We start from the raw sequence: 51,688 nt of genomic DNA, 5'->3' as shown, positions 1-51,688 counted from the left end.
ATTTAAATCAGCTTGGGGGAGTTGAAGATGATATAAATGCTGTTGTGAGATGGCCCCCCCTCCCCGCACGGAATGAAAGTTAAGCTCTTTCAGATCTTTTCCCCTCCACTTGTGCAGTCATATTAGGCCTGGATGCTTTTTTGGCCGGTAGGCGGCAGGCATAAGCCACTCGGAGATGGGGAGGTTTTACTTCTGATTAGATGCCTCTCTAGACCTCTATAATAGGTTAATAATGCTGTTTTCACTGAATTTCGGGATCTTCCAGCGAGCCGCCCAACATCTGCTGAAGATCTGTTGTGCATTAAATCAGCAAAACAGAAAGAGCCTTCAGCGTAGTAAACAAATTGTGTCTCAATCCCCAAATCTGAGTCAAATGGATGGAAGCACACTCTTATCATGAATGAGCCACATTGACATTTGTCCAGTGCTCTTCTTCAGCCTTGACTCTGCTGAGTGTTGGCATTTCACCCCTCCGCTGTGCCAATATGTCCTCCCCCTCACTCACCGTATCCTTCTCTCTCCCTCTCTCAGTCTGAAGCCAATCTGATTTGCCCCTGGGCCCGTGTTGGCAGAAAGAGGTGATAAACACCGCAACCATGACAACCGGCAAGCCAGACGAACGCCCGAGTTCTTGTATCCTAATGGCTTTCGCTTGGCATCCCCTCCTCGCTTAATTCATCACGTCCAGCCTTCACCTGAGCTGATATTAAGGCTCTCGGGACGGATGAAGGTGGCACGGCTTGGCTGCACTTTGAGCTTTTCTCATCCAGTCTTTTAAAGATAAGCCTCTGGCTCGTCTTATCAGCATGTGAGATGAAACGCTAGTGTTAACACTAAAGCCTCCACATCACTTTAAACAGAGCGCCGGCATTAGTCACTGAATAAATATTTCCTCAGTCTGATTAATATTAACGCGAATGTTAGAACTGCTGACATTCTGAAGGATACCGATTCTGGTACATCGATACAGTTCTTTGCCAGAAATATATTCACGCACCTTGAAGATTTTCCTGTTCTGTCACATAATAACAACAAGCCTCAATGACTACATTCTGGATATCATCTGTGAGGCTGACACTAACTTCTGCACAATTGTGACGTGCAAAGAGAAAAGAACCAGCATTTAAAACTACAAGTGCTTTTGGAGTATGTATCACCATCTAAGAAAATGTAAAGGACGACATTTCTGACTGTCCTCAAGCTAAGCTAAGGCTACGTTTGACTTAATATCTTGCCAAAGATTCTCGGTTGGATTTAGGTCTGGACTTTGACTAGGACATTGTAACACACATCTATATTATTCCAGGGTAGCTCTGGCAACATGGTTAGTGAAGTTCTCCTGCTAATGTGAGCCTCCACCCTGTTTCAAGTGTTTTGACAACACGTCTCAGTCTGACATTGTCTTGTATGTAGCTCTGACTAGTTTCCATGAAAAACAAAAGAATAATCCACACAGAAGAATGTTGACCTTATTTATCCTGAGAGTATTTTTATTTATTTAGGAGCGCTTGAACAAAAGAGGCTGAATACAAAGAGATGTCAAAGTTGAATGATTTTTAATCTGAATTTGAAATCCATTCGTAATTTTTCTTCAACTTCTCTATTCCGTCGGCATCGAACTCACAGTCCAGTAACAAACACCAAAAAAAAAAAAAATTCAGTTTGTAACATTGTAAAATGCAGTAAAGTTCAAACTGTGCAAATACTCTTGAAGTGCAGCGCGCGATGTTTCTTTTCTAAAACGCATTCTTTTGATCAGCAAGCCTCTAACCTCTTTGAAGAGTCGAGTTGTAGGACATGCGTGCAAGCCCAAAGCTTGTTGAAAGCATGGCTGCTGTAATGGGAATGGCAAACTAACCTGGGTGAGCGGCGTAAAAGAGGCTTTTACGCGCCCTGCCATGTGAAAACTTTCACAGTGTCACTGATTGATTGGACAGGCCTCTGCAAAAAAAGCAAAAAAAACCCTCCCCTTCTTAATGCCAGCGCGTGGCCTTTTCATGAGCGAGGACGTCGTATCATCAGGAATAGCAGCGTGAGCCATCGTAATTCTGTTTTTTCTTTTTTTTTTTTCCCTCTCTCACCCCTCCCCTCATTTCCGTGCCCCTTACTGTGACTGAGCCCAAATTGAAGTTCAGATTTGGCACCTCGGGCCTCCCCAGAAAAATTGTGTCTGTGTGCAAAATGCATTGTGGAACACATTGGGCTGAATCACTGTAGGTATTATGAATTCGTCCCCCTCCTCGGACAGCTTCCCGCAGAGTCACTGGAGGCGAGGGGGTGAGAAAAAAAAAAAGAAGAAGAAGAAGAAGGAGGGAAAAAAACACACAGAGCCTTACCTTTAAGACTCCAAGGGGGCAAGGTTCCCATGGCAACTGATTTGAATCCTAATTAAAACAGGAGATTTGATTAAGTGGTGCAGCGATGTGTGTGTCTGTGAGAGATCGTGTGTGTGTGTGTGGGAGTCGACATGTTCTTGTGAGTCACGGTGTAAATGAGGAGGGGGTGTTGTGCGGCTATATGTGTGTATTTATGTGTGTATAATCACGGGCCCGTGGGTAATCCTGTGAATCACTCCAGCGTCTCCGGCCCGGACGCTCTCTCACATGTGTGCATGTGTTCCCTGTCTCCCGCGAGGCTCGTCCTTGCCTGCAGAACCACTGTGTGAATCAGAGGTGAGTCCTCTGGAGTTGCCCTCTGCTTTAATCTGGAGCTAATGACAGAACCACCTGCCCTCCTGGCTGTCCTCGTCCTCCTCCACATCTCACCAAACCTCCAATGCCCACCGCTCATTGTCTTCTCCCTCCCACAGCCGGTCTGTTTCTCTCCCCTCCCTCCTCCGTCTGCCCCTCTTCTCCTTCATTCCCTTTTTTTTTTCTTATTCTTCTTCCCACTTTTAGATTCTTTTAAGAATAAATCTCCTTTAGTTTATTTCAAAATGATCTCAATCGTATGACCATAGTTTACAACTGGGTCGCCTGTTTGTTTTGTTTTGTTTTTTAATTTATGGCTGTAAAATTCTCAAAAAAGGTGCATTGAGTCTGTATTTTTGCTCTTTTCTTCCAGAACAATCTCTGATAGCTATTGAACATTTCTGTCTATTACAAATTGCGAACAAACAGTTTAAAGAGAAAAACAAATCAGAATTAAAATTGTCAGGTTTATCACTGAACAAGAACTTGAAGATAATAGGGGCACACAATTTCAAATGAATAATTTAAACATTTAACTGTATTTCTTAAATGCAGAGAAAACTGTGAAGCCTGGCCTCCAATTTACCAGATTTTATGCCTGGTTTTTATTCAGTTATTTCAGGCGTTTTTATTTTTTTGTGGGAGGCTCTGAAGAAGTTCCTCTCCAGCTGCATGTATGAAAACAGTAGTGATAATAGTTGAAATTCCACGTACCTGCGTCTATTTTTAAAAATATGCTGTGGCAATTATTGTTAGTCTAGGTCTGGCTGTGGAAATGTACATGCCTCCTGACAGCTTCTTTCTACTGTTGACTTTTTTTTGTCACACTTTACTGTTTTAGATCATTAAACACTGATTTAATATCAGATGACAATAACCTGAGAAAACACAAAAAGCTGTTTTCACATTTGTGACAAAGTCATTTCCACTCACACCTATTGTGGGCAAAGTGATAGCAAGTGGTTGCAATAACTGTCTTGTGACCGTAGAGGAATTTTGTACCGCTCTCCTTTGCAGGACTGGACTGGAGGGTTTCCAAGCACAAACAACCTGATTTAAGTCAGAACTTTGACTAGAGCACAGCAAAACCTTCACTGCACTCATTTATAGGTGCGCTTCAGATCATTGTTCTGGCCCTTGGGCACAAAATGACAGCCAGATTATTTCCTCCACCGAGAGAGCAACCTTCACTGTTCCATCAATTACATCAGGTTTTTCAGGGTCAGAAGCAGCGAAGCAATCCCTGATCATCAAAACACCACCTTGGTAAGACGCTCTAAAGTTCTCTAAAACGCTGTGCTGGTTTTATGCCAGATGTAGCTGGACACAAATCATCCTTAATGCTGTTGACAGAATATATTATGTAAGTGTATTCCTGCAGAGTTTTGAGCCAACTGAAGTTTTTTTTATTTATACTTGTGAAACAAAAAAAAACAATGTGTGCTGCAATAATCTAAAGAAGAGGAAAGACAAACATTAATCACCATCTCCAGGGTCTGTTTTGATATCAACTTTATTGCGGACTAAACCGTTTTGGATAGATTCCTTTGAATGGCCTTCAAGTGACATTGATTGTTCAAAAACAACTTGAACTTCCATAAGTTTGGCTCGACGGCAGAATTTAAACGACTCATCTGCTGACAGGTCAGAGGAAGGCTGCTCTCAGGGGATTCTCAGAGTGAAGTTGAAGATCACATATCGTATTTAATTAGTCTCAAGATTGCACAATTAGAAGAACTCTTAATGGAGCAGGATAGTTGAATGTCATCTGCATAAAAGTGACAGGAGTCGGGTGGAGCCTCTTTGGACAATGGGAGACGGTCTTTGTGCTCTTCATCAAAATGTAAAAATGTTTGTTGTTTTTGTGGTTTTATGATGTAAAGCATTTTAAACTTCCGTATTGATGAAATGTGCTATACAAATAAACTCAATTGATTTATGGTTGGGACTCAGAAGTGGTTTTGGCCTTTAAATCGTCCAACTGATGCCGTTTTGTTTCTGTCGAAAAGCTGAATCATAAACTCTGACAGATGCAAATGAGGCTTGCAGTGCTTTAGATTTTGTTCTTGGTCCTTTTGAGACTTCCTAGTTAGGTCATCTTTACACTCTTCTGGTTATTTCGGTGCGTTGACCACTCCACCAGTGAACCACCAGTCTGGTTCACTGAAGTCCCAATGCCTTACAAATTAGACGTCATCTTTGCGTTTGAGAACTTTTGGCCTACTTCATGTTGTCAGACTGGTTCTACTGAAGTGATGCTATTCTTTCTTTGACAGGTCCAGCGCTCCTTGGTACAGTAAGAGAAAAGGAACTCGAGTTTACAAAAATTGTGATTCATGATTTTTACAACGGGGGCAACGTTGTTTTTATTTATTTTTTTGTTTACCCAGGTTCAGATTGGGAAATTGTCCCATAAGGCTTTAGCATACTGTTTAGCATACTGGTAATATTTTGTTTAACTCTAAATAATGCGTGAAGTAACAACATATCTTAATAATTAACCACTGAAGTATAAATTTACTTATTACTTATTATTTATTTACTTATTTACTTATATTTGTTGCCTATCACAGGGTAGAGTTGTAATGCATTTTAATTGTGTTTATAGCTAATGAAGTATTTAAATAAACTGCCATACAACAGAATATTTGAAGTTGGCCCATTGCACAGAAATATGTTTAATAGGGGGTGTGCTGTGGTGGCGCAGGGGTTAAGCACAACCCACATATGGAGGCCTTAGTCCTCAACACAGCCGTCACAAGTTCGATTCCTGGCCTTGGCAACCTTTGCTGCATGTCTTCCCCCTTCTCTCATTTCCCACTTTCCTGTCAATTAACTATCAAATAAAGGCCACTAGAGCCAAAAAAATCTTTAAAAAAGAAATATGTTCAATAAATAAACCTCAATGCAAATTTGCTTTACAAAATAAATGGGCTTAAATACCAGCATATGTTAAATGAATCTGGCTACAAGTATACTAAAGTACGTCTAACTTTCAGAGACTCTTTCTTATACCAGGAGAAGGCAACACGCCCTTGCCTTCTTCCTGTCCCACAAGCCTCAGGCTTCTGAGTAGCAAGACACCAGGAGGGGCAGTGAAGACCCCCCAAAGAAACCAAAACATGCATTCAAGCACCCACAGGAGCGTGAGAAAATGTGTACGTTCAAATAAGATTTCTGAAGGACATCCACGGATCGCCTGAGAGGAGGAATAATCCACGTCTCCCGCTCCTCTCGACATGTCGCCTTGCCCTCAAGTCTCGAGTGTGTGCACTTGCGCGTCCCGACGGACATCTTTTGAGCAAGATCATAATTGGAGAGAGCCACAAATCTGAGATGACCACTTTTTGCAGTGCGTCCTCGGTGGAAGGGGAAGGAGTGAGCCTGGAGAGGGAAACAAAGTGGATTAAATCAAAGAAAGTGTGGAGAGGAAACCAGTCCAAATTAATAAGAGCCCACAGGAGAGTCAAAGCAGGGATGGGAGAAGAGGGGAGGAGATAAAAGAAAACAAGAAAGGGGTATAAAATATAAAGAATCTGAGTATTATCAGAAAGAAACTCAGTCTGGAGATAGAAGTGGAGGAAGAGGAGAGGATATGTGGTTGAAATGAAACAGCATGAATCCCCATCCATTTCGGCTGTGGACAGCTCCAGAGACAGCACTAGGCCATTATAAATAGATCCCCTACTTTAGAGGCACAGTCAACACTTCCCCTCTTCACCCCACCAAAAAAATAAAAACACAAACAAAAAAAAACCTATTTCCTCAGAGCAGCTCCTCCCTCTGAAGAAAAGATACCCAGGTATCGGATGGGATCTCATAACTATCGTCTTTCAGTTCCTCTCCATTTGTTTTTTTCGTTTAGCGAGCCTCCACGGTTCAACAGCGTCTCTTCAGTGAACAAAGTCAATCTTTCTCCAACAGATTCTCTTTTATAGTTCATTCTGCATGGGCTCAAGTTTCTGATTCTTCCATCCTTAGATGGAAATAATAGCAAACCTGTGCACTGTTGCAATACTTTGGCCGCAAATGTCACATTATTTAGGGCTATCAACTTTTATTGCAGGATGAATGGCTCATACACCAAATAGATCAAATTTGGTGTGCAAGTTTACTCGTGCTGCTTATTTTCTTTGTTTCATGCGTGGTCAAAAATGTACCTAGTATTTAGATCAATGGACACAAATCAAATAGCAACAGACTCACATGGTTTTTGTAGCAACCAACAATCTCCTGGCTCAACATTCAACCTCTTTTCTTAATCAAAAGTTGCATTCCTAATTTAAAGAATTAAATTAGGAATTTAATTCCTTACAACTCTGACTATTTTTGTTGGCTTTCAAAGATAATTCACAGGTTTTCAATATGGCTGAGTTCAAGGTCACTCCAGAAGCCTAGTGTCCAGTTGTGTTTAAGTTGGCTTCTTAAACACAACTGCTTAAGAAGGCGGAAGAATTTGGAGGTATCTTTATTATTTCCTCCACTTAGTCAAATGCACCAGTAGTCAAAACACAGTATGATGCTACCACCACCATGCCTGACAGCTGGTACAGTGTTCTTGGGCTTGGACGTCTCTCCAGAGGGGAATTGACTGATTCATTTAGTACGTTTTAAATTACAGCCAAGAGATGTCAATATTGGAGCAAACTACCATCTCCATCTCAGTTCATGGCTACAGTGACGATGCCGTTCCAGCATATCTCAAGTGAGAGTAGTTTTGAGCCTTGGTGCTTCCTGTATTGTTGGAACCAAAGAAAAAGCTGCTATCAATTCCCAACAGGTCTGTCGTGCATCGGGGATCATTTTTCTGTTGAAACCCATTGTTGTGTCCACATGACCCAAACTGCCAGGTTCAGATGAAGGAAAATTGGTAAGGGTGTTGAAAAGTAAACAACCCAGGCTCAAGTTTTACATAAACTGGGAAGTACTGGAACACTGGTATCATTGTGCAGATGACAATGGAGTGAGAGGATCCCAACCATAAAAGAAGCAGTAGGCCCACTTGAATAGGGCAAAGTTATTGTGGATGAAATTTTTAGACTTTAAGCAGACTTAAAGTTGAGCTTTCTGCATAATGACAACAAACATTCGATGTTCTCTAAAACTAAGAATATCTGCACAGCAAGTTGGTAACAGCATGGCCATTGATTTGTTGCCAGTGGAGCCCGGATCAGGCTGGGTTCAAACCCAGGTTTGGTGTCTTTGCATCAGACCAAACGGAGCCACAAGAGCAGTGGCTCTGTTTGAGCTGGCCCAGCAGCCAGCCCAATTTGAAGTTAGAGGTTGACCCCTAAAATAAGAGGAGGACTATTTCCAGATTTATTAGCCTCATCTTAAATCGACAACTAAGTTAGACTTAGTTGTCCAACTACACAGCAAAGCTGGTTTTGGATAAAGCAAGCTGACATTAAACTTTTGCCAAGGCCTAGTTCTTAATCCTACTGGAAATGTATGAATGGTACTCCAGAATCAACCAACCAAGTTAACTGCATGCCAGTCACTTCTGTCTGACTATCTATGGTAAATGGACTGAATATTTCTAGAGCTTTTCCAGTCATTTTGACTGACCACTTAAAGCACTTTACACTAGAGTCACTTTCACCCTTACACACAATACACAGATGGGTAGGTGTATCACATCGACATGTGGCAGGAGGAAGCTGGAATCGAACTTACAACCTTCCGATCGCAAGAGGACTACTCTACCGACATCTACCTACAAGACCATATGTAGATGAGGAAAATCCGCAGTGACACCTAAAAGTCATTAAAGTTGGATGTGCTATAATTATTCCATCCAGGAAAAACACATTGGTTTAAATAAGCCATTAAAAATCCCAAATTATTGCGACATTCAGGTTCATAAGTGTATGCCAGCCTCAGACTGGCAGCAGCGTTTTAAGCAATTCAAACGCGTGCATCAATGTTTAAGCACTCTAAACAAGTACATGCATCTACGTGGCCGTGCATACATGCATGCTCTGTCTCTGCCTGCTTGTTTCCACTGCAAGCAAACGTTAAGTAGCCTTGTGGGGAGGCAGTAATAAGGACTAATGCACCTGAGAGCCCTGAGATCTATAACCATCATCTGCATCTCCCTGATATTACTGGAACCGTCTCCGTTACTGTTTCTGATAGGAATCTCCAGGGAGAGCTTTCCCCTCCACTGCTAGCAGGAGAGGGAAGAACGGGGCGGGGAGGGTGGAAGGAGCAGAGAGAGGGAGAGATGCACCTCTCCATTTCCTCAAGGTGATTCACCTTATAATGCACGCAGAAATCAATGTGAAATTGAACTGAAAATTGAACTTTCAGCTCAGTAACGTGGAAGACATGTTGTTATTAAATCTTTTCCTATAGCCGTGAAACTGGCCGCCTGCTATTTGAACGCCACTGAATGCATGTTTTCAACAATGCGACGCCACAATGTGTCTGATTGAGACCTACAGGGGACCCCAGGCTTCACTGGGACCCCACTTCGCTGCCACTTGGAGGCAATATCGGTGGAGTAACGACCACCTAGCAAGTTGTGATTAGCCTATGCGGGGAGTTAAATTCAACGCCGGAGAAGAGAGTGCGGTGCCACGGCCAGCCCAAGGCAAAAGAGAGCAAGGTGGCTGCAGCAGAGAGCCCCACCCACCCCAGGCTGTCATGAAATTCGGGTTTACAAAAGTGTTTTTTTTTTGTTTTTTTTTTGAGGAACACTCATACAAATGAAAACAAGATTGGTTTTTGAGATTTAGAAGTCGGGTACTTCTTTAAAATTGCTGTTAATAAATCACAGAAAGCGACTTGTCTGAGACAACCAGCACTCATTTGGATGCAACCACAAACATCACTGCTTTTTATCAAAATGTCATGTGATTCATCAACACACAGAACTGCATATTGTGAATTGTAGTAATTATTACACCGGGATTTATTTTAATTTTATGTTTGTTTGTTGTTGTTGTTGTTGATGTTTATCTCTATGAAAATTGTCTTGCCTTTGAGAAGGCGTTTGTGATCTGTGAAAGATGCTATAACAATACAATTGTGTCTACGTACTTTTACTTCCTTTTGAGAAACAAAAATCAAAAATTTCCATGATTTGACGAAGATTCTTAGATTTAGTGTTTCTTAATTTTACAATAATATTCGAATTCGTTCAGATGCCTCAGTTTAATCCGTAAACATTGAAACATGAACGACACAAATTAATTTCCAGTAGAGCAGTGTTGAGTGGACTGCCCCCCCCCCCCCAAAAAAAAAAATCATCGTGGCCGTGGGTCGCCTCTGAGTGAGCGGCGCTGCATCTGTTGCTGTCTCTTCTTCTTCGCTTGGAGGAAGTTCGCGCAGACTGTCGGGCCTTGCTGTAGTGTAAAAACACTCGTTCCTCTTCAAAAGTCATCACAGTCTCCTCCGCAGCCAAAGACAGCTGGCACCAAATCACCATGGTAACGCACACCGTTATTTCCTTCCCTTTTTAAAGCGAAATCCGTATAGGTGCTTAAGGGCAAGAGGAGAAATGAATAAACTAATGAGATTATAAATTATCGTCGGTATAGCGGGAAAGTAATATAATTATTTTTTTTTAGCCCGCCGCTCACTCGGGTAACGTGAGGGGGAAGTTTATATGGGCCCCACTGGCTGTGTGACTCTGATGTCTCCTCTGTAATCTGTTTATGAACTAAAAACAGGGCCACTTTGCGCGCCGCCTTATATTGCATGATTAATTCCGTTCCGCGTCCCTCTCTCTCTCTCTCTCTCTCGCTCTCTCTCTGTCTCTCTCCTCTCCTCTCCTCTCTGAATTACCCAGTTGTGTTAGAGATGAAGAGAGGCTTCTCCATCGTTACGCAGCCTCCAACTCCGCGCAGCGCACGAGCGACCGCCGGGTCCACTCACTCGCTCGCTCGCGCACTGCCGCAGCTCCCACGGGCTGCTCCGTGGAGAAGCGGACCCTGCATCCTAAAGCCAAACGACTTATTTATTTATTTATTTATTCATTTAAAGTCCTCCTCTCTCTCTCTCTCCTTCGCTCGGTTTTCATCCTCTACCTCATTGCAGTCTTATCACGTCCCCCCCCCGCACCGCCCTCCACCAACCCTCCCTCATCCTCCTCATCCTCCTCGGCCGCTACAGGAGAGGAGAGAGGGAGAAGAGTGCGGCTGGACGTGAACGACATGTCGACAGTCAGCCGCTAAAGTGTTCCTTCGGTCGCTTCCTCGTTGCTTTTTTTTTTTTTTTTTTTTTTTTTTTTTTCTTCTTTTGCCGGCGGACTGAGTGAGTATTTACCTGCATCCGAACTGAGCCGAGCGACGCTGCGTGGATCTAGTGTGTGTGTGGAGAGGGGGAAAAGAGAGGCAGACAATGAAGAATTCAACTGGATTGCGTTACTCTGCCAAGGATTTCCATACCTAGCCTGGTAAATGCTTTTGATACGCTCTTTATTTGTGGATGCATCGTAGTGAACGAACTGCTCACGCTTTATTCTAACTAACTACTGTCTAAATTGGACTGGCTGTGAGTTATAGCCCCTCATGCATTTGATGTGTGATGCTGCTCGCCTGATATAGTGCAGGGTCTGTGCTTTGCTGGGAGCAGGGGCCCTATGTAGAAAAAAAAAAAGAAAAGAAAAGAAAGAAAAACAGTGAGTGTGTTTTCTGACCGCCAGAGAGGACACAGAGGCAGACAGTGGAAATATGTGACATGAATAATATGGGGAAGGAGAAGCAGTGACCGTCATCTCTGGCTGGCTTGCGTCAGTGTGTGTGTGTGTGTGTGCGTGTGTGTGTGTGTTTGTGTGTGTGTGTGCACAGAGGGTGCGGGGGGAAGAGGATAGAAAAAACTCAAGAGAGACAAGGAGGAAAGCCACACCTGTGCCAGGCCCGTCTTATAAATAAAGCAGCAAGAGACATATGCACAATCACATTCAGCCAGAGTCCTTTCCTGCTCCCATAATGATGCAGAGCTATGCTGACTGCTGACTACTTCACTTGGCTGATCTGAGAAGGAGGCTTGAGTGTTGACTGTGTTGCTTCCCATCAAGGCAGAGTCTAACAGGAGGGATCCCACTGGTCTATCTGGGCTGAGTATTGATCTTCTTCAAATAGGGGGAGGGGCTTTTTGTTTGTTGTTGTTTTTTGCTCAGAGATAAACAGTGCACCCCCTTCTAATAAGGAAAAAAAAAAAAGATGACTGGGACTCTATTGTGTCTTGTTCTAGTTTGTCAGTGAGCACTTTAGCCCAGATTGGTGAGCCTCCTCCTTCCCCAGGCCGTCCGGCAGCGTCTTGCAGCGTTACGAAAGCTCACCCCCCCCCCCCTCCGACCCCCAGCCTACCATCCATCCACACGTGCGCCCGCCACCTGTTTCTGTTCCCTGGCAGGCTTTAAAAGCATACTTTTTGGATATGGTTTGACCTTTCTCGCATTGTTTCTCGGCGCACGCTAACGCGCGCATGTGAGAAACTTGGCTCGGGAGCCGCTTCTCTCCGAAGGCGGGCGTACATTGTGTGCAGAGCAGGAGGAGGGCTTTGATGTAATCAATATCAGATTTCAGCTGTTTCACTGCGAGGCTCTCATCCTGAGTGGCAGACTTGACTGACTTCTTACTGCTTATGCAATCCCACTCCCTTCCTCCTCCTTTTGCACCCACTCTCTAACCCATTACTCTCCCCCCTTATCTGTCTGGTCTTCCTCTAATTCTCCATTCCTTCACCTTTTTCCTCCCATCTTGCCTCCTCCTCCTCCTCTGGTTTTCACTCATCCCTTCATCTCTCTCCCCCCCCGCCCCCCTCCCTCCTGTTATAATCACCTCTGTGATTGCTCTTCCTCTCCCAGGCGGTGATGTTTTCACTGCTGCCTTCTTTTCTAACCCGCCGATGCCAGATTATTGCTGGATGATTACAGCTACCATACCATCATGATCATTATTGCATTCCGAGTGCCAGTGTTCAACACTGTATGAGCAGATCGAGATGCTTTATCCAATTTAGATCTCATTAAGGCTTGAGAGGAAATATTCCAGTGCAAGACTCTGCGTTCTCAGCTGTTTTCCGTCTTTGTTTTGTTGTTGCTTTCTGTCTAACTTCTGCGAAATTGTTCGTTTTCCCTCCTTGCAGTGATCCCATGCAGACTGGGAGGGCCTGGGAGTGATTTCAAGGTGTGGATGTAGATAGAATAGGAAGATAGAACATTAAATTTGAACATTGATTCAGTCCATCCATCCACATGGTGATCGATTGCATTTAAAAAAAAAAAAAGATTTATTTATTTTTGTGTAAAACGCCTCAAGACGACATTTGTTGTCATTTGGCAAAATGTAAATGAACCAAATTCAGTAGAATTGAATTGATTCCTTCGGAAATGATCTCTGCTGCTCTGAGTCTGGCCAAAACAGTGCAGAATTTGGACGTGAAAGACGTGTGGTAATCCTGCTCTTATTACATCAGCAGCGCTATCAGCATCAGCTCGTGCTCCTGCCTGTCACCGTGACGCCTCTACATCAACTCGCTTTTGAGAAAAGAAAAAAAAAAAAAATTCCAAGAGTTATGATTTGCAGCGGTGCTTCAGCTCCACTGTCATTATCACAATAATGACTGTGACAGGCCTTGATGGCTGTTGATAACCCAACATATTTTTGCTGATTGATAATCTCGGGTAGTTTGCGCCTCGCCCCCCCCCCCCACATCCCCTCTGTGTTCCCTGATTGCCATTCATCCCATTAAATGGAGCAGTTCATTAGACAGAGGCATTATGAATCTGATTTGCATTTACTCATATTCATATCGCATACATTAAAACAACACACGCGTGACATTTCAGCTTTGCCGGCCATTTGAGAATACAGATGAATATATTCATCCCAGCTGTTATTTATTTTTTCGTCCCCTACTTGTTCGAAAAGCCACTCTGAACGCGGTGAAATGTGATTCACAGGTGAGCTGGCCCACGTGTTTATGTCTTTGTTTTGCATTTACAATGTCACTATTTGAATTTGCAATATAAAAAGCCTTTGCTGCCTCAGCTAAGAGACTGTTCAGCTTCCCTTCATAAAGCGTTTGCCCCACTTTATATATAAAGCATTGTTTTCCAGTGCTGGATTCAGCTTAACTTGCAAAAAATATTCACACTGCTCAAACGTTTCCACACGTTGCCACTTTACCACCACAAAATGTTCATGTTTTGTGGCGTCTACACGCTTCAGACCCACACAAACTAGCACAATGCTCCAAAATGTAATAAAAATACAACATGGTGAGCATTTATTTGGTCCCCTTTACTCTGACTCAATTCAAAAATATGTTATTGATCAAAAAGGGAAATGAACAGGTTAATTCAAGATTCTGTACAGTGGATAGAGAACAGGAGAAACTCCTGCAGCAGTCTGTGTTACAGCAAATTTGCGCATGCCTCTGACTGAAGACACTATGACATGCCTCTAAATTAAAGCCAGTGCCTCTAAAAGTCACCAAATGAGCAAACAGTGTATTTTAATAAAAGCATAAATACAGCTGTTCTGTGGAAACCTCAGAGATGAAGCGAAGTGGTGGCAGCAGCATCATGGTGGGGGTTTGGCTTTCAGACAGAAGCAGGTAAATAAAGGGCAGTTCTGTGGGGAGATTTAAGTGAAGGACATGAAAAATACATCCAAGGTGTTATGGCATACTTTAGCTCAGAGCTTATTCCTGCGTTGGAATTACCAAGACAAAGTCTAGCTCCGAAACCAAGAAAAATAATCTGAGGCAAGACTTGAAAATGACTATTTTCCCTCTTTGTGATCTCGCTGGACTCTAGCTGCTGCATTTTTGCGCAGAAAAGCAAGCAAGCATTTAGTATTTGAGTCTGAACGTGCCAGGCGGTTGTTCTGGCATGTACAACTCACCAGCAGAAGGAGCTGATTTTTTTTTTAAATTTGTTTTTTATGTGATTCATAGTTTGTGTTCAGCAACAGCCAGTGAAAGACCAAATCAGGAAGCTTTTGACCTTTGCTACTGTAGGGGAGACTAAAGAATTACTGCTGAACAACCACACAGCCCGTACTTAGTTTGTTGTGTTCTTGTGTGTAATTAGGGGTTATCAGGTTGCGTATGCTATAGCAAGAACAATGCTTAACCTTGGTCGGACAGCAACTTGTCAAAAGTGGGCCTCACGATTTATTGTGTTATGTTATGGTGATGGAATATGTCTCCTGAAAGCCTATTGCACATCCATTTTCTTTCTTTCTACCACTAATATACATATAATTTATGTAAGCTGCAGACACTACAGTCACTTCATTGAAATCATTGCATTTGAGTTACTTGTGTTGAACTAATTTCTATGAGACGTTCTACCTTTTGAGTAACTAATTATTTACATATTTTTACAGCAAACTTGATGAGTACAGGTGCTGCTACATAGGGTTTGGTAAAGCCGCACAGAGATTGTATTCATCTTTTGAACGTTCTGCTATTGTGGGGTAATGAAAATGTTTCGATTGCATTTATTATCCAGCATGTTTTTGTTTGTTTCTTTTTTTCTTTTCTTTTTTTTTGGAGGGGGAAGAGGGGGAAGAGAATTAGAGCCATCTGTCTTTTATGGCGTATTTGTCACTGCATCTTCATTTAGTGATAAAAATATACAAGATTAATGTTTTACCATGCATGTGGACTGATGTGTTTCAGCTTCATTCTGTCGGTTATGATGGCAACCTGTCATTTTGCCGAGGCGTTATCTACCTGCTTAGCTGTGTTGACACAGCCAGCGGCAGAACAGCGGTGTTAGAAAATATTGCTTCCCGGGTACTCATTATGCATGCTAGAGGTATTTTAGACGGCTATGTGTAAAATATTTTGGAAACCATGAATTAGTGTTCTTCCATTTCACAATTATGGAGTATTTTGCATAGGTGTCTCACATAAAATCTGAATTTTACGGTCGTAACGGGAGAAGGCGTAGAAATGTTCACGGAGTGTGAATATTTTTGCATGGCACCGCATGTTTGTCATGGTTTTTTGACTCATATCATGGCGAACTATTGCCTCCAGCTGGCCTATACATCATTATTTCCGTATAATGAAATGCTTTCCCCATGGCTCAACAGTCTGTGTGATTTAACATTTATTTCCAGGCTGCTTGAATATGCTTATGATGTATCACCAAACTGATTCATCCTGAAATGACTTCTCCTTCTCCTGCCCTGTCTGTTTGTCCTCACGGATCCTGCGTGTGTGTGTGCGTGTGTGCATTTGAACGTATGCGTCTTCGCCTCGCCTGGCAGTGAGATAAAGGCCCGATGCCGCGCCGTAGCCCCAGGCTGCTGAGCTGAAAGGGGAGAAGCAGCAGGATGCAGTGGGTCACTCTGGTGGTGGCCCTGGGGTGCGCGCGCCTGTCCCAGGCGTCGCGCGGCCCCACCCCCACACCCACCTCCACACACACCCCTCTGGTGGACAACTCGGAGGAGGAAGTGGACGAGCCGTGCTTCGAGCCGTGCACGTGCGAGGTCAAAGAGGGCGTGCTGCACGTGCACTGCGACGGGCGGGGCTTCACCAACGCCAGCCAGGTAGACCTCCTGCTCACCTCCTCGTTCATCACGGGCCTCGCGACGATGTCACCTCGTTTAAAAAGTCGAATCTCCAATGCTAACACATCGGCTCGTGGCTCGTTCTTATTGTTCACGTCCCCTAATTAATAAAGTAAGTAATCCGAGCTGTAATTAATCATCCAGGTGTCACAGTCATGGATCCGCCCTTTCAAACTCAACCTCCAGAGGAACTCTTTCAGACGTCTCTATAGCAACGGGTTTCAGCACCTTGGCAACGCGGTGTCGATGAACCTCGGCAACAATGCACTCCAGGACATCCGAGTGGGGGCCTTTAACGGGCTGGCCAAACTCAAGCGCCTGTACCTCCACGAGAACAAGCTGGAGGTCTTCAGAAACGACACGTTCGCCGGTTTAGAGGCCCTGGAATACCTCCAGGTAAGCTCGAGGACATAATCAGTCCTAATTATCCATGATTGACTTTATTATTGATGAATCAGTGCGAAAGTACAATTTGTTTCCATGCCAGAAACAGTGGTGGAGTGGCAGCTGGTCTGGGTGAATCGGGGTAGAAGAGTTTTAGGGTTTGCTTTTGAACCAGAGAACGGCCACGCTTTTGGTTTGAGCTCTGAAGCCTTTGTCCATATTGCATTTTTCTGTCCCGCAGGCCGACTACAACGTGATCAAACGGATCGACAGCGGTGCTCTGAGGTTTCTCTACAAGCTTCGGGTTCTCATACTGAATGACAATCTGATCCCCGTCCTGCCCGCTCATCTGTTCAGGTTACATCCTGATTATTTTACTCCAAAGCTTTTTAATTATGCCAGGACTGATCTGTAGAAATATCACTGCCAGGCACGGTTAGTCACAGTGTTCTGCTGAGGTAGGGTTATTGTAGCGCGCACACAGCGCCTCGCAAAAGCACTCATATCCCTTGAACTTTTTTGCAATTAGTCACGTTAAACCCACAAAGCTTGACGTGCTATACTGGAAAAGCTATGTGATAGATAGACCAACACCGAGAGGTTCATAATTAAAGTAGAAGGAAAAGTTTTCAACATTTTTAGAAAGGAAAATCTAAAAAGTTTGTTGCGCATTTGTGTTCAGATCGTTTTACTGACGGCTGCAGAAATCATCTAATAAGTAGAGTAGAGTCCAAGTGAGTTATGTGAAGGCCTCAGAGGTTTGTCGGAGAACATTATAGGTCAAATAGCATGAAGAACAAGGCGGGTAAAGGAGAAAGTCGTGGAGGCATTTTAAGCTAAATCAGGTGGATGGATCATCTTCACTCTGCCTTTATGAAGAGTGGCAAGAAGAAATGCATAGGACACAGAAAGAATATGGAAGAAAGGGCTTTAATCAAATGAGCCCAAAATGTTTTTTTGTTTTTTTTTACAACATTATCACCCCAATCACCCTGCTACTACTGTCAAGCAAGGTGGTGGCAGCATAAAGCTGTGGGATTGCGTTTCTTTAGCAGGGACAAGAAAGCTGGTCAGAGCTGATCTGGTTTTGGTCCCTTAATACAGGTAGGCCAGTCACAATAACTAATGTTGCTAGGCGATAAATTGTTCCAGAAGTTATCGCAATAAGCAATAATATCGTTGTTTTGACACCATTTTCAACTTTATAATAGTGCTGGTATGAACACATTCTCAAAGATCAATAGACTTAAAGTTTTAACGAACATTTACCACTGAAACTGAGAGAGTGTTTAAATATCCAAAATAAATAAACAAAACAACAGATACAACAAATAAATTGAACTATGAAGTCTCGGTAAACAAAATGTCCTTCAAAAAAAAGGGGGCTAGTTGAGACCAAAACACTTTTGTCATCCAGGTTTTGGCAGAAAGAGAGAGAAGACAGAAAAACAAAATCATGTAAATGGAAATTATTGACCTCATTTTAATTTATCCTGCGATTAATCGATTCATTGCTTATTGCGACAGGCCTAAACACAGGGCAATCCTGGCCAGCGGTTCACCTCGTGACTGTAAGCTAAATATTATCTCCTAATAACCCTTAGTGATTGTGACCAAGCATACATTGCTTCTGAGATGGTGACTGAAATTCAATATGCAGTGCAGAAATTAACTTGAGAATCAATGGCCAGACCTAAAAATTGATCTTCACTCCATTCAATCTGGTGTTGGAAAGAAGAATGAGAAGAAATTTGTTAGAAACAAACCCGAGGTCTTTGCAGCTGTAATCACAGCAGAAGGTGAAGGTGGTTGAGAACAAATGCACGCTATTATCACATTATTATTTGCAAAAAATAAAAAATTTAAAAACGCACACACACACACACACATACACAAACCTTGCATCATCCCTTTCATCTCATGGTCATATTCTAGTTTGTGTGATTTTTCAAATTAAATCATAATAAAATACACCATTTCATTTAATTGTGATGCGACAAAATGATGAAAAAACTCAGGGGTTTTTGAATGTTTTTCCAAAGCGCTGCATGTCATAGAAGATGAACCAAACATAAAAAAAAAAAAAAAAAAAAAAATTCAATGCAGTTTGTCCTTTCATCTAACTCCATTGCCTCTCCTTCCCCCTCCTGCTCCAGATCTGTGTCTCTGACTCATTTGGACCTACGGGGAAACCGTCTGAAGAGCCTAGCAAAAGACGGGACGCTGCAGTACATCGGCCGCTCCCTGATGGAGCTGCAGCTGGAGGAGAATCCCTGGAACTGCAGCTGCGAGGCGGTGGAGCTCCTGCAGTGGCTGGGTCAGATCCCCTACACGGCTGTCGTCGGGGATGTTACCTGCGAATACCCGTTTCATCTTCACGGGAAGGACTTGAGGGAAATCCCCCGCAAAGAGCTGTGTGCTGACCTGCCGGATAAAGAGCACCAGGGAGAGAGAGGCGCTCCATCAGCGGGATCCCAGCCCCAGCCTCTGCCCCCAAACTCTAAACACAACTCCCATCCCGGGAGAGCCAGGCCGACGAGGCCATCGTCGATGGTGCACGGCTCCCGGCAGAACACTCTCGCGTCCTCCACTTCGTCCCCCTACACTTCAGCGGAGCGTAAAGAGAGGGAAAAGCAGCTGAAGCCAACTAAAAGGCCTCGATCCTCCAACCGAACGCCGCCCACCGCTCGCAGCCTGATGCCCAACCAGAACCCCCCCGTGGCGGGCTACCAGACGCGGCCGCCCATACCCATCATCTGCCCCATCCGTTGCACCTGCAATCTGCACATCGCCGACCTGGGCCAAACACTCAACTGCAAAGAGAACGGTTTCCGCAACATGTCCCAGCTCATACCGCGGCCCCTCAACGGCCGAAAGCTCTTTCTGGGAGGGAACTTCATCCAAAAGCTCGTCCGCTCCGACTTCTGGAACTTCTCCAGCCTCGACCTGATTCACTTCGGGAACAACCGCATCAGTTTCATCCAGGAGGGCGCCTTCTCCAGCCTAGTGAACCTGAGGACCCTCCACCTGAATGAGAACGAGCTGGACAGGTTGAGCCCCCACATGTTCCTGGGACTCCAGAACCTGAGGTGAGGAGCGTTTGCATCGCTCTGCGTTTCACGCACATCCTCTCCTCTTAGCACTTCAAACTAATTTTTTCTTTTTAAACCGAAGCCACATGTCAGCTTAAGGTACTTAGAGATTTGTTTGTTAAAAAAAAAGAAAAAAAAGAAGTTGAATTAATTTCAGTATAATCCTGGCACCGGATAGCGCTGAAAACGTTGATTACCATTATGCTGGAGTTTGATTGAAATGAAGGTTTCCCATTCTCTTCCATGTTTGTCATTACTTAGTCACGCTGTCTGATGCAATGCTCCAGTTGAGTTGTAAGCCTGGTTCTGAGTGACAATGTGAAAATTAATGTTTTCTGGTATTTGCATACAGAGGTGTTGATAAGACAGTGAGGTGTCAGGACGATGGCAGGATTTTGTGTTTGGGAAAAGGCTCGTCAGAGCGATGCATATGTATGTAATTGTCAGATTAAGCTCAGAAAGATGATTCATCTGTACATAATGCATATCTTCCTTCAGCAAGTGCATTAAACATTAATGAAGACAACAGATCAAAATTCATGCCATTCTAGCTAAAGAGTGATAAGTCACCTCGGCGTCAGATTTCAGCCGCACCGTCTTTATATTTCCAGACAGGTTTAAGAAAATCTGCAGCCATTAATCTGACTATTAATCAATAATAAAGATCCTCTGCGGACATGGAAAATGTCTTCCTCTTAACCTCTCGTTAGCCTTTGTTAAATGCTAAATGGTGACAGAGCGCTCTGAGCAACATGAACCGGACCTGCAGTGGATGTAAAAAGTCTACACACCCTGGTTGAGCTGCTTGTTTTTAAATATGAAACAATGATAAGTTATTTTAACCTTTCTTTTAACCGTTAATGTGAGATTTATCCGACACAACTAACAATGAAAAACAAATCAATCCGAGCAGAAAAACAGAATAAAAAAGTTGCAACAACCTGGTTGCACAAGTTTTGAGACTGTTAAACTAAACCTGTTGTTGAATCAAACTTTGTTTGCCGTCTCTAAACATCCCACATCTACCTTGAAGACGTTTCCAGAATCTCCTCTCCGCAGCCTTTTTCACTGACTTCCTGTCCAACTGAGGCCTGAACTCTGGTGGAGCCGAACTATTATCGATTTTGATGAATGCGGTCAAAATTTTCTAAGTCCTTATAACTCTTTACGAAAGTCTGTGCAGTGTCGTCCATCAGAAAACCTATTCTAACTGTGTGATTGGGAATAGTTTAGCCAAGTCTGGACATTTTTTTTGTCCTTCAGCCCCAGAGGAGACCAGAACCAACCCCAACAGTCCTGCTGTCCCTTCAGCTTTGCCTATTGGCATCTTCCCTTACCAGCTTCTGTTTTGTATGTTTATTCATTATGGAGAAACATCCAGTTTTTCTAACATTGCTGTTACGTATTTTCTCAAACTCTTGCAGACTTTTTGTACCCCCCACCCTGACTGATGCTTTTGTACAAGGAAATAATTTTGATCCTCTTCAAACCTCTCTGCAAATTACGATAACGAATAGCAGGCATGAACCTGAGACTGAATACTAGAATCAAGCCAAAAGATGGTAGTTGAAGGGTGTGCGCATTAATTCAAAATGACAGTTGCTGCTTTTTCATGATGTACCTTTATTTTCTCAAAGAAGATCTTTCTGTATTCAGCTAAGTGATACAGGCTGTACATCACAGCGAAGTTGAAGAAGATATTCTTTTCTTTCGTGTTTCTCAGAAACATGCAGAATCTGTTGCAGCCATTGAAAAGAATATCGCACTCACTTCTACTAATTAAAAGAAGAAGAAAAAAAATCCAATGTGGTAATCAGACATCTGTGTGAAATTTGACATAATTTGATACTGATCGGTTTGTGAAGAGGCAGAGAGGAGATTAAATCAAATTTCTGCTATGAATTTGAAACACGAATAATGAGCTGCGTATTTGTCGAGATTGGGATAAAGGAGGACTAGGCTACTGTGCGCATAGACCGTTTTATTATGCTGTAGCAGCATGGCCCATTTGTCTTTTTTTTTGTTTGCTGTAAATGATAATATCTGCTTCTGTTTCCTGACCTTAGGTTCCTTTACTTGGAGAACAACAAGATCGGTGTGGTAGATCCCGGCACCTTTGACTCCATGCCGTCCCTTGAGTTGCTGTTTCTCAACTACAACGCTTTGCGGAGCCTCCCTGTCGGTGTATTCTCTGGAGTCAAGCTGTCTCGTCTCAACCTGAGAAACAACGTCTTCCAGCATCTGCCGGTGGAGGGTGTGCTGGAACACCTCAGAGGACTGGTGCAGGTTGGTGGAAATCCATATTTTACTTATTATAACCATTGATTACTACAGGCGGGGAGGGGCGATGGGGTACAGAGCCTTGCAAAAGTATAGGGTGAACTTTTTCACACGTAGTCACAAAATGGAATGTAATTTAATGAGATTTAATATGATAAAATGCAGGCATGATGGTGAGGAAATGCTTTAGTTTCAATAGCTTTTTACAAAAAATTATGCCGTTATGTAAAATAACATTTCAACTGTTTGACCTGGTTGCAAATCGCTAAGTCAGGTAAAAAAAAAAACCCTGCACTGTGCATCTACCACAACAATCCTTACAGTAAAACATGGTCATGGCAGTGTCATGATATGAGGGAGTTTTTCTTCAGCAGCCTGGAAGAAAAATAAAATCTTGTATAGTTTACCTTTTCTCTTAAAAGTTAATTCGTTAAACCATAAGCAACTAAGTATCAGTCAGCCTATGGGGGCGTCTTTAAAAAACAGGCAATGTATATGAAAAAATTATAAGGAAAAAAGATATGTTATCTTTGTACTGATGCAGCACTCTGAGTTAATATATTTCACTACACAAAGAAGTTCATCTTCTTGCAGATTTAAATCGAATCATGACAACATTAGAAAGTCTGGAATTAGTTGAACTGATTTCAGTTATTTGTGGCTGTTTTTGCAAAGATGAATAAGCAAAGTTTCAGTCTGTAGATGTGCAAATCTGGTAGAGACAAATCAATGCAACTGTGGCAAAAGGTGGTTCCACAAACTATGAACTCGTGGGGTTAAAAAAAATACTTTTTCTTTTTTTTCTTTTTTACTAATTTTAGCATAATTCTTCATCTAATTATGCTAATTTGTGTTGTTCTAATACAGGGGTGCCCAAAGTGGGTCCTCAAGGGCCGGCATCCTGCATGTTTTAGTTCTCTCCCTGGCTTAACGTACCTGGATCAAATGATGTTCCTCTTAGAAGCCCTAAGAGGAACATTGACAAGCTGAAAAGGTTGTTACTTCTACCAGGGAGGGAACTAAAACGTGCAGGATGCCGGCCCTCGAGGACCGACTTTGGGCACCCCTGTTCTAAAACATACAATTGCAGCAAAAGACATTAAAGATTGGAGTTCAGGAGTCTATCTGTAGTTATATTCTGCTTTTTTGTTGTTTGTCAGGTGTAAAACTGAGGCGATGGACCCTTTGTTTCACTTCGCAAAAATGTGTTTAATCTCTCTCAAATACAACAAAAATACAAAAGTCTAACATGCCGCAAAGAAACCGCAAATGGCGATATTACATCTTAATGAATCAAGTGCTGACAGGCCCCAGCTGCATTTTTAAACTTCTGGCAGGCCCTGATCTGCTGGCCTTTGAAACAGCTGGAGCTTTCTCCCATCATCTGTTGTTTTGAGAGCGCCGCTGCAGCATGTGGGACTCTGTTTGTGCCTCAGGTATTCCAATTGGAAAATTGCAATAGACTCCATTTGCATAAGTGGTCTTAATAAATCAGGAGTTAGACTGGAGAAAGCAGAAGCCTTTAAGTGTTTAAGCATGGTTTTAATTAATGCAACGTAGAGTAAATAGACTGTATAAAATACAGCATATGTTCTTTTTTTTTTTTTTTTTGGTTTTCCTCACATCTAACCACAGCCTCTAACTGACTGGTTGCTGCACGCAGCGCGCAGATAAGGACACATATTAAGTCCTTTCAACCAAGACTTCAGCAAATTTAATGTAAGCTTTTCTTAGACAGCCAGAGCAGAATGAGGTAAAGTGGGTGTAGATTAGCCTGAATGTCATTGTGAATTTCTGTTCTTATTTAGCTTGATGGAAAAAAAAAAATCCCAAAACCCCCAATTCCGGGTTTGTGTGGGTGAGACTGGCAGTTTAGCGGCAGTTTCTAAATGTTTGCTGGAGGAAGCGTGCACGTACAAATAAATGCATTATGCCTATTGTGCATTGCTCTTATGTTCAAGAGAATTTAAGCTTTCGCAAATTGGATGCACCCAGTGGGCCGTATTCATGGAACCCAGCTGCATCGCCATTATGGAGCTGGAAATCTCTGCCACAGTAACTGAATCTGTTCATTTATCGGGGTTGTTATTTCCCTAACAAAGCCATATTAGCGCTACCCGTCGGCTGCAGAGAACAACATGACAGCGATATCACCTGTTGGCTTACTAGTGGGCTGTTTGAAGCTCGGGGCGTGGGCTTTTGTGGGCGCCGCTGTGTGTTTCTGAGCCAGCGTTTGCACTGTAAAATCAAAGGCTAACACTGATGGAAGCGGGATTTAGCTCCCAGCTGCTGGGGGAAAACAAAAAGAAACGTACAATTCTGATAAAGCAGCAGCATACACAGCTTAGAGTCAGCTCTGCCGTCAAGAACAAGATTATGCAGTCACACCCACTTAACTGATACGGAAAATATTTCCCTTAGCGCACTGTTAGAAAATGATAAAAAAAAAAAATTAGTCTGACGTTAAAGAGAAAATTAAAATCATTGTGATGCGTGTGATTTCTCAACTGGAAAATTAATGCCAGTACAAGAGCAACCGAGCCTTAAAGCACAGGGAGATATATATATATATATATAATAAAATCAACTTACGTGAAGGAGCGTCTGAAAGGAGGCCAAAAATATGTACAGCCCAGGAACACATATGTCTTTGTCGGTACGTGCTAAGAACATGTTGGGTTTCAGGCAGACACTTCCTTGTCATTTCCAGCATTAATCAAGAAAGTTGCCCACGGCCAGGTTTGGCGTTTAGTGGGGAGCAATTCTGTCTAAAAAAAAAACTCAATGCAACTGACACAATGTGTAGAAATAACCAATTATGCTCCGGTGTGGAAAGCTGAGACGGAGGCAGACAGTGGAGCATTTTGGGAGGTTTTCTGACTGATTAGAGGGAAGGTATCCACTATAATCACTGCTGAATTATTCAGATATGTCCTGGCACCAGTGTTATCAGCGCCCATGTCCCTGCTAAAAATCTCACTCTCAGTCAAAACTTGAGTTTTTTTTGTGCGCGTGTGTGCGTGCGTGTGTGTGTGTGCGTGTGTGTGTGTGTGTGTGTGTGTGTGTGGTTTAAGGGTAATAAATATCCATTGTGTCTGAATTTAAAGCAAGTCAAGTGTTGAGCTTTTCAGAAAGCCTGGAAATGTTGGGATTGGATGTCACTGGTATTAAAAAAAAACCCAGAGACCATACAGACAGATGATAACCTTTTAGCCATCACTCTAACAGAGTGTAACAGTAGATCTGTAAAAAAAAAAAATCCAATCCCTAGAATGAGAGGCAGACATTTATACCCTCTACTGATGTCAAATCTTGGTATTGTGCACCTGAGATCACGCACAGAGAACCAGGGCTATTATTATGGTGCCCGATAGAAAACATTTACGATTGAGCGGCTCTCCAGTGAACATGGCCTTTTGTTCAGAGCCCAGATGTTCCTTGATACTAGGAAAATATTTTTGAAAACCAATTTTCTCTCTGGGTAAACTCTGGTGAAGTGAACAAAGCTGTTTTTCTTCCCATGACATATCTATGACTTGCTTAGTGTCCAGAGGAACTGACAAACTAAATATAATTTTACTGAGAATGAATATAAATAGCATCCCTAAGCTGAGTTTGAAAATTAATGAAAGGTTAATTAAGGATGACTCAGAACTTAATTGAGTATAAGTGACCCAAAACAACCAAATAAAATAAGTGTAGCGCATTGCTTTCTATGCAATTACTACCTATTAAACAGCGAATAATAAAACATAAATGATACTCTGTGTTTTATTGCACTTTATCTAGTCCAGAGGATCCTGAAGTGCTTTACACATCCACAGACTGATGGTGGTTAGCTGCTACATGGTAGCCACAGCTGCCCTGGGGCAGACTGGTGGAAGGCAGCCATGCACTGGGGCCACTGGACCCTCTGACCACCACCAGCAGCCAAGACGGGTGAGGTGTCTCGCCCAAGGACACAACGGCTGAGACAACGATGTGGTCTCCACATGATGAGTGGATTCTCTCTTTTGTGCTGGCCGGAGAAAAAAAAACACACAAAAAAAACCTGCCAGCAGCTGATCTTTACAGGGAAAATGACCCTTCAGGCCCTTTCCCAGTGTGGGCGAACACCTCTTCTTAACACAGCATAAAGTAAGCAGTAACCGGCACGGCAATTACCAAAGTTCTTAGCAGTAGCACATTATGGATGCCGTAAAAATGAGCAGGCTGTGCAAACTGTGAAATTAATTCTTGATAGTAAAATGAAAGCCATCATGAAGATTTTTTTAAGAGAGGGCAATGAGTTCTTAAAACTAACCACGAACGACTAAAATGGCATTATGAAGAATATGCAAAAAATGATAAACACAACGCAACATGATAAAATGTTAAGTGAAAACACATAAGCAAAACTATGGATGTACCTTTATGTAATGTTATCAATGTAAGCCAAAACAGCCAGAATCAGTTACTAGAACTTACTAGTCAAAATGTTACAGATCCATCCAATTATGTGGCTAAGCTAGCCGTTAGCATGCTTCTTGATAGCGACTGGAAACAACACTGTTTTTACTCTGTTATGATGTGGCAAATTAAAAAATTTAAATGTGAGTTGTTTTTGAAAATGAAAAGAGTTTTATGAGACTGTTAGGCTTGTGAAAGTTACAGCTGCTGGTTTGTATGGTTTGAATCATTAGTACGTGGAACCTCTGCTGCAGGATTTAGTGTAGTAGAGTAAATGGGACTAGATACATATACACGCAATCTTCCAATTTGTATTTGTCAAAAAAAATAAAAGACTTTGCGTTGGTTTGTCACTTAAAAATTCTAGAAAATACCTTGTAGTTTGTGAGATGCAGACTTACGAAGCCCAGTGAAGCTAGCAAAGGAGATTCAGTTGGTCTTTTTAGTGTCAGAACGGGAACTAAGCTTTCCTACCATTGTCCAAAGCATAATTGTGCAGTCAGTTGGTGACTGTCCTTTGGTAATAGTATGTGTGGACTTATACGTCTTCTGTGTTCCCATTGTCATGATTTGGTGATGTACCACACCCCATGACTGTGCATAAGATTAGGACGGAAAATGTCTGGATGATAAGGCAGCTGATGGTGAGACACATCAATCAATACACAGTCCATCCTCATAGCAATTGCTACCATCTTTTATTTGGCTGCACATCCTGTGTATCCAATTTCACCAGCACAATAAAAGCGGATGAAAACAAGTTAGATCCTTCTGTAACATGAACCAGTTTTCTTTATTTTTAAAGTGTGCAGCACAGCATAAAACAAAACCACTATAGGTGTTTTAAACTGAAATAGACTTGCTCAGCAAAAAAGCTTCTGTCATTATGGGTTTTTATGAGCTGGGAAGTTTGACCACACCACTTTGCTATTTACAGAGACAAGATGGGTCTCAGTCTCACTGGCTGTCTGACTCGGTAATTTGGATTTCACATTACATGCCAATAAAGCCTTTTCAACTTCAGTGATGATTTTTCTTTTTTTTTTCATTTGTTAAATAAAGACAAAATGTTCTAACCGTTGAGATAAGAGTAATTTACTGTTAATAACCGTCGGTATTTAATTATGTGTAGGGGTGGATGATACGCCAGGACATAATTGGTGTAGGACTAATTATCATAATATTATTTTAGCATCAAAATGACTTCATATGCACATGGTGGTGATCGCGTTTGTTTTGCCAGAACTGCGAGAACGAGTTCACATCTTCATGTCATTACTCCACCGAACAGCTAGCTGCGCGTTCCGATCCCAAGCATCCAAGCCGATGTGAACTTCTGCAGTCTGTATTTGTTTTCCCTCAGAATGGAAGATCAGAGGCTTCTTTCCAAACTCAGCATGTTCCAGGGATGTTTAGCGATCACACAGAGACACAGGCGCCTGCTTCTCTACCAACAGCGGCCTCGGTGGACCAGATGCTTTCGCTCTTTGCTATTACATCCGCCCCGTGCGCCGTCTACAAGAAGCTGCAAACCGCTGTACAGAACGAGTTCACGGCTTTCCTCTGGGGGGTGTCGGTGAAGTCGCTCGGGAAAATACGCAAAGTGCATGTTACAGGCGAAGCGAGCGCGAACATGAAAGTTGATAACAACGCCACGGCAAAGAGCATTCCCTGGAAAGTGCATCACAAACTCATAAAATCGAACAGCATGAGTGCAGACTTTCAACGAACACATTGATTTGATATGGCTCTTTGACTTTGTGTCTCATCTGCAGATATTTTTGCCACATAAAATCTGGACAGTCACAAGAAAAAAAAAAGTTTCCGATGAATGAAACGCAACATATCTGGAACAACGTCTTTTGCACGGCGCTGCCAAAGTATTTGTAGCCATTACAGCTGTCTTCTGCGTTTGCTTTGTAGTCATCGTTAAATGTTTCAGAGCAGAAAAAAATAACTTGAGAGGAAACAAACCGCAGTTTTCAGATGATGATATTATTCATTCGGGGGTGGAAATCCCGTCCAAAGCAACTTGGCCCTGTGTGGATTGCCTTCTTAGCCTTATAATATCAGGCTGTTTCACTCTCAGCAGCAACAACTGCCATTAAGAGTTTGTGAATAACTAGTAATGAGTCTTTTACATCATTATGAATGAATTTTCGCCCACTTGTTTTAATTTAGCCCCACTGGAGGGATTTCAAGCCTTCTCTGACTGTGTAAAGGCATGCCACAGAATCTCAACCAGATTTAAATCCAGACTTTGACTGGGCCATTCCCAGTACCTACATTTAGCTTAGCTTTTCAGGGTTACAAGAGCTAGTGCTCTTCAGATCTTTGTCCTGCTACACAAATTGATAAATGGATGTTTTATACATGACTTTTCTGCTAGCAGGATTACTGCTACCACCCATTAGGACAAATAATCCAGATAATCAAGAAACAGACCAAGAAATAATGAAATAATCCCCCTCGGTTCTGTCAGTCTAAAATTCTTAAATCTTTAAGTTGGGTTTTTAGCGTAAGTGGGTCAGCCTGTTGTTGTTTTTTCAGTACTTACAGCTTTGAATTCACCCAGGAGTGTCTTTTTTTCCTGTCTCTTCCTGCTGTTGAATAATGGACACATAATTGAGACAAGTACAGTTCTCTCAGTGTTGCTCCAGGCTCTTTTGTGACCTTCTGGATGAGTCGTTGATGGATTCTTGAAGTAATTTTGGTAGCCTGGCGAAGCTTAAACGCTGTTGTGTTTGTGGATATTGACCCTCATCCTGATCTCTGAAGCTTTAATAAAAATGCCATGAGTGTTTTTCATCTGTTCCCACATTTCTGTAGATATTTTACATTTTGCGCTTTTGTAACCCGCTTTATGTCAGACAGGATCTCTTTAAGGGATTTCTTGATTTTATAAGACAGACGTTAATGAGGCCTGTGTGTGGCTGGTGAAATTAAACTCGGCCTTCAAAGAATGTGGTCAGTTTGTCTGCATGGCTTTTTCCTAAACCAAGTCATCGCTTGAAAACCGCATTTTGAGTGTAATCAAGCAGTCTGATATTAAAAGCTGCTTATCTGAAACCTTTAAGTGGGATTAAAGGAAAATAAACTGAATAAATGTGTGCAAGCACTGTTTGATCTGATGTGTCTATCGAGTGTTTTAACATCTGTATGGCAGCTTAAGCTGGGCTCAAGCAAGTAGATGAGCCCAAAGACTGCAGCTTATATCTACAACAGAATAGCAGAAACTGGGAAAAATCAAAGTGTATGCTGTGGTTCAGTCAAAGTCTAATGGGAGTTTTCGTGAGCTGTGCATTTATACACACCAGTAAAGAAGAACTGGCCAAAATGTCCTCACCAACAGCAACGCGAGAGAACAATAAATGAAAGTGTTATTAAATTAAGGCTGCTAAAGATGTTCTACAAGCAATTGAAATTGTATATTGACAGTGATTGAATTTGCTAGACATATCATCTACAGAATAAATATTTTCCATAAGGACATTTCTTCCAACACTTCTGATTGTTTGTCAAACTCGCTCTCTTCAGGCTCACTCCGAGTCTTATTATTCATAAAACAATGGAAGACATTCATCAGAAGAGCGAAGGCTTGGCAAGCTAAAGCTCAGGGGGCGTCTCATCACCAGAGACTTCAGCTAAAATCCTTGTGCCAGAAACTCTAACACATGCTTCATATCGACTTGATTTCTGGGAGCCACCCAGAGCAAACCTATCGACTGAAGGAAAATCACTGTTTGAGCAAAGAGATCAATTAGAAGACACGGGACTTACTGGGAACATTTTGAATTTCTCCCCTGGTGGGAATTTTTATAGCTCTCTAATAAATCTTGGACAATAATTGCTTGATCTTTGATCTTTATGTTAATGAGGGAGCCCAGAACAGCAAATAAATGGAATCCTTCATTTCAGGCTGAATATGTTGGGCTTCATTGTAACTGTTGTTAAAAATACGTATTATATCTTCTTGGCTTTCTTGGGTTTTATTCAAAAACAGCAAATCAGGAATAAAAATAGTTCCTTCGACTGAAACGCAGACGTGTGTGTACCCTTTCCTGACGTGTGTGTACCTTTCCTGACGTGTGTGTACCCTTTCCTGACTTTGAATCCTGGTATTGTGTGCATGAGACGACACACAGAGAAGTGATGGACAGAGAGCGACGATTGCTATTGGACTTCCGGATGGAAAAATGTATTATTGACCTGCTTTCCAGTGAACTTGGGTCTTTTGTTCAGAATCCAGATTTTGGTTATTGGAAGAATGAAACTTGTTGCTTAGCGCCCAGATCAATTAACAAACCAAATATCAGCTTACTGACAATGACTATCAATGTCAGATCCATAAGTTTAAAAATGAATGATAAAGTCATAACCCATATGCAGCATGTAAGTGTAGCACGTTGCAGTAGCTCTGGTTGGTAACGAAATGCTTTAGACTGTTTTTAAAAGGTATTTCTTTCAAGTACTAAACCACAGGCCTCCATTTTCACAAAAGCACACAGCATGGGCTGACATAATAGTAACACCTGTCGGGGGTAAGCAAGGGTCTGTAATTTCTTACCAAAGTAGTGCTTTGATTGACAATTTGACAGCAAATCGCACACTTGGTGACCAGGCTTGTAAACTGTAAACACTCCTGGTTACGTCGGACAGATGCTCAAATGATAGACGGGGTGACAGAGTTTAAGGGATTTGAATGAAAGCGTGCAATAAAATGCTTCGAGAATTTCAGACAGATGTACGATCATCACCGTGAAAGTTATGAAGGAAAGGGAAGAAAAAAAAAAACTAAGCTGACAGTTTGGCCACATATTTCGGTGTCATTTGGCTCCTTCACGCTAAATCGCGTCTTGCAAGAATGCAGACACCGGAAAATATTATTTTTTGCATGAAAATTTGGATTTAGCAGGAGTGTTGAAACTAATTTAGAACTGCAGCTGTGCGTTGTTTCTAGTCACCCATCAGTTCTAGCTATGATTGTGAAAGCCCACAGTGGACTGACGCCAATAAAGGAAGGGAAAAAAAAAAAACAAAAACAAAAAAAGCATCCGGCTGTTGAGCGCGAGACGACTGGGAAAGGAGCGGCTCCCGCAACAGAAATGCTGAATCATCTCCTTCTTTAAAAAAAAAAAAAAAAAAAATTAAAATCATCCATCTATCTCTGCAAGCCAAGGAGATGGCCTAACCAAATTAGCATGACAACATTTGCGCGAGCGCCTTGGAAGTGCGACAGAGAGAATATCTGCTTTCACTGCCAGTGTCGCTGCTAAAGACTCGGAACAGATCAGTCCTGCAGACAATACAACATGATGTGATTCCCTTTGTGCATAATCTGCTTTAGCTTTTTCAAAGTGTTTCAAAGAGAATATTTGAGTTTGTTGTAGGACCTGCAGTCAATAGCTGGGAGGCAGAAAATGGATTTGTGGGCATACCTATTGGATTATGGCACAGGGGAGAGTTGCATCACATCCTGCCTGTTGTTAAGGACTCGGCGCTGCGATACTCCCGCATGTTCGCCTGCCTGGGAGTTGTTTTTTTGAGAAAGTACTTATGTAAACCCTGGGTTGTCCATAACCAGCTGGAGCATAGCAGGAATCTGTTTTGAGAGCCTTCACAAGCGGGTTCAAAACTAAACACTGCCCTCTGCCATTCAAACATGCATAGCAACAGACAGCCTTTAGAAACCAATTGACAATCTGAAATAAGACTAGCTGTCAGATGCTGGTGCATACCCTAAAAACTTGAAGCAGCAACTAAAAGATGTTTCTACAAAGCATTGACAAACGAGATGAATGCAAAATATTTGATTTCATAAAAGAAGAAGAAGAAAACTTCTGCACTGGGTTTCCAACTTCGACTTTGTGTTGGTTCACCTCATAAAACCCCAACAAAATACTCTTGACGCATGTGAATGATTCAAGGGGTGTGGGTACTTTTGCAAGGCTCCATGTTACGTTAATACCACGAGACAAATTTAATAAACATCATTCTTCTTCCTTGTCGCCTCAGTAATGCCTGCACTCAGCTTATTTGGAGATGTTTTTAAATGAATAATATACATCGCAAGGGCTACTGCAAAATTAGTTATTTTTGTGAACAGTTAACAGAATGATTCATGAATCCGCGTTGCATGGCAGATCAGTAATTATCCCACTATTATGCAATGACAGTGTGCTGTGGTGTGATGTATTTCTCCAGGTGGACCTGCAGCAGAACCCATGGGAGTGCAACTGTGAAGCGGCTCCGCTGAAGCGTTGGCTCGAGGGGCTCAGCACTATGATTCTTATGGGGGAGGCGGTCTGCAAGTCGCCCGAAAAGACTCAAGGCGTGGCCCTGCGCTCCCTGTCCATGGAGCTGCTCTGTCCTGAGCTGGAGCCCCAGGAGGCCCGTGAGCTGGAGGAGCAGATGGCAAACTCCACAGATGCAGGAGGAAATGTATCCGTGTACCCTACGCCTGGGCTGGGACCCCTCGCCCCTCCGTGGATAGATTCGATCCCTCTGTCAGTGTTGGTGCTCAGCCTGCTGGTGTTGTTCGTCTCCGCTTTCTTCGCAGCGGCGGCACTAATCGCCTACGCCCTGAGGGTTAGGGAAAAGCTGCCGTTCCGTCGCCAGGGAGAGGTAGACTTGGCCGGCATACAAATGGAGTGCGGGATCTTCACGGAGCAGACGCACCACCACCACCACCACCACCACCTTCACCACGACCTGCCTGAAAAGCCCCCCTTGCCTCTGGCCGAACACAACCACGTCTACGACACCATCTTGCCCCGAGAGGCGGCAGCGAAAGGAGCCGACCCCGCCGCCACCTCACACATGTGTAGCAACCCGATGTTCAAAGACCAACAGGACGCGGATGTGAACCAGCAACTGCAGCAGCAGCAGGCGCAGCAGCAGCAGACGTTTGCAGCTTCGAAGGAGTGCAAGGGAGGATACTGCCCTACGCCGGAGAAGGAAAAGGAGTGGACCCTGGAGGTGTCTTCATCCCCCATCAACACCATCACAGGGGCAATGGGCGCTCTTGCTGGCCTCCACGGGAATGGCATCCTGTGCCCCACGGTCATCGACAGCCAGGGTCCCACTCCTAAGGTGGAGCTTGTGGACTGTCTCTTCCAACTCCCCACCCCTGAGTTCAGAGATCTGCCCGACAGGTACGGGAGGCCCCCGCCCTGCTACCCCCGCACCCAGGACTCCAAACAGGAAGTGAGACCTGACCAGACACTCGTGGTCACCACTGCCAGCTCCTCAGCCGGAGGTGGCCACGGCGGCCAGAGTGAGCAGGGAGATGGAGAGCAGAGACCCAGACTGAGGACCAAACCAGACTACATGGAAGTTCTGGACCGGTCCTATCAGTTTTAACACTCCTCCTCCCTTTAATCCCTCTCCTCCCTCCTTCCTGCTACCATTTTTTTCTCTTGTCTGCTCATCATCTCCCTTTCTGCTGATGAATCACCCAGTAACACTGACTCCTTCTGTACAGAGGTTGGTTTTCAGAGGAGCCTGTGGGGGAGTGGGACTACCCTACAGCACCGTGTTTTATTCCAGGACCTGAGGTCAGGTTTTGTATTTCCCCCCCCCCACTACTGGCACATGGGTTGGTATTTGGCAAGGATTAGCTGAACCAGGATCTCTGCCTCTGGGCAAAACTTCAGCTGCAGATACTGCTGCTTTTCATTTTTCCTCCACAGTCCTACAATGCGATAAAAAGGCTTCGTTTTTCCACCAAACGCCACAATTAGCAGGCTGCAGCACGGCTGTGGGCGTTAACGCTCATAATATCACTCTCAAAGGACCTGCGTGGAGGTGGAAAAAAAAAAAAACACAGCTCTTAACATCAAAAACAAGAGTCATGAACCTCGACAGCCCGAAGGCCTGGAGCGAGCTGGGCATGCACGTTGAGACAGAGGAGCGGCCGAGACAACCCAAGAAGAAGAAGAAGAGAAATAACCGTATATAGCCAAGTGCCTTAGCAATGAACAGCCAGCAGTATGGTCAATGCTTATTTTTCTATAAATACAGATCTATTTATCTAAACAAAGAGGTTTGACTACCAACGGACGGGACGCTGATGGACAACTGAGACTAATCGAGGACCTGAAGAGTAATTGCATTCCCTGGATGAGCCAAAAATAATAACCTACCCAGTCAATATCGGAGTTGTTTGTATGCAGTTCTGTTGATTTTTCTTCATCTCATCCGGTCAAACTTAGTTTGCTTATCTGGATTTCTTTACAGGGCTATGACGGGGACTAATTCGGGATTGTCGCAGAGCGAGATTCTGGAAAGATTTTGGAAGTTCTTGTTACTATCGTTTAAATGGGAAACAAAAGCGAGGAAGGCAGGACCACAGAAGAACACCGAGCCAATGGATGCATTTTGGATTTCTTTATCTCTCAGACTTAGCCGGGCCACAAGGACCTCTGCTTCATGTTTTATTCCACCCGACAAAGGCACAGAGGTTATTGTATTCTTTTTCTTTAAGGTATTTCTCAGAGGAAGTATTGAATGACAACAAAGACAAAGGACAAAAAAAAAAAAAAGAAAAGCAGGTGTAGAGGCATTTTTTTTCTGTTGTTCAAAAAAAAAAGACACTTCTATCAACTACTGGTTAATATCTTTTATGGAGATACTTTTTATGCTTTCATCTCCAAACAATAGTAGAGGCAGTTGTGAATATATTTATTCTTAGTTTTTGCGTGTTGAAGCTCTCCTGTAAGGGATCATGTTATATTAATGTATAGGATGATTCTGCATCTGGTTCAGCCTTCTTACCGCCGACCCACGAAGTACAATAAAGGGTGCTACATTAAAAAAAAAGAAAAAAAGAGACTTTCCCTGGCAACTATTGTGTGACAGATTCACACACACTTACACACAGCCTGACCCAAATAACATGCACTCTCACGCTCTCCATCTTCATTCCCTTAAAGGGATAGTTCATAATTTTGTGGGTAACTTTCTTGGCGTCATTTTGTTGCAAATCAAGGATTAGGGTGGAGTTGGTAGATTTATCTGTGTTTTGTTGCTAACTGCTAATTTCAATTCAAGTCAGTAACATATTTCTCTAAATCCTGTGTCCAAACATACTCTTTGTTTTCACTGGTTTAGGGAAATGCAGCCAATAGGAAAGGCTAAAATAGTCTGTACTTTTGACTTCCGCTATGTTTCATGTATGTTGGCAGCCATATTGGAAACTGCTTGGTGAACTTGTAAATCATTTCAGGTCAAGGGAACCACATAATGGAAAATACAAAGTTACTGTAAAACTCAAATTTAAAGTTTAAACATCTAATACAAAACAAAATATTATTAGATTTGTCATTGGAAACGCCTTTAATGTACCTTCTTCGATATCTGTTTTCACTCAGGAAGATTTATGTTGGTGTACAGCCTCCAACCTCCATTTCCTGCATAATTATCAACAAAATCATCATCTCTTTTGTAAATAACCACATTTGATGATGGTTAAAATACTCAAAATAGTATTTACTATATTTTTTAGATGGAAGGTGTTTAAAGACAGAAGAAATATGTTAGCAAAATGTGACTATTAGCTGATCTTTAATCTTAATCAAAGGTTTGCACCTCAAAGCAACAATAGATTTCAATTATCTCCAAGATCCTATGTGTTAGATAAATGTTAAGACAGCTACAGCTGAGTTTTTGTCCCTCAGTTTACTTTAAACCCCTATAACAACTTAGAGAAATAAAATAAAAGTGTTAAAGCAACCCATCTTTCAGAAATGTTCTGCCATTTTAGTTATTAGATATAAAAATGCAAATAATTGCATCTTAATTCATCTTTTATTCATCCAAAGTGGCGGGATGGTCTCCGTGAAACTTATTTTCACAATTTAAAAAAGCAACAAAACAAAAGATTTGTTGTCTGCTTGTATTTCTTTACCAAAATAAAAAAAATACTCATCTTCTGGTACATGTACCATCTTCAATATCTGTTTTCACTCTTCCTGAATGAAAACAGCCTCAAAATTTTAACAATACTCTGTGGTTAGGCCATTACCGGGAACAAGAACAAAAAAACAGCTAATGCATTATATCATGAACATATTTACATTATCAGTAGAAATCCTTCAAACTGCAAAGCCAAACACAAAACAGTTTTTGAAATAAACGCAACCACAAATCAAGCAATTAAACAACAAGCAGCTGGTGACTCTGCTTTGGTCTGGGCCCCTTCAGGACTAGCTGCAAGCTTTAGCCTCCAGGACTAACTTTCTTGGATTAATACCAAATGAGGAGGACATGAAAGCGGTCCACTGCTTTACACGTTTTAAAAATATTCACTTGGAAAAATCCAGAATGTTCCTTTTCTTAATAGCGCATGAACAAAGCGGCTGGAGGTGCGCTGAGCTTGTCCGTGCAGAGTGCTGGAGAGATCAGATGAAAGCCGGGCGAAGCTGATGGCCTGCAGCGTTCCTCACACATTGAAGGCTGGGGAAAGAAGCTAATAGAGGCAATCTTCCACATTAACTGTATGAAATCAATACAATCTATTTGTGAAATGAGGACATGTAAGGCCGCTGGCCCCGGGGCCAAGGTTGCACATTGCACCATCCCCTTCCCCAGCCTGCGCGTCTCGCGCAATGGTCTACCCTCTTCTTTCATCTCTCCGTCTGATTCGCTCCCCTCCCTCGCTCTCCCCATTTCCTCGCCTCTTTATTCTGCCGCTCTCCGCCTCACCTTTTGCTTTTGTTCTTTCCCCTCTCCTCTATTTCCCCTTCTCTCTCTCTCTCTCTCAACGCTCCGGCTGTCATCTTAGCCTCACAGGGCGGACACAGAGAGATGCTGCTCTATATGCTGCCCAGCACACAGGTAGCAGCACCCACTGAAAATATGTGTGTGTGCGTGTGTGTGTGTGTGTGAGAGAGAGAGAGAGAGAGTCTGTGTGTGTGTTTCTTTGGGCTCTTCAGACACCTCCTCCTCACTCTCAGTGTTCAGAACTCTGTTGCACAGATAATCCCCAAGTGGGTGTGTGTGTAACACACACTGGGGACTCTGTGTGTGTGTATGTGTGCATTAAAGGGGCGGGTTGGTGTTTCTTTGTAGGTGTGTGTTTAAGGAGAGTGTGTGAAGTTTGTGCAGTCTCCTGTTTGTGAGCCTCAGTCCAGCCTTAATCCTCTAAACTGTGCAGTTCACTCATACCACATCAGCCCCATTGTATCCTCAGACAAAAGAAGCGCAGTTAAAACTAAATGCCAGTTAAAGCAACAAACGACTAATTAAAGCATCGTTTTCCATCCTTTTCACACTATTTCTTCCCCCTCTACCCTCACGTTTAAAGCTTCCCGTCTCACTTCCTCGCCCGTGGCATCTAATTTTTACAGTACTTTCTCTCCCTGGACCGACTCCAGCGAGGTGGATGTTTTCTTCACTATCCCCATTTTTCTTTAATCATTCTTATTTCGTATTGTATAATGCATGCGTGTTTTGCCAGGCTAACTGCTTTGCCATGGTTCATGTGTTTGTGTCCTGTCAAGAACTGCCCCATCGCTGTGTGGAGAAGAAGGGGAAAAAAAAGAAATCATTCATTTCCCAGAGTCAAGGATGAAAGAGTCTTTAGGCTTCAAACGCCGGTGGGCCTCTGCGGCTCAGATTGCCTCTCGCTCTTTCTCCACCGTCGTGTCGTTTATTCCTCTGGAAAGAAATAAATAAAATAAGAGAGGCTGCGGCGTCAGTTAAGTGGAGACGGCAGGAACGTGTCGAGGATCGGGACAATTAGCCTGATTAGAACAATGGCGTTTCGCATGATGGATCTAGCCGGGCGGATCCCTCCTGAGCGTTTATGTGAAGGCATAAAAACCCATATTCTCGTCTCTCAGGCATTAACATGCCGGCATATAAAAAAAAAAATAAAATAAATAAAAAAAAAGAAAAAGAAATGCACAGTCGGGCATGGTTTGATGTGAGTGAAAAGAGATCTGTTTAAAAGTCATGGTGCATAGCTTGCAGAGGCTTTGGTGTTCGGCCATGACAAATAGTTGCGGCTGAGCCCGGTCATCCTTCACAAATACACACAGGGCGACGCGTTAACGGCGTAAACGGACGCACGCACGCACGCACGCTTCCCCCCACGTGCAAACACAAAAGTTCGAGAGCAAACAAAGTCCGGCTAAATATGTACACAAACTGTACACACAACAGGCTCGCTGAGCAACGCTGCTGTGTAATGTTGCTCTGCATTGCAGTGATCTGCCCTGCTCCTCTTTTTTTTTCCTGCTTTCACACACACACACACACACACGCACACACACACACACACACACACACACAGAGAGAGAGAGAGAGAGAGAGACAATCACTGGCTCTCAATGGACTACATCAGCATGGGAAATATTTAGCTTGAGAGCAAAGAGACTTGAAGTGCATTAAAAGAGAGACTCCAGTCGAGCAAGATGAGAAGGTGCGGGGAGGGAGAGAGGACCTAAAGAGGACAGAGGGGAGATTTGGGAGCGGATGGGAGGAGATGAAAAGAAGGTGCGAGAGATCAGCAAGCGGGTGATTCCAGGCTTAAGGCTGCTGGAGGACTTCATTCGCTCAATGGGGAGTGTGTGAATGGAGTCAGCGTGTGTGTGTTTCGTCTCCGCTCTCAAGACACGCGACGTCACCCCGCGTGATCTGTGCCAAGAGTGGGAGCTCGAGCTTGACGTGGGAGCTCGAGCTTTGACTGGAACCGCCAAACGGTTCCAGTCAAAAGATGGAGATTTGGGAGCCTTTGCGAGAGCAGCACAATAGTTATTTATGGAGTCAAAATGGCAGATGACTTGGCGTGTTGGTTAGGTGTTATTATAGTAAGCTGATATGTGTCTGTTACCTTGTCAGTCTACTGCCGCAGTAAGCTGGGTGAAGACACTAAGATGGCAGGGACGAGCCTGGTTGACGCTGGGAAAACGTCGCATGAGCTTTTACATGCGCCGTGATGAAGAAGGTTCTGTTGATGTGTTCTTGCACATGTCTATATGTCTTAAGGTTTTTATGTGTTTTTGTGACAGACAGAAAAAAACATGAAAACACCCTCTCTGCAGGTGATTTTTTAAATCCAAACCGTCGTGAGTTTTCTGCTCCAAACATTTCAGGATTCCTTCCCCAAACCAGGAAATGGTGACACCACTAAAACATAAACATGCTTCATGAACCCTAAACGATCTTTGAACTAAAACAATCTAGAGGACGGCAATGTATTTAATACTTTGCAACACATTATGTTTTCCTTTAAGCTGGAAAGGTCAAATCTTTTGACCAACAATCGTACGTCTTTCTGCTTCTTGTGTCTGTTATGACATTTAGAGTACATTTTGTATTCAGCCCTCCAGAGCCAATATATTGGAAAAACCGATTTTGTTGCAATTATGACCGCCAAGTCTTTCAGGGAATGTCTTTGCCAACTTTACACATGTGGAGACTGATTTTCTTTTCCCCATTCTTCTGCAAAATAGGCTCAATCTTGGCCTTGTTGGATCAGGCTGACATGAAGTGCGGTAGTCGGTGGTGAGGATGAATGCGGAGGACCCAGGTTGTGGAGTGAAAAAAAAGACGATTTAATCAAAAGTCTGACAGAAAAACAGAAATCCAGGTAGCACTGGTGAAAACACTGACAACTTGGACAAGGAGGAAACACAGATTAAATACACAGGGAAGGTAATCAGGGAAACGAGGGACAGCTGGAGACAACCAAATAAACAGAAAAAAACAAATCCTCACACAGGTGGTCTGTGACTGGCTAATTTTAATCTACCCAAACACTCCCAATTGAATTTGGATCTTGACTTTGACTGGGTCAACATGCTGTTCTTAAGCGCTGGAACACAAACCTCGTCCTCGGTCTCAGATTTATTTCTTTTCTTAAAGTCTATAACAGTTTGTCTTCCAGACTTCAGATCTATTCATTTACCAACCAACTATGACCAGCTTCCTTGTATCTGGAAAAAAAAAAAAAAAAAAAAAAAGCAGATCCCAGAACACGATGCAGCCACCTCCGTGTTTCACTGTATGGATTGTCTTCTCGGTTTGCCTCCAGACGAAGCGTTTTGCTCGTAGGCGGAAATGTTCGATTTGAAGCCTCATCTCTCAGCAGCCCACGTTCTCGACCGCTACATGGTTTCAGGGAAGCTGAGCGTCTAATGGCTTTCTTTGTGCCGCGCCAGATTTTCGAGGAGTGAGTGCACAACCATTAGTGGTCCTATAAACACATTCTCCCACCTAAACTTTGGAGTCTCTTCCTGATGCCTCCATCTTGGTGGGTTTGCGCCGTCTACATAAACACGCGGATTAATAATTAAAGAAGGCCAGTTTGACACTAGAGCTGCTCACACCGTCTTCAGACTGCATGCCTTCTCATGCCAGATTGAGACGTGTGGAAAACCTCCCTACGTACCCCGAGCATCACCGTCTCCCTGAAACAGCTTCAAGGCGGCACCCAGGGCACCATAAATTCTGATTTGCAAATGTGTCTCCCCGCTGCTTTCTTCTCAGTCGGGAGCGAGCCAGGAGCAGAGGATTACAGCCCACCTCAGCCCTGGAATGCCTCGTGGCTCCTTTAGCGCGGCTCCCGTCACCTCCGAAATACCACAGCTGGTGGCTTTAGAACTGAGAGGCAGTGGGCCACACAACTGTCGACTTTGCAATTCATTTATGATAAACTTAAGTCGGTCTTAATCTCCGCCCGACGCCGTGTGTAGAACCAGTGTTTGGAACAACATGTTTATCTGGCAGGGAAGCTGAGAGCGGAGCGCGAGCCAGGGGAAGGCGCCCGTTTACAAAGATAACTCAGAATATCTCCCTCTCCCTCCAAGTGCCGCTTTAAACTGGGGAGCACGGCTACCTTCATGTGTCTGGGCGCAGGGCCGTAACAGAGATTTATTAACCCCCAGTGCTGGGCAAGATTCAGGAACAGGGCCTGTAAATCTTTCTTTCCCCAATGCAGTTGTGGCATCGAGCATTTCAATTCTCGCAACCACAGTGCAGAGTTTTTACATTCGTATTTCTTTATCAATTAAAAATAAAATACTTGCGTCGGAGGAATCCTCATGATGCAGAGCTAATAAGAGCAGAGGCAGAATAAAATTAAAAAAAATCCACTTTTATTTTTACAGCATGGTGAGATTTAACAAATGAGGAACAACGTTTTCATCAAAGCAAGGTCACAAAGTTTCCGTTTTATCCCTCTGGGTCCAAAGTTACTTTCTCTTGAGTTGGTACTTTGCATTTATTTTCCTAGTTTGACAGCAAAGTAGGTGACAGCAAATATAGTTAAGCAGAGCTTGCATATTCAAAGCGCACTGTAATGCCCTCAACTCATCCATTCATTGGCAAACACTTTAATCCTCTCATCCTTGAATACATAAACTGAAATCCGCGCAGTGGGAACCCAGATGACTCAAAGGCATTCATGGGAGTAGAGCAGCAATAACACTGCGGTTTGGTCAACCTATTCATCGTATTGTTGCAGTAGACTCTGGGAAGAGGTGCGACGCCCTCATCCAGCGGTAATTATGAAGACATCGGATTCATAAATGCATTTTTAAAGACCTAACAGTCAATAAATTCATGTCGGAAATGGATAAGGGATGATTGGAAGATAACCAGTTGCGCTAGTGACGGATGTATAGTCTTTTAAATATTTATGTCTATAAAATCTGAGCTATTTAAAATGGAAGACAAATTTATGTTGGTTCATGAAATCCTGTAGGGAATTTCTTCTTCTTTGTCCGTATCTCTGTGGACCTTTCTCTATGCGTTGTTTGTTTTATCATGTTGGAATGGGAAGTGGTCGTCCACAAACTGTTCACACAGAGTTGGGAGCAGGAAATGTTTCCAGATAGCATTAGTTCATTTCTCTGGAACTAGGAGATCAAGCTCAGCATCTCATATTTGATTTGTGTATTCAAGGTTTGAATGGTTTATGTGTATTGGTTGTTTGGCTAATTCAAAAGTTATTCTCATGCACAAAACCACCAAAAACATCTAAACTGTTGCTAAAGAGTAAATCATGAACCCCAAACTGTGTTTTAAAGTTACTGAGTTACGAATTTACCACTCTAATATATTTTTCAATTTCAACAGCTGTGTGCATATTCCTGTAAAAACGATGCGATGGCTTTGGAAGTGAGAAGTAGATCCTACTCCAGCTTTGAGAGGAAGCTCTAAACCAGAAAGTTTAGTGGCTAAAGGTTCCATCGTACTTCATCCGAAGTCGAACAATCGGCGTGTGGTCTTTGTGGTTTTCAGACATTTGTATTCCCATTTTTTCTCGTATCATATCATTGCAGGTGTATTGAGAAATGTGTCGGCCACGAAGCACAAATTGTCAAACCCAAACGAGCCCTGCAGGCGGTTACTCTGCATGTCAGTGTAATAGATGTGGATGTTAGCCTGAAACCCCCAGAGGCCAAAAAAAATAGGAAAAAAAAGAGAATCAAAGTGGTTTTAAACCTCAAAGAAAATTCAAGGAAAAACTAAAAAATAAAAAATAAAATAAAAACAAACTTAAGAGTTTAATTAGACCATAAATATATGGGATGTTTTTCTTTATTCAGGATTTTGGTGTGTGAGATGAAGCGAGGTGGAACCTCAGAACATTCATTAATATGCATCAATATGTGTCGCTGTAATTTTAATATAACCGAAAGCAATAATTAATTGAAGTATTCAAAGTTTACTTGTTAATATGCTAGTCCTGCATTTCAGTTAACCTGCAGTTAATTTATTTCCTTATTGACTATTGAGGCTATTAATATTATGAAATCAGCGTTTTTGTTTTTTTTTCCTTTTCTCTGATGATTGAGCTGTGTTTAATCCGTCCGTTCGCAGTATTTTAAAAGTCGGCTGGGGAAATATTAACGTTGGTGCCAATATTTAGACTGCTTGATGCCACTGCTTTTGTGTCTGGCTGCATCACTTAGTCTCACATAACACATTTGCCACATCCTGCAGCGGGTTTGTTTGTGGTTTTGGGAATTTTAAAAGCTGAAGTGCGAAAAAAAAAAAAAAACTTATCTCATAAATATGCGCTCGGGGATGACAAAAGGCATTTTAATTCAAGCACTTTATGAGCCATATTTCATTATGGGCTGCTGTTGGTTTAATGAATGTGGCCGTAGCGAATGAATGCGTGTTTATGTGTGGGTGTACATTGCGTTGCACTCGATGCCAGTGCTGCAGTCGTAAAATGAATCAGATCTGCTCTCTCGCTCAACAAGACTTGGTACCTCTCTCCAACGGGAGACTCGTAAAAGAAAACCCGACATGAAATCCATTATGCTTAATTCCCCAAATCCATAATACCCTCAGAGGTCTTAATCTCCATCCCATTCTTATATAAATTAGCTTCCTCGTCTCTGGCAGACAGAGCTCTCTGTTTCGACACCAGCTGCCCAGACCTCTCTGCACTCGGTTGGGGGAAATCACTACCATTACAAGAAGCAGCCGTGATCTTCTCTTTGGGCCGCTGAAAAACAAAGGACCTACACTTATTCTCCGCTGAGAAGATGGATGCCAGTTCTGGCCGCCTGTAACGCTATCTTTGGCCGACTCAAAACACCGGGAAAAGATGGAATCACTTCGGCTCCTCCGCGAGGATTGGATTAGGATTGAATGTTTCACTTCATCGTGCCTGATCTTATTTCGGAAATAATGAGAAATCCTTTTTTGTTCTTCGTCTTCAATTGTTCGTCTTCTTAAGGACACAACATCATTGCGATTCTCAGGCAGTCCGGAGAAATCTATAAACAGAGGATAGATGAATCTTAATAGAAACCTCATGGGCTTTTAAATATTTATAAAACAGACATTACACTGAATTTTAGATATCCGCTAATTACTACCAGAAAAAAGGAACACGTGAGAGACTTCTTTCACACTGAAGCATTGAAAAATCAACCAGGACCTGGCTGATCAATGCAAGGCCTTGAAGGGATCCTCTGGGGTGCATCAGGAACTCAGGCATCATCATCATTTGCTTTTAACTGCGAGAGCTCCCCAAGCGTCGAGAAAGACTTTGGTAATGGGATAGTGGTGTTTTATTATGATGGTGTCGATATGTTGGGAACCAGGGAGTCTGGATGTCTCAACAGGGCTTTGATGGCAATCAAGGATCTCATCAAGCGACTGAAAGGAGATATCCACAAGCTCCATGCCGATGATTTCAGCGCCGTGGTCAGATAAGATGAGCGTTTACAGGGGTGAGACAGCAAACACGGAATAAAGTTATTGGGCGTAGCTATCATCCTGTCGCTGCATTTCATGATCCTGAGGAGGAGGAGGAGGTGAGGATCTAAGACAGGATGCACAGAAAACAACCTGACCTTCACGTTTTAGTGCTGACGATGAACTGAAAACAATCCTGATGGGGCGCTTCGCCACCGTAAGGCTGAAACTGATTGTTGATGTGCAGAAACTTCTTATGTGTGTAGGGGGAAAGACGTGAGGAGTATGGTAGCATTGTGACTGGAAGTAGGTCAGCCATGTTTGAATGGTCAGGGGTCCCTGGCAGATGAAGAGGGAAGAAATGATTAGAAATGGTGACGCCATCACTTGGTTGAAGCGTTATAATGACTGAAAGAGGCAACACAGAGTTGTAATTAGAAAAAAAAAGAAAATTGAAACTAGTTTGAGCAAATTTTTGGAAACAGAAAGAAAAGTAAAGCTTAACTCATTTTTCATTAGTTTGAAAATCACACTCTTTGATAGATAAGAAACGCGTCAGGATCAAAGAGATTAACTTAAATCTTCTAATGCCGGTCTCATCGAATGATGATTAAAAATCCTTCATATTTTATATTTAAAAAAAACCATTTTGTCCAAACTACAACAGCGAGGCTCTGTGAGCGGAGCGAGCGTTACGTTAAACTGCAGCTGACAGTTATGATGCTGACAATATAACAGAAGAAACTTTTAACAAGCAAGAAGCGGAAAACAATTCACTCACCTTTCTCCTTCGAAACTAGAACAAGTTTTTATTGAGAAAGACGGTGAAAACATTGCTCCATTTTTATGCTTTGTGTTCGCCTTAATGTGGATTTTATGAGGAGATCTTTCTTCCTTTAAGAGAAAAACACAGACAACTTAGTGAACCTCCAGTGGTGGTCAATGTTGCCCCAATGAAACATGATAAATACGGTTTATTCTCTGTACAACTTGTGCCAATGAGACAGCACCTAGACTTGGTGCATACAGAGAGGATAACCTTTCATTCTGCAGTCTAGATCTAGATCTTCCAGAGTTTCTGGTCCTCTCTTATTCTCTCTTCCTTTTGAACTCACCTCATGAGTGAACTGAAACGGTCATAGAAGACTGATTTTCCGTCTGCTGAACCAATTTTGTGTGTGTTTTGAATAATCACCCTGTTGAAACATGGGTTTCTGGTGGAGTCCAGCAGATTACGCAGGTACAGGACGAGGCGCTCTCCCACACATTTCCTTCTCCGCTTCGCTCCAGTCTCACCGGTAGTGAACAATTATTTCCTAACCTAGAGGTTTTCTAAAGGTTTCATTTTCTACATGTCTCACTTTGTCATGGAGCTACGGCAGTAAAAAGTCAATTTATTTATGGGCTCTTTAAGACGTCTTCGCCACGGGCACCGACAGAAACGTTCACATGTCTGAGTTTCAGTTATTCCGACTTGACGAAATGCATCAACATCCATGGTGACGATCAGTCTTTGGCCCAATGGCCGCTGCGCAGAGAAAAGAAAACAGGTGATTCAAAGATAGAGTTAATTTGCTACAAGTTTATTCGAGCGTATATATAAAGTCTTTAAAGTTGTTTACATGTAACTTTTTTAAGTTGGAGCTCTTCTTTTTTTCCTCAGACGTTCACAATGAGGGGTGGAATCAATCACATTCAGATTTGGCTGTGTATTTTTTTTTTTCTTTTTGCAACAAAAAGGTGGTATTTAATCTGGGTGGAGGGATATCAAATATTGGACTGATGTACAGTGCAACCCTGTGAAAGCAGGTTCCACTGATAAAACCTTGTAAAGCAGGTGCTGCGCAAAAGGTTTTAAAATAGGCTACTTCTGTTGCTGCTGTGAGCCGTGTGTCACAGCCTCTGCTTCCGCTCCAGCTGCTCTCTGTGTCGATAAGCAGGCCAAATCAGCAGGCCAAGCCATAATAATTTCAAACTGTTATCAGTGCACCGACATGCATCTGTCCCTTCCACCTAACGCCGCATCTCCGTTTTACTCTCTCTCTCTCTCTCCGCTTTCTCCAATGCCTCACCGAAGCTCACGGTTTAAACAAAGAATCGCAGGTTCAGGTGTTGAGTTTTAGGAGGAGTTGCTAGGCAGATTTAGCAAAGTCTGAAGCAAGAAGAACCAGGTTTTTCTTCTTCTTCTTCTTCCACTCGATGATGTAGAAAAAGCCGTGACTTTTCTGTGGACATCAGTTTACAAGTCTTGCTTCAGAAAAGTTTGTTGTGTCATTCCAGCAAACGGATATTTGTTGTCAAGTGTTTGTGCTACAAAATTTCCATTTGTGCTGCTCTCATTTTAAAGACGTTGAGAAATGTTTCCAGAGGTCACGAAAGGTCAACCACCCCCTGCTGCCTCTGCAACCTATTTCAAGTCAGATAAAATTGGTGTGAATCAAATTGACTTTCTTTGTGCAGCAAAAAAAAAAAAAAAAAATTGTTTGTGCTGCTTTGGCTTTGAAGATATTAATGAAAGTTTAAAGGTTGTTTTGATTTAGTAAAATGTGGGGGTGGGGGACTGGTTGACCTTTAAAATTTTATTAATATCTTTAAAGCCAAAGCAGCACAAACAAAACATTTTGCAGCACAAACGTAGTCGAGTTGATTAGCATCAATTTTATCTGATTTGAAGAAGATGGTAGGGATGGGGGTTTATGACCTTCCATGACCTCAGGAAACATATTTTTATATCTTTAAAATGAGAGCGGCACAAACGAACATTTTCACTGCACAAACATTTAACACCAATTTTGTCCGATTTGAAGAAGGTGGCCTTTTGGATTTGTGGACCAATCGTTTTCCCGTCCACCGATTCTCCACCTTAATCTCTGCAGCTCCTCTCGACTCAACGTCACGATGCTGTTTGTTTGCTGCCGCTTCGCTCGATGCTTTGCATTTGCAGCACAAAGCAGCAAACCGTTTTCCCCCCCCAACAGTCAAAAATGTGTTTCAAGTTCAGCTCTTCCGGAGGCCTTCATCCTGCAACAACACAACACATTTCATCGACACGCAAAGCCAATAAAAGCAACACTTCTTGTCAGATTTTTTTTTTCTTCTTCTTCGTCTGATTTGGGTTGTAGGGCATCTGTCACAGACTGTTTTCTCGAAAGTGGTAGCGGGACAACGATGAGTGCTGCAGCTTGTGTGTGTGTGTGTGTGTGCATTGCGCATCGCTGGATAACCAGCGGGGGTGGCGGTGGGGGTGGTGCGGCACAGTTTGATACCAGGAAATAAAAACAACATTCCAAAGAGAATAATGCAGCAGGAGGAGGAACCCGGTTCTGCCGCCGTCCCCCTGGCATTGCTCGCCACAGCCTGTGAGTGTCTGAGAGCGGCTGAGTGTCGCTGCCAGCTTTTTGGGGCCTCTCTCTCTCCCTCTCTCTCTCTCTCTCTGTGTGTGTGTGTGTGTGTGTGACAGCTTACGTACACACACGCTTGTCCCGCAGCATCGGAGTGAATCACACACTCGGAGTCACGTAATTAACGGCATTTTCCACTGATTCCTGTCCACATTTTCAAAGAGCACGCATTAAAATTTCCAACTTTCCAGCACATCATGTAGGAGCCCCCACCACCATATCTTTGCTCTCTCACCCTGATGCTATTACATCTCCCTCTCCTCTGATAATTGCTCACACTTTCAAACACCTCCCTGTGTAATTATTTCCTTCCCCAGCTTCCGCTTCGTTTTATTATATTCTCCACCTTCGCTGTCCTCCCCCCTTTGTTGCTTCTTATTTAATCTTACTTCATTTTTTGCCCCCCCTCCTCCAGCCTCGCCCAACCCGCCGCTACCTCCACGTATATATCCTCTCTCCATCCCCTCGCACACTTTTCCTTTCTCTCTACTCTGTCTGTCTCTGTTAAATGGGTGCGCTGACCCCATTACAGGGTGCCGGTGCTGCCGAGCGGCGAAGAAAGAGGAGGCGAGAGAAGGAGGAGCGGGAGGAGGAGAAGATGGGAGGATGGATTGTGTTTTGTGTGTTTGAATGGGATGATTAATGAGCGTTGCCTGCGGAGGGTGTTATCCCCGCTCCGGACCAGTAGGGACACCGCAGGGGTCACCTCTGGGTCGCGCGTACACCGAGGCCGCTCCGCGCTTTAGATACACACAAGAGTCGCGGCGCTGTGCAAACAGCGCACCGCGCGCTGCCATCACTGCTGACATTATCATTAACAACGCCGGGACGGTGGGTTCAGAGGGGGCCGCAACAGCAAACACAACCCAGCGGCTGGGAGTGTTCACAGTTCACCAGGCGGTTGTTATGTGACTCGGCGGCGCCGCTGCGGTGGGACACTTCTCCTCCTCGGGCTACCATAAGGCTTCCCCAACGATTAACTTGCAAACATCATTGATTTAATTTGATAACTTCATTACACCAGGATTTTTTTTTTTAAACCCTGACATTAAATGTTGTGTTTGTCAGACAGCTTTTATTTGTTTTTTTTTTTTTAATAATCAAGCATTGTTTGTCAGGATAATTATTTTTCCAATTATAGTGTTCAGTGAAATCTATTTAATGCTTTCTCTGAGGCCTAAGAGAAAGTAATTCTCCTTAACTCCCTTTGAGTCCTCCTGCAGAAAGGATTTTACTGAAATCGAAGACTTTTTTTGTGTGTTTCAACGCGTTGCGCATGCGGCTGTGTGCAAAAGTCAAAGGTTACTTCTTTAACCGAAGCCTGGCGAACGTGTCCGTGCCCCTGAACGTCATGAGATTTTGTCACGTTTTATGGACAAAACGTGACAAAACGTCACAATTATGCATTCTTCACAATGCATAATTGTGAAGAATAAGGAAAATTTCAAAACTTTTTTTTCAGAATGAAACTTGGTTGATCTTTTATTTTCACCCCCCTTTACCTTGATTCCTTAATTTAATCCAGTGCAAATCCGTTTTTTGTTTTTGTGTTTCAATTGTTATTTGCCAAAATGTCTATATTGGCATTATTTCCTATTATTTCCTAGGAAATAAAAGGAGTGAGTCAGAGTGGATAACTCAAGTTCATCCACTCTGACTCACTTCCCACAGCATGACAATGCCACCACCATGTTTCATAATGGAGTTGATGTGGGATGACGTAGATTTTCCACACACACAAAGGGTCAGATTTACATATTCCAAGTAGTTGCTTAAGAAAAAAGGAAAAGAAACAACAAATTGCATGCGCAGTTAGTTGTTCTTGCAGTCGATTGCGCCTGCAGAAGTGGAGCAGACCGCCCTCTTGTTTAATGAGGATCCTGCTTGTGCTGCTGCTGCCATCATGAAGAGTGTCTGAGAGGGAAATGCCATTAAAGAAAGATGAAGTCATTATGCTAAAGGTAGAATAATAATAACAGATAATAATAAGTACACAGCTCTAAACAGACATATTAAACATCCCCCTGAAGCGGGTTTTCTTTCTTTTTTTTTTTTTTAGTTTGATGGTAATAATCTGTCCAACTCAGACATCTATTGCATGCAGAATTTTTTGGAGCATGCAGGTACCGGTATATATAATCTACATCACATTTTCTGGGATAAATAGATGTTGTCCTGCACTGCATCAAGGCATATCCAGGGTTTCCCCCAGAAAACTTGCTAAGCCCTGTGGTCGGGGCGCTAAGGCAGTCAGTCATTCAGCAGCCTGTCGTGTTTTTAGTTAAAAATGTTTAAAGTTGACGGGAAATTTGAAAATATCACCTGATAATTTTGTGTTATTGGAAGATTAATGCTTGAATATTGACTATAATCTCTTAAAAATTGCAAACATTAAAAAAAATAAATAAATAAATAAATAAAATAAATAAGCAATGCTAAGTCTGGTGGCCTGCCAGGCTTATAATACACCGAGGAAACCCTGCATAGCAGCATGCTGTCTTAAAGTGACAGCGTGCTTTTTGTCACTCTTCCGTAATGACCAGATTTTCTGTTGGGTTGGGTTCTCTTTAAAGGTTTTATAACATAACCCTGAGTTAAACACCTCCATCACTTAATTCCTGATCTTCCCGTTGTGTTACTTCACGCAGTTTGATCACTAATCTGTGTTTGTATTGAGATTAAATCACATTAAAACTCACCAATCACTCCTTAGGTGACATTTTAGGCTGGTTGGTTGCACTGGATTTACTTTGAGGCATCAGAATAGAAGGGGATAAATACAAATCAGTGCCACTCTTTCCAGACTTTTATTCCTGAAAGTGTTTTTTTTTACGGTTCTTTAAAGTCTTTTTCTGTCCAGTTTTCTAAGCTGGCCAAGTTTGAGCTTAACCATAAAACCCATGAACAAATGTAAGGCCTTAAAAAACTTCAGCTGAATAGTTTTGAGTCATTTCTTTTAGAAAAAAAAAAAAAACTCCAGCAATGACCTAATATAGCACCTGAGTGATGCGTCATTCCTCCTCTGCCAACCAACAGAAATCACTTGATTGTTAAAACGCCGTTTTATTTGTGAAACTCCATTATCTCTGGAATTTTTCATGTCCAAAAAAAGAGATGGGAATAAATCGTGTCTGAGATTGTGTATTTGCTTGGTAATGTGTGGACAGAGCACCAATCCATGTTCTTCTCTCAGGCTTAGAAGCCTTTTTGTGCCTGAATGATTCATATGTCACCGTGAAGTGGCTCACCATTTTAAAAAAATAAAAAGTCCCCCCTCGATACTGGAGACGTTCAGAGTTGGAAGTGCTTCTGAAAATTAGGTAAAATAATGCAAATTTTGGACACAACAACAACAACAACAAAAACAGATAAAAACATTCCAAGTAAAGAGGAGATATACGCTGCTCTGTGTGTGTAGATAAATGGTGCAGTCATGGATGAATAAAGCTATTTCAATGACTTTGTTGTCCTCAGTACGAAGTGTCCAAATATACGCATAGAGAGCCCAAAGAAATAACTGCATGGTGCAGAACAAAGCCGCAAACCAACTCTGAATGGCTGCAATTTTCCAAAACAGAGACGATTCGACAGAGAAAATCCCCGCATGGGTTCTGGATCAATTCTGAAAACCATTGTTAGCGAACACAGTCCACAAATACAAGTTAAAACTTGAGAGAGAGAGAGAG

At 42.7% G+C, this 51,688-nt stretch overlaps 1 protein-coding gene across 1 annotated transcript; it reads left to right on the top strand.

Annotated features, from left to right (window-relative positions):
• The first annotated feature begins 14,223 nt into the window (after positions 1 to 14,223).
• On the top strand, positions 14,224 to 34,984 carry LOC106922807 (SLIT and NTRK-like protein 3). The gene is made up of 6 exons (XM_014995512.2): positions 14,224 to 16,210; positions 16,376 to 16,627; positions 16,857 to 16,972; positions 18,772 to 19,704; positions 21,774 to 21,993; positions 32,641 to 34,984. Exons 1-6 carry the CDS (start codon positions 15,995 to 15,997, stop codon positions 33,796 to 33,798), a joined length of 2,895 nt encoding a protein of 964 aa, XP_014850998.2. The 5' UTR covers positions 14,224 to 15,994; the 3' UTR covers positions 33,799 to 34,984.
• The last annotated feature ends 16,704 nt before the right edge of the window (positions 34,985 to 51,688 follow it).

This window comes from Poecilia mexicana, unplaced genomic scaffold (genome assembly GCF_051168715.1).
Source record: "Poecilia mexicana isolate PSO_F unplaced genomic scaffold, ASM5116871v1 scaffold_22, whole genome shotgun sequence".
Classification (NCBI taxonomy): Eukaryota; Metazoa; Chordata; class Actinopteri; order Cyprinodontiformes; family Poeciliidae; genus Poecilia; species Poecilia mexicana.
This window is presented reverse-complemented; position numbering and strand designations above follow the sequence as displayed.

Excerpts from the sequence above, each read along its gene's own strand:
- LOC106922807 (XM_014995512.2), top strand. The coding sequence starts at position 15,995 with ATGCAGTGGGTCACTCTGGTGGTGGCCCTGGGGTGCGCGCGCCTGTCC. Across the intron at positions 16,211-16,375 it reads GCTTCACCAACGCCAGCCAG|GTGTCACAGTCATGGATCCG; the intron begins GTAGACCTCCTG and ends TTAATCATCCAG. Across the intron at positions 21,994-32,640 it reads ACCTCAGAGGACTGGTGCAG|GTGGACCTGCAGCAGAACCC; the intron begins GTTGGTGGAAAT and ends GTATTTCTCCAG.